Source organism: Hemibagrus wyckioides, linkage group LG26 (genome assembly GCF_019097595.1).
Source record: "Hemibagrus wyckioides isolate EC202008001 linkage group LG26, SWU_Hwy_1.0, whole genome shotgun sequence".
In the NCBI taxonomy this organism is placed as follows: Eukaryota; Metazoa; Chordata; class Actinopteri; order Siluriformes; family Bagridae; genus Hemibagrus; species Hemibagrus wyckioides.
The window spans coordinates 4,199,616-4,271,416 of NC_080735.1; the positions used below are offsets into that span (position 1 = coordinate 4,199,616).

General features: G+C 37.7%; 1 protein-coding gene, 1 long non-coding RNA gene and 2 pseudogenes across 11 annotated transcripts; all 4 read left to right on the top strand.

The window, feature by feature from the left end:
- LOC131346399 (macrophage mannose receptor 1-like) overlaps positions 1–1,943 on the top strand; it is a 4,749-nt pseudogene extending 2,806 nt beyond the window's left edge.
- Positions 1,944–9,158: 7,215 nt separating this feature from the next.
- Positions 9,159–10,826, top strand: LOC131346676 (macrophage mannose receptor 1-like). Its single transcript, XM_058380248.1, has 4 exons — positions 9,159–9,530; positions 9,734–10,072; positions 10,268–10,630; positions 10,725–10,826. Exons 1-4 carry the CDS (start codon positions 9,461–9,463, stop codon positions 10,736–10,738), a joined length of 786 nt encoding a protein of 261 aa, XP_058236231.1. The 5' UTR covers positions 9,159–9,460; the 3' UTR covers positions 10,739–10,826.
- An 11,371-nt stretch (positions 10,827–22,197) lies between these two features.
- LOC131346668 (macrophage mannose receptor 1-like) lies at positions 22,198–25,965 on the top strand (annotated as a pseudogene).
- Positions 25,966–34,584: 8,619 nt separating this feature from the next.
- On the top strand, positions 34,585–60,576 carry LOC131347254 (uncharacterized). Of its 10 annotated transcripts, XR_009203732.1 has the most exons (11): positions 34,585–34,810; positions 37,403–43,316; positions 43,832–44,024; positions 44,375–44,537; positions 44,687–44,860; positions 45,534–45,634; positions 48,762–48,810; positions 48,938–49,066; positions 50,366–50,495; positions 52,642–52,715; positions 53,662–60,575. It is a non-coding gene; the product is annotated as an uncharacterized LOC131347254 (long non-coding RNA). The 10 variants fall into 10 exon arrangements; XR_009203729.1 differs by having other exon boundaries at positions 44,687–45,634; positions 53,662–60,576; XR_009203730.1 differs by having other exon boundaries at positions 37,403–40,379; positions 41,525–43,316; positions 44,687–48,810; positions 53,662–60,576.
- The last annotated feature ends 11,225 nt before the right edge of the window (positions 60,577–71,801 follow it).

Genomic DNA, 71,801 nt, shown 5'->3' on the forward strand with positions numbered 1-71,801 from the left:
GTTTTGTATTAGTTATTTTTCTGTATATATTTTTTTCCTTCTTTGTTAAAGTTCTTTTGTTGACATAAAAGGAAGTTATCTAATATAAAGAAAGAAATCTAATATCGTCATGAATGAGTTATTCATTGTGTTTTTTTTTCTTCAGAAAAGTATACAAGCACTAATAAATATGTATTGATTAATAAGCCAAAGAAATGGTGTAAAGCTCAGATCTACTGCAGAGAGAATCAGTGAGGAGTGAGGAACCAAAATGAGAATACAGAGGTCTGGGGATTGATTCAGTTTAATGACTCCTGGAAGTGATCAGATCAGAGTAACTCCTCATTCAGATACTGGAGCCCTAACAAACCCAGTGGAGGTTTGAACTGTTCTGCAGTGTCTGAGTCTGAGAAACGTTACTGAATTGATGTGAAGTGCATAGAATCTGCCATGAGAGTGAGTTACTTTACACTCAACATATCTGTTTATTTCTTAGTACACAGGATTACACAACACCTTTTAGTTACGTCTTTTGGAAAAAAAGTTCCCTCTGACATATAACACAGAATTTCATACTGTATATATTACAGACTGTGAAGATGTTGGAATGCATATTTCTGGTACAATGTTTATTCTCTTGTATATTCAGTTAAGCTGGACAGGGATTGAAGACTGCAGCCATGAGGAGAGAACCGAAGCAGTGCAGTCTGGAGGAGAGCGGAAGTGGATCAGCCTGCCTCAGAGCGAGAAACTCAACTTCATCTGCTCTACCTATGAAGGTTAATCAGTGTGGTGTAGTTGTATGCATGTATTAAGCCAGTAAGCTTTTCTTTATATTCTTTATATAAAAGAATATAAATATAATTTCTTTTCTTTGAAGATTTGTTTTATTAAACATCCAACATCTGTATCCAACATCAGCTGATCTACAGTACTGTCTCATTTATACTCTTCTACACATTATTACTATATGCTCTTAATGCAGATGTTTCATATTTTTAATGTTGTACTCAGTAAACTCCACTGTTTCCATACAGCATCATCTGTAGTATGTTACCTATATTACACTTACTTGTTTTATTAATAGAGGGTTTATGGGTAATTAAGGTGGAATATATTTACGTGTTAAATGGACCACAGTGTGTTTGGTTTGCACATTTAATTGTTTTTAAAGTTCTTTCTCAGAATAGGGAACTGTACCATACTCAGCTCATTTATACCCATGCAGGAAGCAGAATTACATGTTGATTTCTATACCTGGGATTTCTGGGCACTTGCTTCTTTAAAGTGTAAGAATATGGACTGCAATCACCGCTTACAGTTAAGTTTCCTGTTAAATAAAAATAAATTTCAAGTATGTGTTTTAGTTCATCTCTGTGTTTTGTGTTCCACTTCAGAAACATAGACAAAAAGATGAAGGGCTAAAAGTTGGGGTCATGTTTAAAGTTGTCACTTTGGTCATAATTCGATTTGTTTAGTATCAAACTAAAACCAGCTTCACTAAATAGAAATTCTCATATTTTTGTTTCATTCATTTATGATCCAAGAGGGAAAGTGTGAGGAAGAATAATCTCAGGCACTAGTCTGGTTCAGTCAACAGTTAATCATGTCCTGAGGTTTAAACTAACATTTTTCCACTGATTAGAACAGAAGGTTAAACTGTTCACCTAGCACCCACATTTACATTTGTGTATTCAGAGCCTCATGCCATTCAGGAGGTTTTTGTCCTCAAAGTCCACATGGGGTTGGCATCTTCTGGAGCTGGTCCATCTCTGGTTGCCTCGGGATACTCGCAATGTTGGCCTCTTCTGACTGAAGGTACGAAATCTTCAAGAAACTGAACACAGTTGGAGCTGCCATAATCTCTAGGTGCCTCAGGAAAGGAAAAAAGGGAAACAGGGGGAAATAAATATTAGCAAGCACTAGATGATAATGTGCATTTGATCAGATGAACTGGAGCACAAGTTTATGGGGTGTATTATTTGAATGCCTGGCTAAAGAGATATGTCCTTAATCTACGTTTAAACTGGGAGACTGTGTCTGAGCCCCGAACACTGTCAGGAATGCTATTCCAAAGTTTAGGGGCTAAATACAAAAACACTCTACCCCCTTTAGTAGATTTTGCTGTTCTGAGAACTGCCAGAAGACTGGAGTTTTGTGATCTAAAGGAGCATGACAGATTGTAGTGCTTTAGAAGACTGGTTAGATACGTGAAAGCTAAACCCTTTAGAGCCTAGTACATAAGTAGCAATAGTTTGTAATCAATTCTAAAATTAACAGGTAGCCAATGCAGGGATGATAACACTGGGGGAACTCAGGCTGCTGCATTCTGAACTAAGAATTAAAGTTACAATTTTTTTCCCTATTTTATCCCTAATGAGCAAGCCTGCAGTGATGGTGGCAAGAAAAAACTCCCTGTGATATGAGGAAGAAACCTTGAGAGGAACCGGGCTCAGAAGGGAATGCATCCTCATTTGTGAGCACCACCAAGTGGCGAAACTCCAAGGGTAGAGGCAATGGTCACATTGGAAACTCAGAACACTGGGAGCTCAAGAGTGGGATGTGTAGCTCAACAGAGAAAGACAGAGAGGAAGAGAGAGAGAGAGAGAGAGAGAGAGAGAGAGATATTAAATATGCTTCTGATCACATGATGTTTAAAGACAATGTAGGTTATGTGTAAAGTGCAGGCAGGGATTCGTCCTTTAATTGGATCATTGGAGTAGTCAGAGGCAGCGAACCGCACAAACTAAATAAAATATATATATTTTAACTCACAATGGCTGACAGAGGAGAAGAAATCGATTTGGTTGCAGACATCCTTACAAATGCATTTTCAATGCGGACTGTAATAAAATTGACTATTCCTTGTGAGATGTGAAATACTGTAGCCTAATTTCTTTTTTATTTTGCTATTTAACAGTTGATTAGTATCTATTGCTGTGGCGTCATAATGATGGTATAGAGATAATTCAGGAAGGCCTAGGTGTGAAATGCATGGCTCTCCACTGCTAAAAGTGAGAGTCAGAAGGTGACAGACAATGAAGGCTTCCTGGGACATAAAGTGTCAAACCACTTCACAGTTAGCAACTTGCGAGGGTGGTAAGGAAATCCAAAACATCCCAGTAAACCAAACACTCTATGCCCATTAACCTTCCAGATCTGTGCCTTTACCTAATTACCTATTGAAAGTTTGACTAAACAAATGTGTCTTCAGCCTAGAAACATTTGAAACATTGAGACTGTGTCTGAATCCCGAACACTAATTGGAAGGCTGTTCCATAACTGTGAGACTTTGAAAGTAAAAAGCTCTGTCCCCTGCTGAAGCCTTTGCTTCTGTTAGAATAAGATCCAGAGTGTGACCTCCATTATGAGTGGGTCCTATTGCATTTTGATTAACACTTACTGAATCTAAGATGGATACAACTGCTGTTCTCAGAGGATCTTCTGACATCAAAATGAATGTTAAAGTCTTCTATGATTAATGCTTTGTCTAAAGAAACAACAAGGTTTGAAATGAAATCTGAGTAAATTTACTGAGGAATTCAGAATTTGGGCACAGAGGTCTGTAAATAACAATTATTGGAATCGACTCTGTGAACTTATTTTTGTGACTACATAAGTTAGTTTAGTATAAAGAACTTCATATGTGTTGAATTTATGTGTTTTTGTGTGGCACCTAGCTTATTATCATGAATAACTGTGACACCTCCTCCCCTGCCTGTTAGACGTGGTTGATGTAGATAGCTATAACCAGGTGGACAAGCTTCATTTAATGTTACATACTCGTTTTGTTTAATCCATGTTTCTGTTAAACAAAGAGCACTAAACTCCTGATTAGTAATCAGTTCATTAATAATAAGTGCTTTAGATGAAACAGATCTTATATTTAACAGTCCTAGCTTCAGATCAAAGGTGCTGGCTGTGCATTCACTATCATCTAGTTTTATGTTAATCAGGTTACTAAAGCAAATTTTTTGACTATTAAAACATTTTTGTTTAGCTCGGGGAACAGACACAGTGTCAATGTTATGAACCCTGAGTCAGATTAGCATGCTTGTCTGCTCCCTGGCCCTGGCTCTGGATTGTCACTGATTAACTAGACCTGCTCTAAGACTATGTGCTATGCTGCAAGAAATGAGAGGAGCACCTTCCCAAGTGGAATAGACACCGTCCCGTCCTTACAGGCCAGCCTTGCCCTCAAATGAGATCCAATTATCTATGAAGCCTACATCGTTTTCGGAGCAGCACCTGGACATCCAGCAGTTCAGCGACCATAACTTGCTGTAATCTACATTGCCACATCGCATTGGGATGGGACTGGAGCATAATACTGCATCGGACATGGGCTTCGATAATTTACACACATCTACAATATTACTCTTAGTAACCTCAGACTGACGAAGGCGTATATCATTAGCTCCTACATGGAAGACTATCTTCAAGAACTATGCTTAACTAGGACTCTAAGATTAACTGCTATGTCTGGCGCCATGGCCCCCAGGATACACCTAACCTGTGCTGCTGGAGCCCCTAAAGGCATAGCTAATTTCACATACCTTAAGATAGAATCTTCTATAACCAGAGCTCTTTCAGGTTTCTCAGTGGGTGCTTCACTGAGGAGAGTAAACTTGTTTGACATGTGATGTGGAGAGGAGTGGTACTCCCGTGGGCAAGCCTAAGCATTAGCTCTGGCTTTGCAACTATGCCGCCAAGTCATCACCCATTTGCCCCGCTATGAGGGCTCTAATGCCGGAGTCGGGGGGGTTACTAACTCTACCTAAGGCATCTGGAATTCCTCCTACAGACACTACACTACTCTCACTATCACTAAACCTCTTTACTGTCTGGATGCGCACCTCTGAAGCTAATATCTTCTCCTAATATCCTTTCACCTCTTAGTGCATGTTAACTGAAATATCCTTCCAGCTTTGTTAACCCTTTATAGTCTGGGTTCTTTCCCTAACCCTAACCCAAGTTCTTTCGATGGCTGAAAAGACAGAAATCCAGTTAATCCTTGAATAATTTATTTAGGGTGTATATTTTTTTCCAGAAAAAAAAACAAACAAACTATAATACATGCTATTTTTCATTCAAATACTGGAGCACTGACCTCCCAAAAGATACAGATGGTTCAGAGAAGTGACATGAAAAAAAAAACAATGAGAGCGAAAGACACAACTTCTCTACCTATGAAGGTTAGTCAGTCACACTTTCAAAACTGGAACTTAAATCAAGTCAAGCCAAGAAGCTTTTATTGTCATTTCAACCAGATTTAGCTGATGCAGTACATAGTAAAAAAAGAGACAATGTTTCTCCAGGACCCTGGTGCTACAAAACAGCATAACAACATAGAGCTACAAAACAACACAGAGCTAAGTGTCGGAGAAATTACATAGATATCATACATCATACATTAGCCTAGATTTAAAATGGTAATGCTCTGCCTAGAAGTAGTGGTTATCTATTACATATCAAATACTTATCAAATATCTATCAAAATGATTTAGCTCCTGATTAGTAGTAAGCTTTTGAGTAATGCAAATATATCAAATATATATCTTTTACAATACCAGGTTTTTTAGCTTTTGATTAATGCACATGTATAACTTTTACAATAATCATGCAGAACTAGTGCTGAGAAGGGTGAAATAGAGGGGATTTTTTGGTGCTGAGAAGTTTGAAAGTAAGGGGATTTTCAGGGCCCAGAATAGTCACCCAGGTGAGAGAAGACAGACATACGCTAGACATAACCTAGACATAACAGCATCTTTTCAGCTTCAGCATTTCTTAATAGGTAAAAGAGAAGCACATTTAGATCCAGACATAGAGGGTTTACCCAGAAATAGATGCATGGTTTTCTAAGAAATTGAAGCACATTTAAATGCAGAGATAGAAGCATGGTTTTCTAAGAAATGGAGGCACATCTAATTTAAAACATCAAGGTATGTGAGGTACGTGCACATTGTTGTAAACATCATGTACCCAAAAGGTTGCGGTCAAATGAAGGAAGCGTGCCCTTCTATGTATGTACGGGGAACATTGAGAGAAGGAACATTGATGTCATCAAGGGCAGGATGTTTTAATTAAGAGGCGGTATCGGGACAAATAAGAAAATACAGTAAGTATGTAAATTAAGGAAGGAGAGATTTAAGTAGCCATACATTGAATATAATGTGAAATTGCTGGAAATATTTAAATTTGGAAAAGGAGGCACCATGGGGCGCCTGAGGTATAAGAAGAGGGGAATATATTTAGACCAGCTGCTCTCTTCAGAAATGCATGTGATTGACTGCATCTCTGAATAAAGAAACCTGCTTCTTCTCATCTGCTGACTGAGATCTCCTTCATTTCAGCTAAGTATTTGATAGTTTATTGAGTTCATTTGATAAGATTATTGATTAAAGATACAATTAAAGATTCCACCCTGTGATATGTCGGAGGGGACTCGGAGGGAACTCGGAGTTCCGACATAAGGAGAGAAAGTAAGTTGTCCTAGCTACATAAAGTACAACATGTGCAACCTGGTGCATACAGTACAGGACAAAAAACAGTACAAACAGACAATACAACACAAAACAGTACAGGACAGATACACAAAATATACAACAGACAGAATTACGGCAAGTGTTAAGTAAAAGAACTGTAAACAAGATGGTTCTTGTAAACATACACAGTTCTGTATAGCAGCAGTTGGTGGAAGTTTTAAATGTGCAGAACAGCAACAGCAGTAATTGAATAATTAAATAATGGGTATGGATATGGGTGGAGTTATAGACATGTATGTGTTGAGTCTTGAGATCAGATCAGACAGTTGAGTGAGTGTGAGTGTGTGTGTGAGTGTGTGTGTTTGTGTGTGTGCATGCGTGTGTGTGTGTGTGTGAGTTTGATACAGTTCAGTTCTGGATGTTGAGGATCCTGATGGCTTGAGGGAAGAAATTGTTACACAGTCTGATTGTGACGGCCGGAAAGCTTTGGTACCTCTTTCCGGATGGCAGGAGGGTGCGAGTGTGTGTGAAGGGTGTGTGGGATCATTATAAAATCTGCTGTTGGCTTTGCGGAGGCAGCTTGTGGTGTAAATGTCCGTGATAGAGGGAAGAGAGACTTCAATGATCTTCTCAGCTGAGTGACCAGGTGAAGTTCTCCACCAGATTAACGCCAAGGAATTTGGTGCTCCTGATGATCTCCAAAGGGGATCCGTACAGTGGAGAATGGCCACTCTGTTCTCTCCTATTCAACAACCATCTCTTTTGTTTTGTCAACATTCAGAGACAGGTTGTTGGCTCTACACCAGGCTGTTAGCTGTTGCACCTCCTCTCTGTATGCTGACTCCTCGTTCTTGCTGATGAGACCCAACACGGTTGTGTGATTGGTGAACTTGATGATGTGATTCGAGCTGTGCACTGCTGTCAGTAAAGTGAACAGCAGTGGGGAACAGCTGAGAGGCCCCAGTGCTCAGTGTGGTGGTGCTGGAAATGCTGTTCTCGATCTGGACTGACTGACTTCTCAATTCGGTGCTGAGGGATGATTGTATTGAAAGCTGAACTGAAGTCTATGAAAAACATTTGTACATATGACTTCTTATTGTCCAGTTGGGTGAGGGCCAGATGCAGGGTTGTGCTGATGGCAGTGTCTCTGAGCGGTGTGCACGATACGCAAACTGCATGGGGTCCAGTGAGGGTGTTAGCTGCGTCTTGATGTGCCTCATGACAAGTCTCTCGAACACTTCATCATGATGGGTGTGAGTGCAACAGGATGATAGTCACTGAGGCAGGAAACCGTAGACGTCTTCAGCACTGAGGCAATGATCGTTGTCTTGAGGCACGTAGAAACAACGGTGGTGCACAGGGAAATGTTGAAGATGTCAGTGAAGACATTGCTAGCTGTTCTGCACATTTTCTGATCTGCCAGGAATGTTGCCACGGAAGTCTGGTCCAGCAGATTTCTGTGGGTTAAATCTGTATAGAGTTCTCCTCACGTCAACCGTGCTTAGACAGAGCACCTGGTCATCATGAGGAGGGATGGTCTTCCTCGCTGCCACATTGTTATGCACCTCAAACTGACCATAGAAGTTGTTCAGCACATCTGGGAGGGAGGCATCACTGTCACAGGCAGGTGAAGTTGTCTTGTAGTTAGTGATTGTCTGGATGCGCTGCCACATGCACCAGGTGTCTCCCCTGTCCTGAAAGTGTCTGTGGATTCTCTCGGCGAGTGTGTGCTTCACCTCTCTGATGGCTCGGGACAGTTTGGCCCTTGTTGTTTTTAAGGCCATCTTGTCCCCTGAAATAGAGGTGCTAATTATGGAGAAACAGGAAAGAAGTGTGAGTGATGAGTGAATGTATAAAAAAAATTATGTGACGTGCAGGGGCTGATGGGTAGTGTAGTTCTGCAATATACTGCATCACTATGACAAAAAGATTAAACCAATGACACTGCATCATGTTATTTCAACTGTCTCTGACCAGCTATGGAACAAGGCCTCCTGTTCATAAACACACACACACAGATTGACAGATTTTTTCCAGAGGAGTTCATCTGACTAGACGACGTACCACAATATCCAGTATCCTTCTGATGATGTAATCATTTAAACGCCACCCCTTTTCAGCATCATGTCGCTCTGTGACACATTACTGCCTGCTCCAATGGTCACAAAACACTGAGCACATCACCTTTAACTGTACACAAGGTAAATAAACAAGGTAATGTTTAATAAAATGGCATCTGGGATCCTGACACAAAACAGGAGGTTGTTTCTCTCATGAAGACACGAGCAACTGGTTCGATATGAAGCTTAGGACAAACAAATACAATGTTTATTTCTTTCATAAGTAATAATAACAAACCAGTATCATATCTAAAAGTAAAAATATCTTTATTCATTTGTTCATTTATTTATTTATTTTTATTTATTTACAGACATGAGTCATATATGGGTTTTTGTTATCCTGTTCATCTCAGGTCAGTGTTGTGTGCACTATAAGTTGTGTGTGTTTGTGTTTATTGCAGAACCATTACAGACAGTGTGATCTCAATCCAATAATATAAGTGTGTGTTTATGTTTTAATTTGTGTGTTTATTTATGAGAATTTAGATGCATGTTCATGCAATTTGTATTTTTGTTCTTTTGTGGTTCAGCATCTTTTTTTTACATTAATATGTTGCTCACAGTGGTATGTGGCATAGGAGCATATATTCCTCATCGCTACCACTTTGTGAATGAGAATAAAACCTGGAGTGAAACTCAGACTTACTGCAGAGAGAAATACACTGATCTGGCAACCATCAACAACATGGGAGAGATGAAGAAGCTGAATCACACACTGATGAAGGAAAATGCAAAGAAAGCTTGGATTGGTCTACAGAGAGAGGGACCTGGGAAATGGCAGTGGTCTCTGGCAACTTTCTACAGAGACGGAGACACTTACAGAAACTGGAGGAGTGGAGAACCTAATGGTGGTGTGGCCATCAGTTCTGTGCTGAGATGTATAAAAATGATGGAAAGTGGAATGATGTCAACTGTGTGGCATTAAGACCTTTTATATGTTATAAAGGTAAGAGATGTTAATAAAAAAAATAAATGTTATATAATGTTACAGTAATGAAAAATCTTTTAGTTTTGTATTTTTTTTAGTATTGTGTTATTTTTCTTGATATTTGTTCTCTTTTTCACTTTCTTGTTAAAGTTCCTCTGTAGGCACAAAAGGCAGAAATCTAACAGTCATGAATGAGCTATTCATTGTGCTTTTTTTTTCAGAAAATAATGCAAACACTAAATATGTAGTGATTAATGAGTCAAAGATCTGGTATGATGCTCAGATCTACTGTAGAGAGAAATACACTGACCTGGTCAGTGTGAGGAACCAAACTGAGAAAGAGGAGATCTGGAGAATGATTAATAGTTCTGTGGGTGGGGTTTGGATTGGTCTGTTTAATGACTCCTGGAAGTGGTCAGATCAGAGTAACTCCTTATTCAGATACTGGAGCTCTGACAAACCCAGTGGAGGTTTGAACTGTTCTGCAGTGTCTGAGTCTGAGCAACGTTACTGGAGTGATGTGGACTGCACAGAAAAACTCCTGTTCATCTGCCATGAGAGTGAGTTACATTACACTCAACATCTCTGTTTATTTCTTAGTACACAGGATTACTCAACACCTTTTAGTTATGTCTTTTTTGAAAGAATGTCCCTCTGATATATAACACTGTGCAGAATTCCATACTGTATATATTACAGACTGTGAAGATGTTGGCATGCATATTTCTGGTACGTTTATTCCCTTGTATATTCAGATAAGCTGATCCTGATTAATGAGACTCTGACCTGGAAAGAAGCTCTGAGATACTGCAGGAACCATCATCATGACCTGGTCTCAGTGCGCACTGAGGAGATGCAGCTCTGGTTGAAGGAAGTGGCTCAAAACACCTCCACTGAACACGTGTGGCTCGGCCTGCGTCACACCTGCGCTCTGGGCTTCTGGTACTGGGTGAATGGAGAGATGATCTGCTACCAGGACTGGGGTCCGGGCAACGGGACAGGGTTTGAAGACTGCAGCCATGAGGAGAGAACCGGAGCAGTGCAGTCTGGAGGAGAGCAGAAGTGGATCAGCCTGCCTCAGAGCGAAAAACTCAACTTCATCTGCTCTGCCTATGAAGGTAAGTCAGTGTGGTGTTTTTGTATGCATGAATTAAATCAGTAAGATTTTTATATTCTTTATATTGCAATAAAATTATTTCTTTGTCTTTGAAGATTTGTTTTATTAAACATGAAGACTGAAGACCAGCTGTGGTCCAACATCTGTATCCAGCATCAGCTGATTTGCAGTACTGTCTCATTTATACTCTTCTACACATTATTATTATTATTATTATTATTATTATTATTGTTATTATTGTTGTTGTTATTATTATTATTATTATTATTATTATTATTATTGTTATTATTATTATTATTATTATTATTATTATTATTATTATTATATCCTCTTAATGCAGATGTTTCATCATATTTTTAATGCTGTATTCAGTAAACTCCACTGTCTCCATACAGCATTATCTGTAGTACTTTACTATATTGTACTTGCTTTTCTTATTAATAGAGGGTTTATGGGTAATTAAGGTGGAATCTATTTACCTGATGTTTATATTACAGTGTGTTTAATTTCTCTTTAAATTCTTTCTCATCTTATTTACACACATGCAAGAAGTTAGGAAAACAGCAAGCCCTGCAAACAGTGATGATAAATGTTAATATTTCTCTGAAAATTGTACTCATTTTCATAAATCTAATTCTTATCTACTTTAATCATTAAATCAAAAGATCATTTTTAATTCTTAAATTTATTTTAGCTAAATCAAATCTAAGCCTACTTTAATCCATAATCCAGAGTTAATTTTAATTTTAATTTTTACTTATTTTGATTTACATATATTATCACTTATCTTAATCTGTGCTTAAGCAATATAATTATGAGTTATCAGCTATGGCGGAAGTTTTTTTTTTTGGATAGAAGATATTTATTTTAATTTTACTTCTTTACATAGATTTTTGCACTCGTCTGTCATTCACTGTGGATAACAAAGAAAGAATTTCATTGTACAGGGAAACTTGTGTCCTCACTGTGCACATGACAATAAATGCTTTGAATCTTGAAATTAAATCTTGAATGAAAAAAGAATCATTCTAGTGGCTGGTAATAACTAAAACAAGTGAGTAAAATGCCAAAATACTTTATTTACTGTATAATGATAGTAAAGGCAGTTGAGCACAGATATGGTGAAACTAGGTCCAGATACGTGAGAGTACATGAAGTAAAAACATAAGTTAAAATTAAGTAAGTTAAGGTAAACTGACAGATAATAACAGGCTACCATAAATGAGAGAGCCATAACATTGATAAGAAAAGCAAATAAGTTTAAACAACTAAGTAACAAGTAAAACTTTTAAGTAAATTAAGTATAATTAAGTAAGAATAAGATAGCATCCTCACTTAATAGTAGGAGAAAATAGCTAAATTGTTTAATAACTACGATGATCCTCACACTATTAATTATTACTAGTATTAATAAATGACACTAACTTGTAATAATAAGGCAGAGCTCACTTAACAGATATGATAAACAGCACTGTGTCTAACTTGAAGGTCAGTGATTGGTATCCACAGGGTCATCAGTTAAAAATAAAAAAAGATAGACAGATGCTAAACAAAGGAGGGGTTGTTTTTATAGAGTATATTAATTCTCAGAAACGTTTTCTAACGAGTCAAAACAATCATGAGACAAATAGGAGGAGTAAGGATGTCAGTATAAACGGAGGGGATTTTGTAGGGGGGGGTGCATTTGACCACATTGGGCCTGACGCTGTGTACTTGAGTGCCATTTTGGTGTTATTTTTGTTAAGGATCGTCCTGATAAAAATATAGCTGGTTGCTTCCTCTCATCCAAGCCTGAGGAAATTTCTTTATTTTATTTTTATAGATTAGTGATTTTGTACGTATTTGGTAATAATTGGTAATTGGAGAAGACCCACCCTGTAGTGTGTCCACTCAGAGGGGGACTCTAAGTTCTGACATCAATAAAAATATTCTTTTTTATTGTTTTTTTATTATGTAATTTTGTGTAGTTCTCAATTGTTTGTTTTTTTCACATGTGCATAATTACATGTTGATGGTTTCTATACCTGGGATTTCTGGGCACTTGCTTCTTTAATGTATAAGAATAAGACTGTAATGACTGCTGCCAGTTACGTTTAATAAATTAATAAATTATTTGGTAAAATAAATTTCAAGTATGTGTTTTAGTGTATCTCTGCATTTTGTGTTCCACTTCACAAACATACACACAAAGATGAAGATCTAAAAGTTAGGGTCATGTGTAAAGTTGTCGCTTTGGTCATAATTTGATTTGTTTAGTATCAAAGTAAAACCACCGTCACTAAATAGAATTTCTCATATTTTTATCTTGTTCATTGTTTTACGATCCAAGATGCAAATTGTGAGGAAGAAGAATCTCAGGCAGAAGTCTGGTTCAGCAACAGTTAATCATGTCCTGAGGTTTAAACCCACATTGTTCCACCGATTAGAATATAATGTTAAACTGTTCACCCAGCACCCACATTTACATTTGTTTATTCAGAGTCTCACATCATTCAGGCTATTTTTGGTGATGTCTATACAGCTTATTATTAACTGTTTAGTGATTTCTTCAAAATAGTTAAATAATTTTAAGTGACCTAATGTGTTAAATCCCAAACAAGAATTATTATTGTGAATGATAGTTTTCTAACACGCATATTATGGCATTATACCATGACATTAAATTCACAAACACATCTTAACCATAAGTAACAAATTGTAAAGGGGTGTCGATGTGCGAAATAGGATAGACATTATAAAATTATTACCACATTAGGGCTATAAAGTCCAAAACTAGTCTAAAACCAGGTTTAAGATCAAATCAAAATTATGTCCAAATAAAAGCAAAAATTGCATCAAGATTAAACTAGGAAACATAGAACATAAATCATAATATGAATTCATAAACCAGAAATAAGCAAGACAAAAAATATACAGGTAAATAAAATAAACATGGCCAGCATAAAGAAAGAAAAGGGTTTTAAGTGCACAAAAGAAGTAGAAAGGTTCTAGAAAGGGTGGTCATAGACAGATTCCTGCAGGCCTTACCACCAGAGGAACATAACGGCATTGTGCTCCAATGTACCACCACCCCCAGATGTTGAAGGCATTATAATGTGCCCTGGTCACCCTTGACCTGGCCTACTGTCCATTCAAGCTAGAACATCATAGGGAAAGAAGGCAACAGAACTCCCTCCCTACCCGAGAACCCATCTGAGACAAGCTCATGCTGACCGAGCCTGACCTTCCCACACCTCCCAAAGTAAGCAAACTGTGGTCCAGCCCCATCGTGGTAATGCAAAACTCAGATGGCTCTGCAATGACTTCCAGAAGCTCATCCAGTTTTCAGACTTCGACAGCTATTTCCCCCCTGTAGTAGATGACCTGGTGGAGAGACTCAGGATGATCTATTTTTACCCCAGACCTTTCAAAGGAATATGTCAAGTCATTCTAGCTGAAGACACTAAGAAAATTAACAGTTTTCAGCATCTCCAGTGGCCACCGGCAGTATTGGATTCTCCCTTTTGGCCTGCATGAGGCACCAGCAACATTTCAAGAACTCATGAATATTGTATTATGTCCCCACCAACAATACACTGCAGCTTAAATGGACAAAGTAGTTCTACATTCCTCCACCTGGTCATATCACTTACACCATCTAGAGGAGGTCCCAAGGGGCCCTGGAAGGCTGGGCTGACAGCCCCAAAGTGTCATCTGAGGCTGAACAAGGCACAGTACCTTACCAGGGGTACAGCATCAGCCGAGGCCTGCTCATGCTACAAAAGAAGAAGGTAGAGGCCTTCGGCGAGTACCCCCCTTTCGACCACCAAAAAGCAGGTGCCTGGTGCTGCCTGGGTATTATCACCACTCTGAGCCAAAAGTTTCCTCTATAGCCACCCTCCTCACAGATCTCAATAGGGAGGGCCATCCAGACCAGATGCAGTGGACCAGTACAATGGAGCGGGCATTCCTGCAATTGAAAGACGCCTTTACCAGGTTACTGGTCCTGCGGAACTCCAATTTCAGCCTTCTCTTCTTAGTGTCCACGGACCCATCAGAGATGGGGCACTTTTCAGCACCACTTTTCTCACTTTTCAGTACCACTTTTCTCACTCCTCACATCAGCACGATAGCAAAAGACTCACAAACTTCATTTGCTCTATACATATATATATAGGTTAGTCAGTCAAGCTTTTAAAAACTGGAATCTTAAATAGTAGTACTAATTAAGGAGAAACAGGAAAGAAGTGCATGAAAGAAGTGAATGTATGGAAAGATCATGTGACGTGCACGGGCTGATGGGTAGTGTAATTCTGCACCATACAACGTCACCATGACAAAAAGATTGAACCAATGATGCTGCATCATGTTATTTCAACTGTCTCGGACCAGCTGTGGATTTTATGCAAATGTATTTTTACAAAGCCTTCATGAACACACACACACACACACATCTACAGTATCTCACAAAAGTGAGTAAATATTTTATTATATCTTTTCATGTGACAACACTGAAGAAATGACCCTCTGCTACAATGTACAGTAGTGAGTGTACAGCCTGTACAACAGTGTAAATTTGCTGTCCCCTCAAAATATCTCAACACAGCCATTAATGTCTAAACTGTTGGCAACAAAAGTGAGTACACCCCAGGGCCATATCTAGGATTTGAAAACATCAGGAGCTGAGCCCGAAACATCAGGGGCTAATTAGGAAGAGGGGGTAAGCAAGAATAACACGTTTTGTAAGGGCACTTTTATGTAATATTGTTTAATAATAAACACAAATTAACACAAACAGTATGCAACTTTAAAAAATGTCATTATTTCATTCAATCTTTTTTTCTGACTCCTCCCATCATTTCAGAGTCTTGCTACTAAAAAAGGAGTTCATTAAAGTCATTACATTTTCTCTCACACAGGTGTACCATGTAATATTATCTCTTTTACAGCTTGTGTGTGAAGCTACGGAAGCCCAGAGAGGCCATGTGACATTATTTTTTTTGCTTTTGTTTTCTCGTGATCACGACTTAATTATATTCGGACATCGGAAATTTCTGACTGAAATGTGGTACTTGTTACTTAACTGACTACGTTCCCCAGTTATTCTAATTTCTTCTTAAATATACATATGGCATGCGGCATTGCAAACAGCATTTGTTTATTTATAAATAAAAATTGAATTAATTGATAGTATTAATTATGTATCTTGTGAATAATTTGCTATCATTAATTTATTAAAAAGAAAAAAAAATTCTTCAATAGCTTCTAGGTCATGTGACCCTGTGACCAAAATCTAGTACTAAAATGATCTACGTGAACACCTCCACAGGGTACACCTCTTTGTATCCCAAAAAATCTCTTTTTTATTTTTATTTTAATTTTTATTTAAAAAAACACAATTTCTTCAATAGCTTCTAGGTCATGTGACCCTGTGACCCCAAACTAGTACTAAAATAATCTAATTGGGTGCCTCCACAAGGTACACCTCTTTGTATCCCAAAGAATCTCTTCTTTTATTTTTATTTTAATTTTTATTTTTAAAAAAACACTATTTCTTTAATAGCTTCTATGTCATGTGACCCTGTGACCCAAAACTAGTACTAAAATAATCTACTTGGACACCCCCACAAGGTACACCTCTTCTTAGCCCAAAAAATGTCTTCACTGATTTTTATTCATTTGTTTATTTTCTTCATTTGTTTAACTCCTTTCTTATATAAATAAACAAGTCATTTTTATCATGATTACACGCCATTTTTTATTGTTATTACACAATAGTCTTCTTAAACACACAAGCAGCATTTCCATATTTTTTCTCTGGCTGTTTGAAGCTGCAAAGTGCCACATTGGACCTGTTGAGATAATTTAAAATATTTCATATATATATATATATATATATATATATATATATATATATATATATATATATATATATATATATGAAATAAAAAAAAATGTATATAAAAAATATATATATATATAATATATATATATATATATATATATATATATATATATATATATATATATATATATAATATTTATATATATAATATAAAAAATGTATGTGAAAATTACAGTAAAATACTGTGAAATAGCAACAGTAAAAGACTGTAAAGTCAAAAATAGTATATCACCGTAGTACATACATCAAATTACCGTAAATAAAGAACCAGTATGTACTTCCATTTTTACTGTCCTAATATGTAAAAAATACATATTGTTACTGTGGAATTAGAAAATTTTGGTAAAATTAACGGTAAAATGCCATAACTTCATAAACATGTAATTAGTACAGTATGTGGTACAAGTTCTACCAGGTGAGGCACTTGATTAGCCATTTATTTATTTAATATAGCCATTTGATTGTAGTTTACATCGAGATGCTTGAGATGATTTTACTTTCAATTAAGGCAATATATTTCTTACTGTCTTTGTTGCTGTCATCTGCCAGCAGTTGGTCTTGAAATGGACCTCATCAGTCTCTTTCCTGTTCTACAAATCCCCCCTTTTGATCAGATGCTGGTCTTGTCCAGGATAAATATTGGTAAGTGGTTGTACATTTGACTGGTTACTGGTCAGTGTTGTAGTAAATTTGATTATTAATTGCTTCAGTGGAGGCAACTGTGTTTAGACTTCATGTCAACAGACAAAATAAATGCTAATGATGACTTGTATGAAATGTTTCTGAAATGAGAACTTTCTCCCTGAGACCATCAGTTATAAAAAATAACCTGCAAAACCATATTAATTATTTTATTAATTAATAAATATTGCCTTCATTAATGTATAATGCATTGGAGCAAATTTGAACATATTTGAACCACTTATTGGACAACTAGAAGGCTGTTTATCTTTCTGTGTAGGCATCATGCTTAAACACTGCATCAATCTAACATGTGCTTTGTGTATGTTTTCTGGCTGCAGAGGGGATCATATCAGCCCACAGTGGACAACATGCAAGTCCTCAAGCTGAACTAGTGACAGTACATGCTGTAGCTTCCAGTTTCTCGAACATCATGTCCAAGTCTATCCCATGTCTTCACACAAGTCTGGACTCAGTGACTTATTCCTCTTGTTCAACCAGGGAAAGTAAGCAATGATACATAATGTTGGTTTATTTCACCATGGATTATCCAATGATATGGACATGTGCTGTTTTTTCAAGATTTCATTACTAATTTGTGAGTACTGGACAAGGTATTTGATCAATTCAAACTGTTAACACTGAATATATACATGTTTTCTTGCTTTAGTCTGACAATGATATTTTTGTGCCTTGATTTACAATGGACCTTATTCATTTAGTAATTAATCATGAGTTGTTGACAGTAAAATCTAGGCAAACCAACTGTAATGCATTATGTGTTGTACTGTATTTTTTACGGTAAAATTCTGGCAACCACAGCTGCCAGTAATTTACCGTAAATTTGAACTTTACAATAAAATACTGTAATATGATATACAGCTGTTGTGGTTTTTATCTGAGAGACTGTAATTAGGTTTACAGTATATTTGTTATTTTACAGTAGTTTACCGTAAACAGGTTTACATTCTGTCTGCTTTTTTAACAGTAATTTGTTGTAAACAATCAACAGTTTTCAACTGTGAAATTTACAGTTGCTAATAAAGCATACTGTGAAGTGGTGAACAGTGTCACCGTACAATTTATGGTAAAATTCTGGCAACCACAGCTGCCAGTATTTTACCGTAAAATATACAGATTTTTTTTAAAGTGTATATATACACACTATATTGCCAAAAGTATTCGCTCACCCATCCAAATAATCAGAATCAGGTGTTCCAATCACTTCCATGGCCACAGGTGTATAAAATCAAGCACCTAGGCATGCAGACTGTTTTTACAAACATTTGTGAAAGAATGGGTCGCTCTCAGGAGCTCAGTGAATTCCAGCGTGGAACTGTGATAGGATGCCACCTGTGCAACAAATCCAGTTGTGAAATTTCCTCGCTCCTAAATATTCCACAGTCAACTGTCAGCTGTATTATAAGAACGTGGAAGTGTTTGGGAACGACAGCAACTCAGCCACGAAGTGGTAGGCCACGTAAACTGACGGAGCGGGGTCAGCGGATGCTGAGGCGCATAGTGTGAAGAGGTCGCCAACTTTCTGCAGAGTCAATCGCTACAGACCTCCAAACTTCATGTGGCCTTCAGATTAGCTCAAGAACAGTGCGCAGAGAGCTTCATGGAATGGGTTTCCATGGCCGAACAGCTGCATCCAAGCCATACATCACCAAGTGCAATGCAAAGCGTCGGATGCAGTGGTGTAAAGCACGCCGCCACTGGACTCTAGAGCAGTGGAGACACGTTCTCTGGAGTGACGAAAAGAGTTGAAGCTGTTATAGCTGCAAAGGGTGGACCGACGTCATATTGAACCCTATGGATTAGGAATGGGATGTCACTTAAGTTCATATGCGAGTCAAGGCAGGTGAGCGAATACTTTTGGCAATATAGTGTATATATATATATATATATATATATAATTCACATGATACATAATTAATACTATCAATTAATTCAATTTTTATTTATAAATATACAAATGCTGTTTGCAGTGCCGCATGCCATATGTATATTTAAGAAGAAATTAGAATAACTGGGGAACGTAGTCAGTTAAGTAACAAGTACCACATTTCAGTCGTACAGAAATTTGTCAACGGTCCCTAAACTACCGCTTCCGAATGTCTGTCTAATGTCTGAATATCAAACTAACTTCACCGCGGTTCTGATTATGTTGTGATCACGAGAAAACAACTTTTGTTATCTCGACATCATGAGAAAATGAAGTCGTGATCATGAGAAAACAAGAGCAAAAAAAATAATATCACATGGCCTCTCTGGGCTTCTGTACGAAGCTGTGCCGTGCAGATCCTTTATTATTACTATTATTTTACAATAATCTATATTATACGTGCACATTGTTTCATTCCTGATTTATGCTGGCACTACAGTATGAATTATTCATTATTTTTTATTTTTTACAGCTTCTCTTCTCTTCTGGTTCTCTCATCTCTTATTCTCTCATCTCTCTTGCTGCTTGTATCTTGTCTATTTCATGCTCTTGGTGACTTTTCTATACTATTTCTTTGAGTGTGGGATCATCAGAGAGTATCTCTGAGAATTGAGCAAAATGGTCAATTACCATACTAGTATTTATAGAGCTGAGAATTCCTTTATCAATAGACAGAACAGCTGAGTGATGGAGTCTGTTCTGATCCATTTTTCACCTAAGTCATGTCTGTATTTTAACTTAAATACTGCATTAGTTGAGTAATAGAAAGTCATGATGTTCAGACTGTAATGTCCTAGCGCTTTAACAGTTTATATTTTATTTAGATCTATCTTTAGGCTTATTTAATTTAAGGCTTTTGTACATCTTGGGTATGGAATAATAATCAATAGGGTCCTATATGTCTGGCTTTTTGACACAACATACATTTGTTATCCTACTTTTATCAACTGTGTTAACATTAAATATTAGAAGTTAGACTTTTATCTGAGTAATAAGTTGTTGTGTTTTCTGACATTTTTATTGCTGTCCCACTCAAGGGCTGTAAGGTATTTTAGTCACGTGGTGTGAAAGCGGCGCTGTGCAGACCAACGGGTGTATGACATTAAAGTATCGCGAGAGCGGTTCTAGAGCATATTCCAGCGCACAATCTTGCGATATTTTGGCACGAGCGTGTGTGTGTGTGACATCTCTCTCCGCACATGCGGAGAGTCAGTCAAAAATCGTGTACAGTAAACGGCCACAGTGCTCAACTCTGATCAACATTTCATTAATTCCTATACACTCCGGTGGGTTTTTTTTTTACCTAAAACAGAAAAAATGTTTTGGATGAATAAAGTATCTATCTATCTATCTATCTATCTATCTATCTATCTATCTATCTATCTATCTATCTATCTATCTAAAATGCGGGATAAAACATTTGGGGCTAGATTAAAATCATCCGGGGCTCGAGCCCCGAATGATTGGCCCTAGCGACGCCCCTGGTACACCTCTAAGTGGAAATGTCCAGATTGGGCCCAAATGTCAATATTTTGTGTGGCCACCATTATTTTCCAGCACTGCCTTAACCCTCTTGGGCATGGAGTTCACCAGAGCTTCACAGGTTGCCGCTAGAGTCCTCTTCCACTCCTCCATGATGACATCACAGAGCTGGTGGATGTTAGAGACCTTGTGCTCCCCCACCTTCCGTTTGATGATGCCCCACAGATGCTCAATAGGGTTTAGGTCTGGAGACATGCTTGGCCAGTCCATCACCTTTACCCTCAGCTTCTTTAGCAAGGCAGTGGTCCTCTTGGAGGTGTGTTTAGGGTCATTATCATGTTGGAATACTGCCATGCAGCCCAGTCTCCAAAGGGAGGGGATCATGCTCTGCTTCAGTATGTCACAGTACATGTTGCCATGCAGACCAATTTGATGCAGTGTGCAGCGTATGGTCTGAGCACTGACAGGCTGACCCCCCACCCCTTCAACCTCTGCAGCAATGCTGGCAGCACTCATACGTCTAGTTCCCAAAAACAACCTCCAGATATGACGCTGAGCAGGTGCACTCAACTTCTTTGGTGGACCATGGCGAGGCCTGTTCTGAGTGGAACCTGTCCTGTAAAACCGCTGTATGGTCTTGTCCACCATGCTGCAGCTCAGTTTCAGGGTCTTGGCAATCTTCTTATAGCCTAGGCCATCTTTATGTAGAGCAACAATTCTTTTTTTCAGATCCTCAGAGAGTTCTTTGCCATGAGGTGCCATGTTGGACTTCCAGTGACCAGTATGAGAGAGTGTGAGAGCGATAACACCAAATTTAACACACCTGCTCCCCATTCACACCTGAGACCTTGTAACACTAACGAGTCACATGACACCGGAAAGGGTAAATGGCTAATTGGGCCCAATTTGGACATTTCCACTTAGGGGTGTAGTCACTTTTGTTACCAACAGTTTAGACATTAATGGCTGTGTGTTGAGTTATTTTGAGGGGACAGCAAATTTATACTGTTATACAGGCTGTACACTCACTACTTTACACTGTAGCAGAGTGTCATTTCTTCAGTGTTATTCTTCAAGATATAATAAAATATTTACAAAAATGTGATGGGTGTACTCACTTTTGTGAGATACTGTAGCTGCACCTCATACAAATAACAAGAAACACAATGAACTTCCTGTTGCTAAGTTTGAAAATGGTCAGTTCCTTGTAAAGCCACAGGTCTGAACCTATGACGAAAATGATCCTGAGATAACATCTTATTCAAGTCCAGTGTGAAAAAGAGCTGAGAGGAAATATAGGAGATGGAGCATATAACACACTGGCAGTGTGTAATCATTAGAATCATCATTCTGCTAAAATCACTTTGATAAGGTTCAATGGACAAATAATTGTTCAAGACTTAGCACAGATTAAAATTTTTTAGTTTGTTATTAAAGGTCTCTATCCTCATGCAAAGTAATTGATGCTTCCTGTTCACCGGCAGCTCGGGTGATGTTCCTGATAGGAAAATAAAGCTTTGATGGCAAAGTGATGGGAGGGGTTGATGAAAGAGGACAGGGATATAATGTGATCTCTGTCCAGTTCAGGGGCAGAAGTCAAAACACACAACCTGGGAGCTTTTATACTATTCGCTGCAGCAGTAAAGTCCATGAGAAACATTCCAGGTATGAATATTCTACCTGTTTAGATGTTTGTAGTTGAGTTTATTATATACTTTTAGTACTTTTCATAGTAATAATTACAGAAGTGCATTATAACACAGCGAATAAATTATATATAACAGAGAGAATTTTACCAAAATGTCAGATTATTTCAGTTGCCTTGCTTTTGTCAAGTAAGCTTGTGTGTGTGTGTGTGTGTGTGTGTGTGTGTGTGTGTGTGTGTGTGTGAGAAACTCATACCTGTATGTTTTCTCTGGATCCAAGCCAAATTTTATTCACATTTTCTCTATTCTGAAATTTTTATTGTCATAAATGAAGGCATTTGTTGGGACGTACTGTAGGTGTAGCAGAAAGGTGTAACATGGGGCGCCACATTCCATATTCACAGTCGGAGAGACTTTGAAGTTTGTGGTCTATTGTTTATCTCTAGACAAGGAGTTGAATTAACTCTAGACCAGGGCTTGACAGATTTCTTCCTTGTGATCACTACATTATCCTGATATCTGAACATTTGACTATGTGACTGCATGTGTTTTGGACTGCTGATATTCAGAATAAAATTCTTCAGTCTTTAAATTAAAATTTTCAATTTATTTATTTACAGACATGAGTCATGAATGTGGTTTTGTTATCCTCTTCTTCTCAGGTCAGTGTTGTGTGCACTATAAGTTTTGTTTATTAGAGAATCATTATGGATAATTGAATTTCTGTTTCATGTTTTTGTAAAAAGCTTTAAAAGCACAAGTAAAGGTCCTGTGTTTGATCTGTCACTTGATCCAATGAAATAAGCGATTATGATTTATTTTTTGTTGTTCATTTATAAGAATTTGACTGAATGTTTTAAAAAAAAATTGTTTGTTTGTAATTTTGTGGTATAGCATCAATAATATTTTTCTTTTTACATTATAATGTTTCCCACAGTGGTATGTGGTATAGGAGCATATATTCCTCATCGCTACCACTTTGTGAATGAGAATAAAACCTGGAGTGAAGCTCAGACTTACTGCAGAGTGAAATACACTGATCTGGCAACCATCAACAACATGGGAGAGATGAAGAAGCTGAATCACACACTGATGAAGGAAAATGCAAAGAAAGCTTGGATTGGTCTACAGAGAGAGGGACCTGGGAAATGGCAGTGGTCTCTGGCAGACCAAACTTTCTACAGAGACGGAGACACTTACAGAAACTGGGATAGTGGACAGCCAGACAACTATGAGGGGAAAGAGAACTGTGTGGAGCTTTATCTGAACAGTAAATTTTGGAATGATAACAAGTGTGAGACACTGCATCCTTTTGTATGTTATAAAGGTAAGAGATGTTAATAATAAAAAAAGGTTATATAATGAAAACTCTTTTAGTTTTGTATTTTTTCAGTATTGTGTTATTTTTAACTTAAGAACATAAAAAAATAAAAAAACAAAAAACATTTAAAAAAAACCTTAATAATGTTACAGTAATGCAAAATGTCTGAAGGATCAAATTATATTTATTTTCTTTGACATGTTGTGTTGAAGTTCTTTTGATAGCAGAAAAGGCTGAAATTTTATTTAGCAATTCATGATAAGAATTGAATGTTTCTTTTTTCCAGAAAAGAACACAAACACTAATAAATATGTAGTGATAAATGAGGCAAAGAGCTGGTATGATGCTCAGATCTACTGCAGGGAGAACTACACTGACCTGGTCAGTGTGAGGAACCAAACTGAGAATGAGGAGATCTGGGGATTGATTAAAAGTTCAGTGCCCACATATTCAAGTGTTTGGATTGGTCTGTTTAATGACTCCTGGAAGTGGTCAGATCAGAGTAACTCCTCATTCAGATACTGGAGCTCTGACAAACCCAGTGGAGGTTTGAACTGTTCTGCAGTGTCTGAGTCTGAGAAACGTTACTGGAGTGATGTGGACTGCACAGAAAAACTCCTGTTCATCTGCCATGAGTGTGAGTTACATTACACTCAACATCTCTGTTTATTTCTAAGTACACAGGATTACTCAATATTTTTTTTGTTGTCTTTTTGTGTTCTTTTGAAAGAACATCCCTGTGATGTTTAACACTGACCTCAGAATTTCACTCTGTATACATTATAGACTGTGATAAACTGTAAAGATTCTGGAATGCATATAACATTTTTTCCCTTGTATATTCAGATAAGCTGATCCTAATTAATGAGAATCTGACCTGGAAAGAAGCTCTGAGATACTGCAGGAACCATCATCATGACCTGGTCTCAGTGCGCACTGAGGAGATGCAGCTCTGGGTGAAGGAAGTGGCTCACAATGCCTCCACTGAACACGTGTGGCTCGGCCTGCGTCACACCTGTGCTCTGGGTTTCTGGTACTGGGTGAATGGAGAGATGATCTGCTACCAGGACTGGGAACAACGGAACAGGGTTCAGAAACTGCAGCCATGAGGAGAGATCAGGAGCAGTGCAGTCTGGAGGAGAGCAGAAGTGGATCAGCCTGCCTCAGAGCGAAAAACTCAACTTCATCTGCTCTACCTATGAAGATCAGTGAAAACCATCAGTGAATCCACATCTTTTTTTTGGTAATATAGGGTTCGAATTAATCTAGTCTCTTTATCCAAATGTTTGGTCTTATATGTAAACTGTGTGGTACACATACTCCTATCTTATTTCCCCATGAATGATGCTATTCATGCAGATGATGATGATGTCTATAATAATGTTGGGTTTTTAGGGGAATTAAGGTGAAGGCATTTACTTGTATTGCACTTCAGTGTGTTTGATTTACAACTCAACTGTTATTTTGTTAATTAAAGTGTAGCAGCTATCTAATATTTCAGCATAAATCAGCTTCTATGAGTAAATATCATCATAAATACAGGATGTTTGTAATTCATTTAATAAATGTTTTAATTATTTTATTTTATTTTAATTTTATTTTGTAGTTATTCAATATTATGTATAATTGTCTGTATAGTCCTGTATAAATTTGCAGTAAATACTACACAGTCAGGACTAAGGACAAGAAAATAATAATAGTAGTAGGATGTGAAAATAAAATTAAGTTAAATTATTTCATCTTGTTAAGATTTCTAACTGTTTCTTATGCCCTCCAACACCAAATGGCATCTCAGGCTGTAGAATCAGCCATCATATTTGGAGAGCGGAAAGGTTTTTGACCTTGGAGGTGCTTGTTTTCTTCTAGCACCAATCATAAAGCCTTGATAAGTTGAAACAGCCAATCAGACACACTGTCTTCAATTCCAGTAACAGAAAATGAACCACATACAGACACTGTGAGTTTAGTTCATAATTCATATTCACTTCCCGGTTCACCAAAGATGAAAGAATGCATTCCGATCTATGTAACACAAATAACTCTTCTTCAGAGCTTTATTTTAAAGACCGTTGAACAGAATGAAGCATTTATATCAGAATCTGTTCAACACCAGTATTTCAGCGGCAGGTACATAAAGATTAAACCAAAGAATCTGCACCCTGTTATTTCATCAGACTCTGTCCACCTGTGGATTTTATGCAAATACATGGGTAAAAAGCCTCCTGTCCCTAAACACCATCTGTTCTCTCTCACACACAGCTAGCTGTACATTATTCAAATAACCTCCTAACATAGCCCAAATTGCGAAACACAGTGAACTTCCTGGTGCTAAGTTTGAAAATGTAAAAAAAATAAATAAAAGAAAAATACCTTGGAAACATGCAGTCACATGACTGATCCTGAGATAATATCTGGTATGTAAAAGAGCTGAGTGGAAATATAGAAGACTATGTTTTGTACACACACATAATATGGATTATATGCTTTTAAAAGGCTTGTAGCACAGTACATATTGAATTTTAATGTAATTTCTATGTCTAACTTACAATCTACATTTCAAATAGGATTTTAACCTGTAACATTTTACTTTTTACACACTCACACACACAATTTGAAAATGATACACTTGTCCAGTCTTGATTTATGCTGTGTCTTCTCTCTAGTGGATTTTTAGGGTAACTCTTGTAATAGATAGCCGAGAGTCAACAACTGCCTGTCATCCAGTGTACAGCTTATCAACATGTTTTGAGGTGTGTAAGTGTGTGTATTCTGGACCTAGTAGGTATGATAATATATACAAACAGAGTAAATAAATAAATGAACAATTTATCATGAACCTAAATCTGTTGTTTTCAACATTACGTATAAAATTTCTATCCAGACACTGAATCTGTTTCAGCTCATCTTTTAGTGGATGCTGAGTCTTAGAGGTTGTGTAATTAATCCAGTTATGGATTATGTGTTTTTTACTTGCACACTTAGTTCATATCACACAGATCCTGTATATTTCCTGGTTCTCCATACCTCAAAGAGAGCATTCTAGTGCCATACATCTTCTAGGCGGAATTCCAAACTCTTGCCTTTAAGGAGTTACAAGGAGCCTAATGACAAGCAAATGAGATTGAAGATTAAAGCGGAGACCTAATGTTCAAATGAACCGCCTTTTTTCTAGCACATTTGAAACACAGCGGGAGCCTGATTAGATCTGACACAGGGAAGTGGGTAAGTCTGTGGGGTTGAATGAAATCTTCACAGCAGTTCAGTCACGCTGTGGAGAGAGGATGACAGCTAAATTAAAAACCGCTGACAGTCAGGAAACACTATAACGGATAAGTTAGCATGGAATTGTATGAAATTGGACAGAATTGACCGCGACAAAGAGCTTGACTGTAATTAATAGATGAAATCAATTAGCACCATTGTTACTAGCATGAAGGAGTGAAAATTGAGTTAAGCTGAATCCCTGACTGTCTGTAACAGAAGACTTGCCATTTCACTAAGCTTCAATTGCTAAGAAAAATGTGGTAGGAATCAAGGACACATCAACAGAGACTTCAGAGTTCAGTTGGTTTGATTAAGACATTACCCAAAATGCTGCATGACTACCTACTGATAGCGGTGCGGTGCGGCCTTCGCCAATCTTCGACCTTTCATCTGTTCAGCCTTCTCACTTTGTCACCTGTACAATCTGCTAAAGCAGATTTGTGCTAAAGATTAAAGCCTTTTCTATCATGAAAATTATTGCAGTTCTACATTTCACTGGCTTGTTGATTGAAGAATCATTTCTTTCCCTACTTTAAGACTGGGTTAAATGTAAACGTGTCATTCTGAGGCCAGAATGCACTGAAACACAAACGCCTTGATTAACTCTGTCAGGTGAGAAGATATCTCACGTGATTTTCCCTCTCAATTTCCCCAAACTCTCAGCCACATTACAAAGCTCAGAACATGACCTGGCTCATCTGTGCATTATTAAGGCCTCCATAACCAAGTGTCCTCCAAGTGAACAAGACCCAGAGACTGAGACTGAAGCCACTTTTCGGCTCTTGGGTGAAATTGTGTTTTCGGCTCGTTGCATGTGTTTCCTCGGGCCAGTGTTTGCCAGTGCGTAATTTATGAGCCTCTTCACAATGTTTCCCTCTGTGGATTTTTAATATTGCTCAATGCTGGAGGGTTTTGGACTAATAAATCAGAAAGGAGGGGGAAACATGCTTTTAAGAGTTTATCATATAATGTCATTTGCTCTGTTTAGACTGCTGGAAGGATCTCGGGTCTGATCTCTGAGGAATTTAAAAGCAGCAAAATAATAAAGCTAGGGATGGTAAACCAATGTTGAAACACAGAAAGCTTCAAAAATTATAAATGTTTAGACATAAATATACAGGTATATATACACATACATACATACATACACACACACACACATATATATATATATATATATATATATATATATATATAATATATATATATATATATATATATATATATATATACACACACACACTACCAGTCAAAAGTTTGGACACACCCTTTAATTCAATGTTTTTTGTATTTTTTTTTTTAATGTATTTTCTACATTTTCTACATTCTAGAACAATACTGGAGATTTCAAAACTATGAAATAACACATATGGACTTAAATAATCCATATGTAATGACAACAAAAAACATTCTGTTATTTTAAGACACGAAGGTCAGGTGTTCTGGAATAGTTCTTCCAAGAACAGTATTGTCAAGTGCATTTGCAAAACCCATCAAGCACCATGATGAAACTGGCTCACATGAAGACCATCCCAGTAAAGCAAGACCAAAACTTAGGAGAAGTTCATTTAGAGTTATCAGCCTCAGAAATCACCAATTAACAGCACCTCAGATTAGAGCCGTTATGAAGACTTTACAGAGGATCAGTAGCAGACATATCTCAATATCAACTGTTCAAATGACATTATTGTGTATTTTGGCCGCCTTCAGCATTCAGCAAGGTGTGTCCAAACTTTTGACTGGTAGTGTATATGTATATATATATATATATATATATATATATATATATATATTATTATTGTAAAAGTGCATTTATTTCTCATTGTGTTACATAAATTGATGTGGCCTTTATTTCAATGTAAACCTCTGTATATGTGCAGTGTATTTGACATGGCTACCTGGGTTGGCATAGTCATCTGTCAGTTGTTGAATTGCCTATCAAGTACAAAATATTTGCATTTTTACTACATTTGCAAATGTATATAATGTTTCCATAAAAACTAACAAACACCTGTTTAGTCTACATGCTAGCTTACCTTACCTGACTTTATAATCATAATAAATAATTATTCAAAAAGTTGTTCATTGCCCCTTTCCTTATATGTTACGTTTCTTTACAGATTATTCGTAGACAAAAAGTTCATTCTGTTTCAGTCAGTTATCTAAGTAACATTAACATTGATTTAAATTAAATCTAGGATAACGAATATTAAAGTTAAAATTAGAAGATTGCCAACAAAGTTAGCTAGCTAAGCCTAGAAAATCTAGATAAAACCGATCATCCCTAAAGCTGGCTAACTAAAATGTGTCAAATATTATAATTAAAGGACTTTGTTAGCTGAAGCACCTTGTTTCTAATTTCTAGTAATTTCTAATAAGAAGACATGGAGAATATTATTACTTAAATCAGGTTTTTGCTTATTGTAATCACTATGGTTATAGATCTGCTGATTGCACCCAAAGAGTAACTGACTGATATTCACTTTCAATAGTGCACACATGAGATCCTCTGTGCTCTTTTATAATTCTTTTCTAAAAAAAAAAGTAAGAGATCCATGTAGGGTCATAGATGAGACAGATTTTGACTTGCCTTTTGTCTGTAAAAATGTCTCCTGGGTATTTGCATTTCCTCAGAACAAAAAGCCTTCTGAAGCACAGAAAGAAAGTGAATGTGATTGACAATCTTTCTCATCCTTGTTCAATCGTACAAATGTATTGATTTGGGAACCTGTGCCTGAGCAAGGGGATTAAATACAGTAACTCACACAAGTTCACTTTAAATATGTGCAAAGTCTTGATCCAACTGTCCAAGAACTTCTCCCACCCTAGAGGTCAGATAAATTGCATTTTAATCCAATATTTACATAAAGCCATAAATCATTTCTGAAAAGAAGCCATCTTAGAATTAAAGACACTGTGACCTTCAGATGCTGCACTGGAAGAAACATAGCAGTAAGGCAGTGGTTATGGAGGAAACGCTGCCCTGTCTGACACTGGATTCTCTCAGAGAAAGGATATATAATGCAACAAAATCCTGAGGCACTTCCTGCATTTTCAGTGATGTTATATTTCTATTTTGTGTTTGAATCAGCTAGTTGGATTTGTTCTTTATTACTTTTCCTGCGCTTGTGTGTCTGTAAATTTAGACATCAGTAATGTAATCATCAGGTGATTAGCTTTCAAGTCAAAATGAATGGATTGGCTATGAATTAGTAAATATAAAGGAACAAAAAGCAGAATTGGAATTATTATAAGAGTTAGCATCCCTTAGGAGCCAACCAATTTTTTGAGGCTGGTATGATTTTATTTATTTATTTTGGAATGAAAGCTGGATTATAAGTCAGTTCTGCTTGCTATTGTATCTGGTCTCTTTTAAAAAGCTTTGTCAAGTTTTGGGTGATTTTTCAATGATACGTTTTTTTCTCAGTTTTTTCTGTCAAACCATTTTCCTTTGACTATAACCTGTAGCACACTGGATGTATGAAACTCTTTTCTAGTAGCGATTTAGCAACGATTTTGTGCTTTCCACTCTATGAACTTGTCTTTTTCATTGAGTTTGGTGTAATCCACGGTTCATTCCCTTAAAGATTTAAGAATGAATCTCATTGTCTGTAGGTGCAGATATCCTTGCTTTATGTGCCCACACAAAACCTTTTTCCCAATATTATACCACAGCACTGTTGAATTTTTTATTTTTATTTTTTTTTAGATAATGTTGATTCATTTTCTATATCATTAAGTATGTTAAAAAACATTTTCCCAGAAAAGTGATGCACAATTAAGTTTAGAAGATGTTTTTTTATGGAAGGTATATGTCAGATATATATATATATATATATATATATATATATATATATATATATATATATATATATATATATATATATATATATATATATATATATATATATATATATATGAATCTGTTTTCTTACTGTCTAAAAAATCATGTATATTATTAGATCATTAAATCACATATTGATATATATTGATAGGAATTTGTTTTGTGGATATTCCACAACAATAGTAATAACTATAAATGGATAAAAGTATTTTGTGATACATTTTATGAATTGCTGTGTGTTATAAGAGGAATAAATTATGTTGGCATGTGCTGTTATAAAAAAAAAAATTAACACTGGCATAATATTGTGTAGTGAAAAAATGACAGGCTATCTCTGACTTATTTCATTGGGTTTCAGAAATTTTATAGTAGGACTGGGCTGTTTGTGAAATATTAATGGACATTTAGTTTGCTGAAATAACTGCTGCTCATTTAGATGAAGTGTTTGATTGTGAGCTTTGAGAGGAAATGGATCGTTAGGAAATAAGAAGAGAGAAGCATGCAGGCGCCTGTCAGAAACAGAGCAATCTTTAAAATGATGTTGTCACCAGTTCAGTAATTGAGGTTAAATCCTGACCCTGGGTGTCATCTAAACAATGGACTTCTCTGGCTTGTGTTTTGTTATGCTTCTCAACATGTCACGAAGTTTAGCTTTTGGGTGAGGTTATGATTGTGCTGCCATTTTTCTCTTACTGCTATTACATTGAATACATATACACTATATTGCCAAAAGTATTCACTCACCTGCCTTGACTCGCATATGAACTTAAGTGACATCCCATTCCTAATCCATAGGGTTCAATATGACGTCAGTCCACCCTTTGCAGCTATAACAGCTTCAACTCTTCTGGGAAGGCTGTCCACAAGGTTTAGGAGTGTGTTTATGGGAATTTTTGACCATTCTTCCAGAAGCGCATTTGGGAGGTCACACAATGATGTTGGACGAGAAGGCCTGGCTCTCAGTCTCCGCTCTAATTCATCCCAAAGGTGTTCTATTGGGTTGAGGTCAGGACTCTGTGCAGGCCAGTCAAGTTCATCCACACCAGACTCTGTCATCCATATCTTTATGGACCTTGCTTTGTGCACTGGTGCAAAGTCATGTTGGAAGAGGAAGGGGCCAGCTCCAAACTGTTCCCACAAAGTTGGGAGCATGGAATTGTCCAAAATGTCTTGGTATGCTGAAGCATTCAGAGTTCCTTTCACTGGAACTAAGGGGCCAAGCCCAGCTCCTGAAAAACAACCCCACACCATAATCCCCCCTCCACCAAACTTTACACTTGGCACAATGCAGTCAGACAAGTACCGTTCTCCTGGCAACCGCCAAACCCAGACTCGTCCATCAGATTGCCAGATGGAGAAGCGCGATTCGTCACTCCAGAGAACGCGTCTCCACTGCTCTAGAGTCCAGTGGCGGCGTGCTTTACACCACTGCATCCGACGTTTTGCATTGCACTTGGTGATGTATGGCTTGGATGCAGCTGTTCGGCCATGGAAACCCATTCCATGAAGCTCTCTGCGCACTGTTCTTGAGCTAATCTGAAGGCCACATGAAGTTTGGAGGTCTGTAGCGATTGACTCTGCAGAAAGTTGGCAACCTCTTCGCACTATGTGCCTCAGCATCCGCTGACCCCGCTCCGTCAGTTTACGTGGCCTAACACTTCGTGGCTGAGTTGCTGTCGTTCCCAAACACTTCCACGTTCTTATAATACAGCTGACAGTTGACTGTGGAATATTTAGGAGCGAGGAAATTTCCCGACTGGATTTGTTGCACAGGTGGCATCCTATCACAGTTCCACGCTGGAATTCACTGAGCTCCTGAGAGCGACCCATTCTTTCACAAATGTTTGTAAAAACAGTCTGCATGCCTAGGTGCTTGATTTTATACACCTGTGGCCATGAAAGTGATTGGAACACCTGATTCTGATTATTTGGATGGGTGAGCGAATACTTTTGGCAATATAGTGTGTGTGTGTGTGTGTGTGTGTGTGTGTGTGTGTGTGTGTGTGTGTGTGTGAGTGTGTGTGCGCAAAGTAAAAGTAAAAAAAATTGTAACCATAAAGATAAAGTGTCATTTACTAGAACTTATCAGGTTTGTTTCCTGTCAGTATTTTTGTTTCAATTTTCTATTACAGTGGAAATTAAAATATAGAAATGAATTATTAGTGAGCATTTAATCAAAAAGAAAGAAAAGAAAATCAAAAACTGGAAAATGCTTTATTCAGCTAATCAGGATTTTAAAGCTGCAGATGAATTATATTGTTTAACCAAAGTCACAGTTGACTTATCCACTTGTAGAACTGTCTTTCACTTGTGACATTTTAAAACAGCTCCCCTTTCATAACAGTAATCACTGCAGTTGAACTGTCATTGAAGAGACTGTCAGTCTGAAGGAATAGTGTGACAATGAAAACAGAGTGTCGAAAAGTGTACGGCATTATAAGGTGGTTAAAGATAAGGTGTTAGAATTTTAGAACTTGGGAATTGGAAACAGAAAGAGGAAAATTATATCAAAGTGGTTGGATATCCTGGTAAGCACTGTTGGATAATGAGTAAGTGGAAGCAGCATTACATCACCTGATAAGGCCTCAAAACCCAATCCAAAAAACAAGACAGATGCTGGTGAGGGAAGGAACAGTGAGGCCAACAGTTACTTTGAAGGAGTTATAAAGTATTGTGTCTTAGAGTCCTACCAGAGTCCTACCAGTGGCTACTCTATAGCTACTCCACCAGCGATGCTGCACAAGACAACCATTTTTCATCATTCAAGCTCTGTGTAATTGAGGCATGTATGGAATGCATGGCTAAAAAGAAACTGTTGCTCAAAACGACTCATTTAAAAGCATACAACTGATCACTGAAGATGTGCTTTTTTTATAACAAGACCCGAGATGTATTTGGGCAATTTTCAAGGCTGTGAAAATTGCTTTCACTCCCCTTTATACATACAATTAACACATAATTGTAAAACAAACCTGGGGTATTGTTTTTTATACAGTGATAGTGGCCTGTTTGACCAAGCCACCATTTCATAAGCATGGTTTTACACAGGAATTTAAACTACTCTGTAGCTATTAGTGAGATTTTCTGTTAAACACTTTGACTTTGATCATCACAGCATGTTCAGTAGTCTGCAGAAATTTCTAAAGATAAAACACAAAATGTGTCAAGAAGGAGAATAAGTCAATAGGCTGTGATCTTCTGTATTAAAAATCTTGGCAGTATATGTGTGTTTCTTTTAACTTTTGTCTTTGAGACCTCTGAATCTCTGAAGTTACTGACATTGAACCATTGAGATCTGGACTTTGGATGATCTGAAGCCTGAAGTGAACTGTTGCATTATACATGCATCTGTGGTGAATTACAACTGACACCATAACACCCCAAATTATTCTAGAGATTGTTGGGGTTTTTTTCTCTCACACTACATTTATTTTGATGAATATATTGTCTCATTTTATTCAGTTAGAAAAATGTATGTGATAGTAATGTGATGGAACTGATCTAATGATCTAATAATATACATGATTTTTTAGACAGTAAGAAAACAGATTCATACTTATGAATGAATTATTTCATATATATATATATATATATTTATATATATATATATATATATATATATATATGAAATAATTCATTCATAAGTATATATATATATGTGTGTGTGTGTATGTGTGTGTTATTAAAACATTTCTTTTTAAATATTCCCTCGAAACATTTTAATAAACGATAGATAGATAGATAGATAGATAGATAGATAGATAGATAGATAGATAGATAGATAGATAGATAGATAGATAGATTTGTTGATCGACCAATCAGAGACGACAGTGGCGTGATATGTAAATTAGGAGGCGGTTCCTTTTTTCACCGCGCTCTGAGGTAAAGTTGCGTGAGTGCAGTTTTAGCAACGCGGCTAACAGCCAAAAACAAAACAAAACGCGGAGACCGAGTCAGGACATGAAGACCTGAGGAGAAATAAACTGATATTTACTCCAAGGACAGAGTTACACTGCGGATTAATTCTCAACACGTGAATTTATGGAGATATGAAGGCGCTTCGTCTTGTTTAGTGTTTTCTGTCGTCCAGATGAGTCTCGCGCGTAGGCAGGTAAACTCTTCACACTCAACTTTAACTCTAGATGAAAGAGAATTTAGCTTCATATTCTGTTTTTTTTTTTTTTATTAAACCACCAAATGAGCTCAGTCCTTCAGTGGTGAATGTTTGTGCATGAGGGCGAGGTTATCTCGGGACATTTTTGGTTTCGACCCCGTCCACATTAACCACGCGCAGCTGCGCGCGCACACAACCGAGTGATTTGACGTTGTCTGTTTTGTTTAGATTTGCCTTGCGGAAGAGTTACACGTTATGTGACACTTGTGATGAATAAATAAATGCGCCAAAGTAATGGATTATATTCGTACACACACTTGTTCAAGAGATGTGTTAACGGAACATAAAATGATTAAGGAGCTAGTGTGCTCCCTAACTGACATAAAGTACACTACATACTGTAGGGCACTGAAGCCCTGCTGGTTATAGAGTGGATACTGAATTAATATTGATTTCCTAATTAGTGTCTTTATATAGAGTTTAGGGATGCATTTTATGTGGTGCACTCAGCTAGTGCTCTTCATGGAGTGTCACTAAGTCGCCCTCCCTCCCAAGTGAGTGCATCTGCACATGCGTACAACTTGTTTCTTTGTACTATATAGTTTGGATGTTGGAAAAGCAGTTCGGGTTATTCTTCTGCCACTTGACTTGTACCATGACCTTCAAGTTGTGAGGAAAATCACTAGCAGCTGAGCTGAGAAAGAAATGATCTCTCTGTATTTCTTATGTTTTCTCTCTCTCTGTGTCTCTCACTCTCTCTCTCTTTCTCTCTGTGTCTGTCTCACTCTCTCTCTCTCTCTCTCTCTCTAGCACACAGGGCATCAGTAGTTTGAGACTGTAACAGACACTGCAATAGAGACAGTACTATGAACTGTGATTGTAATAGACACTGAAATAGAGACCGTAAAGAGAAAACCTTTTATATTTGAGTCTAATCGGGGGAGGCTTCAGTTTGATAGGGAGCATCAACATTGGACTCTGGAGCAATAAAAAAAAAAAAAAGGTCATGTGATGCACCTATCATGCCTAGTGCCTACCATACAGGCCTGTGAGGGGCAGTGTCATGACCTGGGGTTGCTTCAGTTGCTCAGATCTAGGTTCAGCAACATTATGCGTCCAAAAATGAGGTCAACTGAGTACCTGAATGACCACTAGTCCAGACCTTAACCCCATTGAGAATCCTTTGGGATGTGCTGGAAAAGACTTTATGCAGCGGTCCAACTCTCCTTTTATCAATACAATATCTTGGTGAGAAACTCTGGATGGAAATAAAAGTTGTGACATTGCATTAGCTTTTTGGGCCAAGCAGTGTATTACCATTCCTACAGTGTTTTTGTCTTTGTCTGTTATCTAGTGAATTGATATCAGAATGTATATATTGATGGAGACTATAACCACTTCTGTAAGCTGCTCTGGATAAGGATATTTACCAAGTACCATAAATAAAAATGTAAATGAGACTGTACTTTGAAACAGGAACAGAGATTGTAAAATAAACTATAACAGAGAATACAGTAGAGACTGAGTAGGGACTGTAAATGAGACAGTAATATAAACTGTACTAGAAACTGAATTAGAGATTGTAATAGAGAGAGCAACAGAGAATAATAGAGATTATTACAGATAGAGAATAGAAAGAATTACAATATTAGGGACTATGATAAAGATGGGAAATGTGTTAGAGACTGTAAAAAAGAATAATAGGGACTGTAATAGTGACAGTGTGAGAGAATGTAATAGAGAGGATGTGCATTAGAAACTTTAAAGGAGACAGTAAAAGAATTAGCTAGTATTAGATACTGTAATAAATTTATACTATCCTGTTCTGAGGTTTCTGAACACACAAATGACACTCATTCTGTTTAATCTGGTTTTCATTCAAATATGAAATTTTGAAAAGAGGAGTCGTTTAAAAATGTAGAAGTGTTTTTGGTTCAGGGACTGTCTCACTCCACTAGATTTTATTTTCTGCCCAGTTCTGATCTTCTGAGCTTCTCTGTTATTATTCCTTATATATGAAGTTTTCTTTTTTTCACCTCTTTGAGCTTTTTGGTTTCTTTCAATGTCCCATGTGACTTTCTTATTCATATTTTATTTTGTTTGTTGCTTTTATTGCTCTTTATATGTACTCTCGCTCCTTCTACTCTTGTTCTTTCTGATCCTGTTGTTATCAAATCTGTCATAGTGAACCTATTTGTTACTCTATATTTCTTTCTTAAACACCTTGTTTCGCCTTGCTCTCATGTGCTGCGACTGTCACTAATGGAGCAGCACAGATAGAGATGTTTAGGTCACACAGACTTCATCTTTGCTGTGTGTGTGTGTGTGTATTGTGATGATGGCGCACACATCACCGCGCACACATTCAAGAGAAAACCGCTCTACGCCCCCTCTCTCTCCCTCCAAACCACAAACAGTGGCAGTTCAGCATCTCTGATAGTGGCACTGTCATAGAGCAGCAGAGGATCAGCACCATGCGCCAAAACGTAGCGGGCCAATCAGGAGCGACACTGAGCCCTTCAGTCTCTAGCATGCTGGGTAAGGCCTGCCTCCTACAGGAATAATGTGGTCTGTACACTCTTTTCACAGATTCCTCTGGATAGAAACCGCTCACCTTGGGACCAGCGAAGCTTTGCCAGGCTCCCGGGTCAACCACGGCAGACTGCCACTGACTCCAGCTCCATCCAGCTTCAGCTCAAACCCTGACAAGGATGATGGAAACCACCTTCTAGCTGCCGTCTAAGGGAAGCTACTCCTTGTTTTTTTTTTTAAACTGCCTAATTTTCCTTTGCTTCTTTAACTCAGTAAAGTCATGTGTTTAACCTTCCCCCTGGCTCTGTCTGGTGGACAGACCCATGGGGTCTGTATGGAGCAAATACTGCAACATTTGCTGGAAACAAGTATCCACCAGCACATGGTCGCTGCAGGAGCTACATAAGGGCCCCCAGGCCACTGAAATTCCACTCCCCGGTTCTGGCCATGCCGCTCAGTGCCTCCTCACCAAAATGAGGGCGGAGGACAACATGGTGGCCTTCCCCGAAACGTTTGAGCAGACTGCGGAGCGAGAGGGCTGGACTTCTTCTCTATATCCTCTCCCCTTTCAGACCTCACCAAAAAGGATCAACTGAACTGTGTGCAGTGGACTGACAAAACAGAACGGGCTTTCCTGCAGCTGAAAATAGTGCTTACCAACCACCCTGTGCTCCAGAGCCACGACTTTAGCCTCCCCTTCACCCTTCACAACGACACCTCCAAGATGGGGCTGGGGCCGTCCTGTCTTGGGAGGTTGAAGGAGAGGAGCACTCGGTCCTCTACGTTTCAAGGAAACTGATCCCCAACGAGAAGAACTACACTGCAGTCAGGTGAGAAGCCCTTGCGATAAAGTGGGCTTTTCTGCTACCTGGCAGGGCGGCACTTCACCTTGGTCATTGAACACGCTCCTATGCTGTGGATGGAAGGCCAAGGACACCAATGCACTTGTAACTCAATGGTTCCTTTCATTGCAGGACTTCTCGTGCCAGATCCGGCACAGAGCCGGAAGCCAGCATGGGAATGCAGATGGGCTCTCACGCGCCCATACATTTCCAGGCCGGGGCTCAGAGGTAAGGGGGAGGCCCTGTGATACCGACGCTCACACGCATTCAAGAGAACACTGCTCTTTGCCCCCTCTCTCTCCCTCCAGGCCACAAACAGTGGTGATTCAGCACCTCGGATAGCGATGCTGTCGTAGAGCGGCGATGGATCAGCACCATGGCCAGCGCCACTAAATTAGAGTGCAAGGCGGAGTGCGCAAAAACACAGTGGGCCAATCAGGAGCGCCACTGAACCCTTAGCCCCCCAGAAGCAGAACACAGTGCAGTTGGAAGACTTGTATATCCGAATAGTAATTGGAAGTGATTGGAACACCTGATTCTGATTATTTGGATGGGTGAGCGAATACTTTTGGCAATATAGTGTGTATGAGTGTGTGTGCGCAAAGTAAAAGTAAAAAAAATTGTAACCATAAAGATAAAGTGTCATTTACTAGAACTTATCAGGTTTGTTTCCTGTCAGTATTTTTGTTTCAATTTTCTATTACAGTGAAAATTAAAATATAGAAATGAATTATTAGTGAGCATTTAATCAAAAAGAAAGAAAAGAAAATCAAAAACTGGAAAATGCTCTATTCAGCTAATCAGGATTTTAAAGCTGCAGATGAATTATATTGTTTTACCAAAGTCACAGTTGACTTATCCACTTGTAGAACTGTCTTTCACTTGTGAAATTTTAAAACAGCTCCCCTTTCATAACAGTAATCACTGCATTGAAGAGACTGTCAGTCTGAAGGAATAGTGTGACAATGAAAACAGAGTGTCGAAAAGTGTACGGCATTATAAGGTGGTTAAAGATAAGGTGTTAGAATTTTAGAACTTGGGAATTGGAAACAGGAAGAGGAAAATTATATCAAAGTGGTTGGATATCCTGGTAAGCACTGTTGGATAATGAGTAAGTGGAAGCAGCATTACATCACCTGATAAGGCCTCAAAACCCAATCCAAAAAAACAAGACAGATGCTGGTGAGGGAAGGAACAGTGAGGCCAACAGTTACTTTGAAGGAGTTATAAAGTACTGTGTCTTAGAGTCCTACCAGAGTCCTACCAGTGGCTACTCTATAACTACTCCACCAGCGATGCTGCACAAGACAACCATTTTTCATCATTCAAGCTCTGTGTAATTGAGGCATGTATGGAATGCATGGCTAAAAAGAAACTGTTGCTCAAAACGACTCATTTAAAAGCATACTACTGATCACTGAAGATGTGCTTTTTTTATAACGAGACCCGAGATGTATTTGGGCAATTTTCAAGGCTGTATGTGTGTCTCCCTAGGATAAAATATGCTTCTTCTTTTTTTTTTTTAATAAATGACCAATAGACCAATGAATGACTTGAAAATATAAATTAATTACTTAAGCCTTATTCTTATTCTTATACTCAATTAATATTCTTCTGTGTGTGTTATGCAATATTGACTATACAACATTGAGTAAAAATAGAGACACTCCCAAGTGTCTTTATTCGTGGCTCTGGAGCACAGGGTGGCTGGTAAGCACTATTTTCAGCTGCAGGAAAGCCCGTTCTGTTTTGTCAGTCCACTGCACACAGTTCGGTTGATCCTTTTTGGTGTCTCATCTTGATCCGGTACAGAGCCGGGAGCCAGCATGGGAATGCAGATGGACTCTCACGCGCCCATACATTTCCAGGCCAGGGCTCAGAGGTAAAGGGGAGGCCCTGTGATACTGACGCTCACACGCATTCAAGAGAACACTGCTCTTTGCCCCCTCTCTCTCCCTCCAGGCCACAAACAGTGGTGATTCAGCACCTCGGATAGCGATGCTGTCGTAGAGTAATTGTTGCTACATTTTAGAATATCACTCTCTCCTTGTACCATGTTCCTTCAGCCATCTGCTTCTGAATCCCTCTCTTCCACACAAACCTCATCCATGTGCTGTATACAGGCATTGGTTTAACACTTTTGCCTTTCTCTCACACACTGGACCCCTGATCATATAATGGACGACCCTGAGGTGAATACATACACACAATTTGACCATCCACAGCTCCTTTCTTCTTAATCTTCACAGCATCTCTATTCCAGTCAATTAACTTCAGTCTGTTTAACATTGAATTAGTGTGTAATGTTTTCTGCCTGTTGGTGTATTTATTTGTGGTGTGTCTCACTCCATTCAAGCACCAAACCTCTACATCCAACCAAACTGGATTGAATCAGACAGGTTTGATAAATGTCCTCTCTCTCTCTCTCTCTCTCTCTCTCTCTCTCTCTCTCTCTGTCTGTCTCTCTGTCACACATGCATGCACACACATACACACACAGACACTGTACTGACAGCTTGACACATCTCTCTTCCACTTCTGTGACAGATTTCTTAGTTTCTGTGAATAACAATCAGCTTAAGCGCTGCTTGCTCCTTACTTTGCCCCATTATGGATGGAGTATGATGCTTCCAGGACAGTAAAAATTACAAGATGAGACTAGCTGTTACTGCAGTCTATTTGATCACTCGGTGGATTTTTCTGCCATTTGAGCTTTTTACACACCACCTAAAGTAACTCGGAATGGCGGCGGATGTTGAACAGAAACGACTGTTATATGTCAGAACTCAGAGTGTTAGGATTTTCCTCCATCCCCTCTTCAAATGTGTCAAAATTGTCAGTTTTATGAAACATTTTTTTTTTCTGCAGAAGAATATTTTTCCAGTGTAAATTCAGTGCAAAAGAATGCCGACTTATGTGAGGTAAGTTCAAAAGTTAAGTCGGTATTTGCACAGAGAAAGTTCCTTGTATTCAGAGTTGAGTATGCAAGTTGATTTTCTAGGTGCTCCAGTCAAATGCAGACAGACAATAATTACAGCATTTCTCTTTTCTTTCTCTTTTTCTTTTTGCTGTCACATGTAAAACAGAATAACCTAAAAGCAAGAGACAATTTAAAAATTTAGCAAAGCAAAAGTTATTGTGTGAGCTCAAAGATTGTGTTTGAGAGCATCTTTTAAGGTGTCAATGATTGAAACAATGGCGCCAAGGACTGTGACACAAAACACAAAACCTCAGGCCCATGTGATTTCTTTCAGAATTACTGGAGGGTTAAAAAGCATTACAGCTAAACAAATAAAAGTGTCTGTTTGGTGTTTGTTCTTTTTGTCCTGACCCACAGGTAATGATGGCGGTTTGTTGAGTAAACTGATCAGCAACATGTTTGTAGTGAGTGACAGCATCACCTGGGGAACGAGGTGCAAGCGTGCTTAATTGGACGTCCTGCTATTGATTGGGAAAAAGCCAGCCAGGAACCCTGAAAGTAAAACCTAATTAAGTGCTCCTGTCATTGTGTCCCATTAGCCTGACAGAATAAAGAGGTGTGGGGGTGTTTAGCGGCAGCATTCCTGCATCCCAATGCTGTGTGTGCTTTCCTGATAAGCAGAGCTCCTAATTTTAATGAAGGTAAACAAGAGCTAGCTGACTTCACATGTTTTAATTAGAGGCAGGTTGAGCACTTACACACACACACACACACACACACACTGAATGGAGCCTGGGCATTGCTTCCTCCTCATCACAACGCTTTCACTTTTTTTCCTGTCACTATCATGTTTGCGCCCTTTCTGTGATAAATAGCCTCGCTCAGGGTGTGTCATAAACACAAGGTTAATTATTTTTGCGAAGCTGTTTTTTTACCTGCACTCTTTCCAAGTCTTCTTTATCTTTTTTTGTGTTGCAAGGACCATCTTCCCTTTTCATTAAAATCTTGCTTTCTTTCATGCTCTCTCACCCCTCTTTTAATCACAGGTGAGTTCTGGAGGTTAACCATGAGCAATACGGTTAACTTAGCACTTTACTTGCTACAAACTTAACAATTTGAGCAGACGAGCAAAAGGGGCCGAAGCAACTGAATCAAAGCTAAAGCAGATAAAAGTTTGTGAAGAGCTTTTAAGGAGAACAATTTAAGGAGAACAAAATGTGTTGTAGTTATAAATGTTAATGAGTTTGCAAGCAGGGTGTGTTTGTCAAAAACATAGACTGCAGGTTTAAGTCTACATATAAGTACATGGATCAGGCATAACATTATGAGCAGTGACAGGTGAATAAGACTGAGTATCTCCTCATCATGCCACCTGTTAGTAGGTGGGATATATTAGGCAGTAAGTGAACATTTTGTCCTCAAAGTTGATGTGTTAGAAGCAGAAAAAATGGACAAGCGTAAGGATTTGAGTGAGTTTAACATGGGCTAGATGGCTAGACCACTGGATCAGAGCATCTCCAAAACTGCAGCTCTTGTGGGGTTTTACCGGTCTGCAGTGGTCAGTATCTATCAAAAGTGGTCCAAGGAAGGAACAGTGGTGAACCGGTGACAGGGTCGTGGGGGAGCGAAGGCTGACCCGTGTGATCCGATCCAACAGACCAGCTACTGTTGCTCAAATTGCTGAGGAAGTTAATGCTGGTTCTGATAGAAAGGGGACAGAATACACAGTGTATGATGGGTCAGGGCTGTTTTGCCAGTTAAAGGGGGACCAACACAATATCAGACAGATGGTTATAATGTTATGCTTGGTTGGTGTACATATAATAATGCATTTCAGTATTCATCCGTATGTCCCCCTCTCAGAAAAAAAACAATGACAGAACAATGATTAAGCATTGTCGTCATCTTTATTGAGTATGGTACTGGGCTAACAGCGTAGCTATCATGAAATGAAAATGTAATAACAGCATGTGCTCTCTTCACAGCATGTCTAATATCTGTGACGATTTGGAAATAAACCACTGGGAAGAACCTGACACAGTGGCAAGAAACAGTGTGCTGATTTATATTTCCCCTCAATACTCTCATATTCACAAGGACACATTCTTCACACTGGGACAGTTACAGATGTACAACACAAATCAAAAGACATGTCCAAGAGAATGAAAAGATGCATGGATCATATTCAATGAAATGTAGAGGCTGCGAAGTAAGCTACAGGTTTATATTAATGTGCTCGTTCAAGTACATAATTTCTATAGCAGCAGCCAGATTAAACTGTGTTGTGTTATTTTTCTGTAACGTCTCCAGTGTCTGTGCTTTGTAACAGTCTGAGGTAAAGCTGTAACATTAGGTTTAAAAACAGTCTACGTAAAGCTTTCTTTCATGCAAAAACAAATTAAAAAAACAAATTAAATAGCTTACAAATCAAAAATACATTGAACAGAATAGCTCACTCCTCTCAAACACAACATGCTGTTAGTTTATCATTTATCCATCCTCTGTTGTTTTTGCCCTGTGGATTCAGAGTGACAGAAGATCAACACAATTACTCTGATCAGTCAGCGCACACTCAGAGCTCAAACCGTGCTTTGAAGGTTTCACTTTAGAGGAAACAAAGCAAATGTACCAATTTGTTCCTGTATGATTGAGATTCTTTGATGATTAACATAAAACTAACATAATAACCATGTTCTTGTCTTCTGTCATTTGCTGATATTCCAGGAAAATGTACTCTTTGAGGGGGAAAAAAGCCCAGCTGTGGCAAGAGATCCATGAGCCAAGGAAGAAAAAAATGAATAAAAGGACCTTTTCATAATGCTGTGGCTAATTAGAACAGCGTACACCTCATGTTTCAAAGAAACTGCTCTTTTACCGATGGGTATGAGTCAGTATTTAGAGGATTATGTCTAGAAGGGTAAGATATGTGTGTATAATCACGATACAGCTTTTTCATTAAGGCTACAACTGTAGAACCTCTTTGTAGAGTCATTAACAATATCTCAGTGCTGGAGGACATCATAACGAGTCATGAGCTGTTTATAGATTTAACACACACAGAATAGTGTTTAGGATTTGTGGATTGCTGGTAGGAAAACAGAGATTATTCAGTACCCTGTTGTGTGTCAGGAACCTGCAGGCCCTAGTGATAAAAAGCAGTGGCTTTGTATTAGAATATAACACTGTAAAACTAATTAAAAGTTTGAAATTGTCTTAATTTCGTAACAGATTGCTTTATTTTTAATATTTTTTTAACTATTTCAACAGCATGTGTGTTGGCAAGAACTGTTGCTTAACAATTGGGTTAAGAACACCAGCTTTGGCCAACAGCAGGAAGTCTTGTGTTTGTTCCAAACCCACCAACACACCAGCTGATACAAAATGTTCACCTGTTTATCATTCCTTCTTCCGGAGATGAAGACTAATGCACGTAGCTTTACCTGCACACACACGAGTGCAAATTCTAGCAAAGCCATGAATCAGCAGCTGGCATGGTTTTTCATATTTATGCTAAAAATTACATCTAACAAACAAACAAACAAAAAAACTAATTGATGTTAAATGAACATTTCCTTACAGAAAAAGAAACAAAAAACTGTGATACACATATACGTATTGTTTCTTACAAAACTGTTTAAAAAATCTTAATCATCCAAATTGACAGTACATTAAAAAAAAAAAAAGAAAGAAGAGATATGAATAATAAAGAAAATGCCCACAAGATGAAAACTGGCTTATTTGCAGGTATATAATGTGAGTACCCATTATACAGTTTTCTCACCACACACCCATTTTATGGCTAATTGTGCTAAAAGAAGAGCGCTATTGTTTTGGGGTTTTCTTTGTGTGTGTGTGTGTCACACTGCCACCCATCACTCAGATGAATACAGTCTTACAGCACTATAATTACACTGTCAATGGCCTATTCATAGCTTTTTTTTCCTGACAGGATGTTCTGGTAAAGGGGAAAAAACAAATAATCTGAAATAATCACTATTACACTGCATTCATCAAACCAAATCCCAAAACACTGCATAGTTTTAATAATCTCAACAATTATATTATATTAAGGATATATTAAGCTCATTTGATTTTGGATATACAAGGTTGTAAAATTAGATTCAACAAGAATCAAGAAGACTTTTTTTCTTTTCTCTGTACATTTTGTCAGTCATGAAAAAATGTCATCGGTCAGTTGCTGGCACATGTGTGTGTATGTGTGTGTTTGATAGATTTATAGGTAAGCTGGTGTAAGTTCATTAATGCACCGCCGCCACCTTCATAAAACATGTGCACAGATGAGCAATTTATGATAAGAGATATTTATGATATGGATAATGCCTTCCAGTCACGTACCTATGATTTTTTGCTGAGCCAAACAACTCACTGGTCACTTACATATAATGGTGTTTTTCTGGGTACCTAGGTAACATCATGGCAGCTGTTGATATAGTGAAGTTGTCTGTGTGGAGATGTTTACTGAACATGTATGGAAGGAGCTTCCGGTGTCAGTGCTTTGGAACAGAGGTCAGTTAAAATGTGACTAAGTCAAACTTTAGTACAAGATGTTCACAGGAATGTCTGGTTATAGTTACTATAACATAAGTGATAACAAGAACTGGTTTTCTGGATGTTTGGCAACAATAAATGAATCTGTGAACAGGTAGAAGTATGAACTGGAATTAAAAATGGCAATTGTTGCCAAATAGCTTGGTGTATGAAGAATAAAATACATCTGGACACACGGTAATAGGAAATTAATCAATTTCAGGGTGGTACCAGTAACTCTGGACTCATGTACATGTAAAGGATTTAAGTTTGCATTGCAGTGAGTTTAAGAAACACTTCAGCTCAGTTGACTTTTATTTCAGCATTCTTGAGGCTTTAGTTCCAAATAGTCAAAGCTTTTTCATTTTATCATCACTTTCATGTACACAGACTTTAAATGTCATTGATAAAAGTATGCCAGGAACAGGACAGAGGGTCATCTGATCATCTACAGTGGTTTCCTGTTTAGCATCTGGGTTTTAAATACCATCCAAATTCGGCAGACAGCTAAAGAACTTCAGAGTCTAATCTGGTGTTGCACTAAATCTTGTTCAGTGGCAGTCAGACCTCAAGAGTAGAGCTATTAGGGCTGGAGCAGAAGCCTGATAAATGGGATAAACGTGTGCTGACAGCCTCTGTTTCCTCCCTCCAGTGGATGACTGAAACTCCATGGTGCTGCATGTTAAGTGACGGTCGGCCTCACAGAACAATGCTAAACCTGACAAAGTCCTAGCACAGAAAAATATGTTGAATAGAGTCAAATTCAATCACTACGCTACACTAATTGGACTGTTTTTAAAACAAATAATAGATTGTGAAGCCTATTTGTAGATATTTTTACTGAAAGCTTGAAATTGTTGAATTGTTTTATAAATCTGTCTAAATTAGTGGAGTGAATTTTGTATACATGTCTCCCATTCAGTTTAATGCTTGGATATTTGTTATATAATAATCTCATAATAAGAAACGTTAAATAAGATTATTATTATTCAGGCTTATTCAGGCATTACATTTTCTCATTGTTTTGCCCAATAATTTAACTCCTCCTTAAGTAGAAAAAGTAACATGGAATACAATAAGGCTATTATAAGCTTGAAATTAGTTTTCATATCATATACTTTTAGCTCACAAGCTTCTTTTTTTGTGAGCCAATAGAAAAAAAAGTGGAGGTGAAGAAGATGCTAATTAAACAATGTTGATTACTTCAACACCAGAGCCACACTAAAGATCTGCCTCACTGTTTCTTACTGCTGTATCTGAAAGGATTTTCTGCTTGAAAGTGTTAGCACTTGTTTGCATGGCAGGGAAAAAAAGCATCTGGCTTTTCTTTTGCAGTTTCTGTCCCATAACTATCTAAGCCAATCATATGATCACTTTTATCAGTCTTTTTAATTCATTTTATTTTTATTAGCGCCAGTTTCTTCAGAGTTTCTCCAAGTATTGCACTGTAACATCTAAGAATTCAGAGGCATGTTAGATCATTTCTAGAACTTTTGTAGACATCTTGTAGAGCTTATGATAAATTTGTATTCCTCACTGATTGTGCACTGAAGCCTGGTTTTAGTCTGATTAAATAACCTCTCATGTGTGCTTTAATCAGTCTTAATCAGAACTTCATCAGAACATCTAGGATCATTTGCATTGCCTAATACTCCCAGATATAATCCTAATCAGTGAAGGCTGAACGTATTTAACAAGACGAGTGAGATCTGACCGTCTGTCTTTTTCGTTCTTTATCCCTTACCTTGACAGTTTGAAGAATCCTATCGCAAACTTCAGAACAGAATATCTTGTTGTTGGTGAAGGGAGAACTAAGAACACTTGTCATTCTTTGTTTTTTCTGTGCTTCTGTAGCCATTGTGTAGATCATGTTTTACATAATTGTAATAATTTAGGAACTATTCAGTCACACAGATGTGCTTTGGTCTGCCCCATATGTGATGGCTGTCTTCTCACCTGCTTCAAGAAGCACACTGAGGGGGAAGCTTCCCCAAATGGACTGAACGCTGCATTTGTGAAAACACTCTTAAACATGATTGAAAACACCACCAAGCGGCCTTCATGCAGAACGTGTTTCAGCCAGTTATCAGCAGAAGGAGAGCTATGAGATTAGGATACTGAGAGTGAAATGGACACACATCACTGGCAGGCTGACTAGCAGGCAGGCAATGACAGTTTACAAATCAATTCCACATGACAGTTTTCACCTCTACTGCATGTTCAGTGTCATCTACCTTATTGAACATAATGAACACTCTGTGTGTGTGTGTGTGTGTGCACAGAGCCACCAGAACAGCTTTGGTGCTTCTTTCTGTTGATTCTACACATCTATGGAAGTTTATTGGAGCAATAAAGACTGTTTCTCCAAATGATATTCGTTCAAATAATGTATTTGATTAATCGGATAACATTTTATTCAGATAAACTGTGAGGGTGTTTCATGCATTCCAGTCAAGGTAAGGGGTTATGTCCTAGTGGATCGGCCCCAGCTCTGCCAGAACCTGCACGTCACCCATGGTGCCACACTCTTCAACTACAGTAACTGTGATTACTTCAGCCAGTACCACTAAAATACTCCCCCTATCTCTCTCTCTCTCTCTCTCTCTCTCTCTCTCTCTGTCTACACAATTTTCCTTTCTCACTTAAATAAACCCTCTGACATTTTTGTTATTGCTGCACAACTCAATCAGCCACGTTCTAATAGGCTAGACTCATTAGTTTCCTACATTAAATAAAGCAACATTTACAACCCTCTGAAGTGCATTTCTAATGTTCCTGGCTCCAGCACAGGGTCATATTTCAGTTCCAATTAAGTTCTCGTTTCAGCCTTTGCTCTCACTCGCACTAATAATATTCTTTTTTAGTAATATTCTCATTAACAGCTTTTATGATTAAGCCACGTTGATGATCAAAGGGAATAGGGAATGCAATGTTAAATTGATTATTTTTTATTATTTCTTTAAGGTATTTAGTCATTTATGAATGATTTAGATATAAAAATGAACCAAGTCCATAGACTTACCCATGCTCATCTAATCTAATCTAATTTTCTGTGTTTTTTTTTTTGTTTTGTTTTTTATGTTTATTATGTTGCCGTGAGCTAAAGGAGAATCACTTGTGTAAGGAGCAATGATGCCAACATCTAACATCTCAAAGTGTGTTGTTTCTCAGTCTTGTTTTGTTTTTTAATCACAAATTGCTCTTCAATTGAAACTCAGTTCATAGTTATGTCACTTCAACAGCACTTCAGTTGTGTCACTAAAAGAATATATTTATGTTCAGGTCGACGTGAATCTGGAACCTATCCTAGGAACAAAGTTTCGAGGCAGTAACACACCATGGATGGGACACCAGTTCATCGCAGTGCACCTCATAACATCACAGACACGATTTAGAATCATCCATCATATGGTAACATGGAACCAGGAAACTGTGATGCAGAACACACTTACTGCTGCTCCTCAAAACATCCATCACTTTTAAAATCCAGAAGAGTCTTTATGCTGTAAAAAGTAGATTTAGGGAATATATGGGAAATATTTATTTAACTCCTCTGAGAGATGTGAAGTAGCTGTGTAGAATTTCAGAAATGTACCTAAAACACTAGTTTTAATAACTACGTATAGAAGGATTCCAGCAGTGTGACTGTTGAAGTGATTATTTAAAACTGCGCTACAGTGACAAAGGGAGAAACATTCTAGCGCCACTGAAGCTTCTTCTATTTTTTTTCTGAACAGAGTCTCATATTCTTCTTATTAAAGACTATGGAATGGTGGTGGGTGTAGTAGAAAGTATGTCGCATCACTTCCCTGCATTTATTTAGGATATGCAGTACATTGAAAATAATTAGGAATATTTTAGAAGGGCAATGATAAAAAATAATAAGCAACGATGGTGTTTGTGGTTGTGTGTGATTTATTTCTTATTTCGTAGACCATTGCTCATTCTGAGATGCTTCCTTTAAGCTCATGTGCAGTTCCTTCCTGCCCAAAATCATGAAATATTTATTATACAGGGGTCTACCTGAAGTGACATCCAAACTCCCATATGAATTCGTTTAAATTCATTTCCTGTTCACTGCAGTGGATTATTTAAATTATTTTAGCCACCTTATGTCAGGTTTAGACTTTGTGATTTTGAGTGTATGAGGTCATTAAGTATCACGCCTCACATGATCCTGTTAAAATCATGTCCAAATTCAGTGGCTGTGTGAAAACCCACATTCCTCATGTGTGATTATACTAATGAAGATCCTTTAAGGCTACATAATGTCTTTGTGACACAATATCCAAATCTCGCATGTGGTAATATGTAGCAGAAACTCATTGTTAATTAATCAGAATACTTCAGACAGGTGTACATATTAATGTCTAAGTTTCTGTTTTAGAGGCATTCATTGATTATATGGAAAATTGTAGTATACATCAAACATACCAAGACTGTAACGCAATCCCACTGCAATAAACACAGCACAAGTGTGTTTTGTTGTTTACGGCAACATGTACAGTCAATTTTCATTTTTATCCCTGTTGTAGAGTGGAACATGGATTTTTGCTGTTAATGTAATTTAAAGACTCAAATTCAAGACTTCAGAATGTGCTTCTAAATGTTAGTTTTCCAATAAAAGCATGCCTTAGTGTGTTATTGCACTTGAAGCTATTAAAACAAAAACAGAAAAAAATGACAACGTATTATTTTCAAAATTTTCAGCTTTGCCTTGAAAACCCATTTTCTCCACTGAGCCTTGTTTTTGCAACGAATCTGTTTCACCTGGAGCTGAGCACCACAAAGGACACTGAGATTTGTCTCCATTAGAGGTCAAACACTCTGAAAATCCCAGGTAACAGTCTGTAATAGAATCTTGATTAGGGTTGTTTTTTCTTTTCCTTCTTCTAAATGCAGTGCTGATGTCTCAAAGCAGCTTAGTTGTACACGGGGCTGGGGAGGCTTTGTTTTTATTAAATAAAGTATTTGTTCCCATGTCCACAAACAGTTAAATTATTCTCATTGGGCTTTATTCAGAATTGAGATATGCATGTGTAGAGGGGATTTAATACCATATTTACACAGTCCTCAGATGTAACTACAGACTAATGCTCTGGTCTCTGGGTTACTCATGAGTCTGTCCTTGGAAACTGTTTTCTTGCCTCGAGTCATAACGTTAATTCTACAAATTGTTCGTATATATGTGGGAAACACTGTACATATTATATTTAAAATGACTCAGCAAGAAGTACTCACAAAAATTAAACTGTGATATTGTGACATGCAGTATATACGATGTTACATTTACTAAAAGATTATCCCAGTTATAAGCCCATCATCTGTTAACGTGTGGCATTTCTAATTCTGGCGCATTGTAAAATAGGATTTGAGGCAGCCAAAATTCGATCGAAGGTCTGAAACACAATTACAGTTGCGGAGGCTGTGGACAGAAGAGTGGCTTCTCCACACACACTCCAGTTCCATTAACTCAAGCATTCATCATTCTAAACAATCACTCAACATCATGAAGCTACAAGCAAGCGCACGTCCAGGCTGATGCACTCAGCCCGCGTTTCATGCTAATACAACATTTTAGAACATATACTAAATTTAACATATTCTAAATTTAACAGCTTTTTAATATCCAGTTCATTGTTTTCAGATCTAATTTCCTTAGCAAGGCTTTTTTTCCCCCCTTTATTTGTTGGTTGTTTGTTTATAAAGTACATCATTTGCCTAATGATCTTTTTTGTGAATTGTTATTTAGTTAATACTGTTTAGTTTCATTAATTCTATTAATTATTTTGTTTGTTATCCTGAAATTTGTTCCTGTTTTTTTTTTTTTTAACTGCTAAACATTAACCTTCTAGTTTGACCTTAATGTTATTTACCGGTGTGTATTGTGTGGCTTTTGTTGTTCATGAGTTTTTATTCTCAGTACAGTTGATTAAATTGTGTTTACAGGTGAAGTCGGGTGTTTATTGTTTGGAGCGTTTACGCGAACCCAGCTCCATTTTCTCTGCTGGCCCTCTGCGTTACGAGTCTTTACCCTTCAAATGACTTTTACAGTCCAGCACTTTTACTTTTCTTTCACCCTTGTACAGCCGTTTTCATTTTTCTCCAAGGACAAGCCCATCTTTCATTTTCTATTTTGTTTAATGTGCTCACCGATCTCATTGAAACGACAGTGAAGATTTATGGAATTTGAAGTCTGTGCACTCTCTGCTTTTTCTTTTTTCTTTCTCTGGCAAGATGACAAAAAAAATCATTTACATGTGGGGAATTGATACTTGTTGAGAATGAGGTACATCTAAATCCCTGGATGTTATTTATCAGAATCACAAACGGAATGTCTTGCACAACAATCTTTTGGAATCTTTTACATTGTTGACCTTTGAGCTCTGCACATTTGGAAGAATACTTTTTTAAGTTACTGTTACCCACCTGAACTTCATTCGTGGACTATTTTTATTCCTCTTAAACCACAGAAATTTATTTATTTATTTATTTATTTATTTATTTATTTATTTATTTATTTATTTAACAGCATCACATTATATTTTACCTATTTATAGTTATAATTTGTAGTTTAGAAATATTACATTTCCCCTAAAACTTCACTGACTGCAGTCTCTTTTTTAAAATAATCCATCCCGAGCTTGATTTCCCCAAAGTGTGTTCAAGTTTTAAAACTGAGTTTCCGCATTGATTCTCAGGGCCATGCGGTTATTTTAGTCCACCCTTCGGGCTTTGTTGGCTTATTTGACAGTTTCTTACAGGCCGTCATTCACTAAGATTGTCAGAACTCATTTAGTGTTTTCTTCAAACTGCCTTGTTGCCCTGAGACGTCATTAGTCCATCCTTCACTCCATGAGGTTTTTTTCCCCCCTCAAAGTCTCAGGAGCTCACTTTATGCTTTCCGACTCCACTTTAACCCTCACTCTGAAGTGCTCGACTATTTGCTTCCTGCCTCTGATGCTTTTTTTTTCGCTCCCTAACAGAGACATGTACCACGGTATCAGAGCTTTGGACCCCGAGAGACTCAGTGTGTTCCTCACAGTTAAAGAGATCACAGGTGAGGAGCAGCTTCTAATTATACACTATGTACAATGTGCACTTAGACATCTAGGGGAAGTCAGGAGAAAGATGTGTGAAACTGATTATTCAATCTATAAAGTTTTAAACCCGTAAACAGAGCAAAATAAATTGGTATAATACAAAAAAAAAAAAATAGAAAGCCTAATACAGCACAAAATAAGCAATGCAAGAAAAAAATATGTATTTAAAACATATATAAATGTATTTATTATCAGTAGATTTAGACCATATTGGCAATAAAAAGTCATTATATCAATTAAAATACATTCAATATCAGGTACAAAAAAATGCCTTGTTTAATCACTACACTAAGTGTAAAACCCATGACTCTGACTGTGTTGTGTAACTGATAGGGCGAAACTTTCACATAACAAAAACTGCAGCATAAAGGAAAAGTATTGGCGCCTCTCACATTAAACAGTCATGATTTAAATCAGTGATTATAGCCCCTTTTACACATTATTGTATTTTGGCTTTTATTTATTGATGTGTTGCTCATTCTGTTCTCTTATCAGCGTGTATTTTTGTGCCGCTACAGAGAACACGAGAAAAAGAGAAGGAATTCTCTGGAAGGAAATTGAAATGTCATTGTTAAATATCAGCATTGTTTAGTGTAAAATTCGGGTTAGAGAGAAAATTATGATTAATTTTATAGCTTTATTGAACATCCAGAACCTGACTTCAGGGTGTTCTTCAATCTCAGCATGACTGGAGAAAGAATGTTTCACAGGTGCATGCAAAAGAATGAATTTCCTGTTCATTTCTTCTTCTTCTTCTTCTTCTTCTTCTTCATCATCTTATTATTATTATTATTAATAATAATAATAATAATAACAATAATAATAATAATAATATTGGTTGTTTTTTTCCTCAATAATGTCTGTTATTAAGATTATTATTAAGGGCAGTATGGATTTTTTCAGAGAAGCAACCAAGAGGCACTTGATAACTCTGAAGGAGCTGAAAAGATCCTCAACAGAGATGGAGGAAGCCGTTCACAGAACATCCACAGCCTGGACACTCAGCCGTGTGAAATCCCTTTCGGAGACATGCTGGAAACTCAGGCATGTGGGAAAATGTTTTCTGGTCTGATGAGACCAAAAGTGGACATTTTAGATTTGGCACAGAGCGTAACATTTGGCTGCAACTCAACGCTTAGTGGGGGCTCATCCATGGGGCAGCTGAAGCATTTTATACCATTTTATATCAGCAAGTATTCATTTTCATGAAGTCACAGCTCTATTCATTTTCAATTCTGTTAAAATGTTAATTAGCTTTTTTGAAGATTCTTTTTTGAAATGATTTTCTCACCATACTTCATGTTGTACAATCATCATGCAGTGTTTTTACATGCCTCACTTAACTTCTATAGAGTTATTATTGCATCTAGTGCTCAAAATGGGAAGTGCAACTAGTTCTAACAGAGTCCTGTAGGGGCAGCAATCACACTGCCGCATGCTTAGGGGAAGAGCCACGGACAATGAGAGGTCACTACATTTAGCTAGTTTAAAAATACCTCATAGACTAAAAAATTAAAATTAAAAAATTAATGACATACTTTTTCCCCATGTAATCAGTGTTAAAAGGGTTTATACTAGCTGGGGATTTTCTAGACTATAAGGGTTACTCTAAACAGTACTTAGTTCCGTTATAGTATAAATCAAGCCTCTCGATTTAATTTTGTTTGAGACTTTGTTGTTATTATTATTGTCCTAATCCAAAAAAAAAAACTATGTTCATAGACTGCTGCCAACACTATAAATGTGCAAAAAATAAAAAAGGAACTGTATTCACAAAGGGTGAATACTTACACAAGGCACGGTACCATTCAATTACACCTTAAATTACCAAGAGTACAGCTTTTATATTATTATTCCTGAAACCCAGCAGAGAACCTCTAAAGCGCACTGCATCACGTAGCCAATTAACAGGAGCTTTAATAGAAAAGACTTTAATTAAAATGTCTTAGGGAGTAAATTGGCCATTAGAGCTCAGTATTACTGTAAGGTGTCCAGCTGAGAGATTTAACTCCCTGCTTCAAGTGCATTCTGGGTAAATGCCCTCTGCCTTGTATAACAAGATCTATTTAAATAACATAGCACTGTAAATTTCCGCCCTGTTTATATGATGTACAAATACACCGTTATACCAAAGGATTCGCTTTACACATCGAGTAACTTGTAAACTGGGAAGTTCATTTAATATGATTGTGTTTTGTGTTCTATATAATAACTGATCTAGAATAGACCTATATTAGAAATTGTCTATTTTTTTATACTTAGACACACTGAGATTTTTGGTTTTGGTTGGATATCTGTCTGTGTATGAAGCAGTAACAGTCACTATTTTATTCTTAAGAATAATGTTTTCAGTTATTAAGAGCAGATATGAACCATATCCACACGGCTGTACTGTAGATAAGTGCATCAGCGCATCTTCTCCGAAACACGCCTCCCCACTCCTGCATGCACATCCATAGATGAGTAGACACAGAGGGTCGCTCTCACTAATTGGGGTCACCTCTTCTGAGAGGCGAGGGAACACTAAACACACTCTCTCATTATTTTTTCTGTCTCTATTCTTTTCATTCTACAGGGTTTTACTCTGGGATTTGAGAGGATGGATATTCATGCCCTTTCTCTTTTGCTTAGACTGCTGAAAGAGTCTTCTTATTTTTTTCATTTCTTGAAGGCCAGGGCTATTGTGCAGCCTTTCCTATCAAAATAATAATAATAAAGAAAACTCTATTAAAGCATTGCATCTCCCCAAAAAATCTCAAAAGGCCATCAGGTGCTTGTTAGCATGATGATGTTTTGAAAAGGCAGACTGGCTCTGCTAACCCTACATCTGATGTTCAAGGCTTTTCATCAGGTCACGTCTCTCATCTCTCTTCTTGTCTTGCAGAAGCATTTGACGATGTTCAGTATGGATCACCTTAACGACTGAGATCTTTCTCCATCTCTGTGAACTCAAAACGCACCCATTAATATCCAAGTCTTTGTTACTTCTAAGCATCAAATGAATGCCTGTATTGTTTGTGCATTAATTGTCTAATTAATGCCACAATCACAGACTGGTTCAGATACTGTTTCCAAGCTTTCCAATCTCACTCCCTGCTAGCATCATGATCTGACTGAGAACTTTAATCCAACATTATCCTGGTCCCCAAATTACAAGTGATAAAACCTCACTGGGCTGTTTCTACAAGGTCCCACCCTTCTTCCCTCACACACCATTTTCCTTGAGCTGCCTCGGCACAGCCTCCAGAGTTCAAAGCTACTTATCACACCTAGTTTTGGCTGAGGGCTGTCTTTGTCATACTCAGACCTCAGACAAGAGGTAATATTGATGATAAAGGTTATATACAAAACTGGCTACAGTCATTTCACTTTCACTCGGTGACTGATTACTTTAATACACTGTTGGAGTCAATTTTTTAAAAAAGGCACTTATTCTTTTATTTAGTCATGACAACTCTCAAAGTAAAGTTTAAGCATTTATTGATAAAAACGAAATGTGGGTAGGTTTGATCTGCTATGCTGAATAGCTATTTAGATTTTTTTAAGAAATATGTTACGTTACATTACACAGTATTAGCTAAAAATCTTCCACTTGCCTGAGGGATAAGTAATCATTTTATGATTTGTCCTTTTCTGTCATATCATGCTTATAAGGTAGCTAGTAGTGGTCAGGTAATGAGGCATTTTGTATAGGTGGATGAAAAAAGCATAAGCATAAGTATAAAGCTAGCTTTAGGGTCCCAGGTACTATCCTGATCTCATGTTATTGTCTATGTGGAGGTTTACATGTTCTCTCCACATCCATGTGGGTTTCCTCTGGGTTCCCCAGACACACCCTCCCCCCCCTCCTGTATATCTCCTGAAGTTATCACCTGTGGTGTCCTATGGGTAAGAAGCTGTCTTGTTTTTGTGCCAAACATACACCGATCAGGCATAACATTATAACTACTGACAGATAAAGTAAATAACAATGATTATCTCCTTATTATGGATGGTCATGGATGGCCAAGGCTTACTGATGCACGTGGGGAGCAAAGTCTGGCCGATCCAACAGACGAGCAACTGTTACTTAAATTGCTGAAGAAGTTAATGCTGGTTCTGATAGAAAGGTGTCAGAATACACAGTGCGTCACAGTTTGTTACAATGGTCATGTGAGCATCAGAACTAGACCATGGAGCAATGGAAGAAGATGGCCTGGTCTGATAAATCACGTTTTCTTTTACATCACATGGATGACCGGGTGCGTGTGTGTCACTTACCTGGGGAACACATGGCACCTGTTGGCACTATGGGAAGAAGGCAACCCGGCAGAGGCAGTGTCGTGCTTTGGGCAATGTTCTGCTGGGAATCCTTGGGTCCTGCCATCTATATGGATGTTACTTTGACACGTACCACCTACCTAAGCATATTCCATGTCACAAAGCAAAAATGGCTCAGGAATGGTTTGATGAGTTTCAGGTGTTGCCTCTAAATTCCCCAGATTCCAATCGAGCATCTGTGGGATGTGCTGGACAAACAAGTCCGATCCATGGATCCTTTTGCACCCCTCTTCGGATCTATACCTTTTTGACAGAAAGATCTCATTCATGCACTGTACACTCTTTAGGTTCAACAGTTGCATCAAGAAAATCCTACAGAAACAGCTGATCTTTTTCTGACTCACAATCACTTAGTTGATGACAGGTGTAGCGTAATTACTTTTGTGCATAAGTTTGAATATGATTGGTCAATTCAACTGCTTAAGTTACTGTATATTGTTTGAGTAACGTTGATGGTTGATATATCACATTAAAGTTGTGTGGTTTGTTTGTATTTTTTTACATCACAAAAATATGTGGTTTTATCAGGGGTGTGTAGACTTTTTATATCTGTCCAGCCACAGTATTCCTGGAACAGGCTCCAGATCCACCATGATCCTGACCAGGTTATAGGACCTACTGAAGATGAATAAATGAATAAACACTAAGTTCCATTAGCATTTGGACAGATGCCTTACTTTTTGTTAGATTTTTTTTTTTTTTGCAATCTGAATGATTTCAGCCTTCCAGTCATGTGCTGCTGGCGTGGATCTGTTTATTTTTAAGAGAGAGTATTACAGCGTGAAGCTGTACACAAGCTTATGTTGTAAAATGTCATCCGCTGTCATGTTTCAATGTTCATGGGGCATGACTTTACTTAGCTATGCGACACTGTCAAGTCACCTGTCCACTGTGAATTGATGGCTTGTGTATCCGAGACAGACACTGGCTCTTCATCATGAAGAGGTTCGGACACATCAATCCTGCACACACCTGCGACACATTCCTGCTGTTGGAGGTTGTCCCGGTCACACTGGCAGGCTGGTTGGCAGCAGATCCTCATTTAGAGATGATGTCTGACACAGGGAGGAATAATAATGAATGACTTTATGGTAATGGCAGTATTATGAATGTACAGAAGATTAGCACTGAGGTTTCTGTTGTACTGAAACAGTCTCTCATATTAACCAGCAAGGTCAGGTAATGGAACATTGGATGTTCATTCCCTTTCACTCTGTTGCCAAATAATTGCAGAATGGATTATTGATGAACTAATTAGCTGTGGAAGTACATTTTGGTGAACAGATTGGCTATAACAGATCTCATTAGTATTTTCTGAAGCCAACTTGGCATCAACAGCAAAATGCCGTAGAGAAAGGTGTGTGCTTCCTGGATCCTGTCCAGTGTCTGTGTGCCTGGTACGTAAATTAAAGCACTCAATAAAGCTGTCGAGGAAACACTGGCATCCCAATCATGCTGCCAAACTGTGCATCCTCAATGAGCAGAGTGAGAAAATATGCTTTTATTTCAATGCACCTTTCTGTTACTTGTATATCATAATATTACTTCCCTGTCAGAATATTACAAGTTGAAGAATTGATCGATTGCTTGATCATGACATTAGACAGTTTATCTAGATAATTTCAGAGTCCACAAAGGCTTGATTGATGAAAAATATGGCCCAATTGGTGGAAAAAGAGTGACCCAATCCACATGTTTTAAAATGTGGCCCAACTGTGGGAAAAAGCAGACCCAAATGATCAGAATAATGATAACAATTTAATTTAAATTTCTGTGGTAAAAGAGAAATAAAACTCTTCAGGACTCAAACGTTAAAATAGTCAACTATAGGGTGGTAATAGTAACTTTGTTCCATCACACCACCCCATTACTGATTTTATTATAACAGGACAACACAGAGTGTGTTATTCCTTACATAATCAGAGGAGCACATTAAAATTTAAAGGACACAAGGTTATCAGGTCATCTGTGCTGCCAGGAATCTCTAACATATTAAAAACAAAGGTGGCTAGAGGTCAGTTATCTTTCTTCTTTTCATCTCATCACCCCTTCTCTCAGTCTCTCTGTACGCCCTCCACATGTTCTTTTTTATTTTCAGTCTAATGAGCCACTCTGTATCATGTAAGCACAAACTTTTCTTTTTCCCCAGCCAGAGAAACGATATTATGAAATCAGTGCATGCAGGAAATGTCTCTTTATTGACACCAGTGAAAATTTAACCTCAGTTAATGCCCACATTGGAATCTTGCCTGCAGCAGATGCTCCACCATCATAAACATGGTCCTGCATGCAAAAGAGGCGGCTATGCTAATTAGCTTTACCATATTTTTATTGAGATGGTCGTTTCCTCCTGCACTTCTCCAACAGAGTGTGTAATGATGGCTAAAGGCTAGTGCTGGTCTAGCTATGGGCAGTTGTTAATACTTGTGAAGTTGCTTTGACGTTCTCGTGTAGAGTTTATCTTATAGTAAAAATCTCATAATTCTTATGCTAATAGCTTTTGTCATTATTGAACTCTTTGTGTACCTATCTACATATTTACTGTTTTACTGATAGTAGTTGTGATAAGAGGAATAGTATTAGAAGCAGTAGATGTTGTGTGTGTGTGTGTGTGTGTGTGTGAGGGAGGGGTGCATTCCTGTCACCAATAATAAATTACCCCATCTTGGAGAAGCACAGCTAGTGTTTATTGTGGATTTACTGTGTTTCTGGTCATTACATTTTTTCAAAGCTCAAAAAAAATATGACTGGGCAGAGACCTGCCTAAACATAAACAAGCATTCCAGACACCAGGTTATAGCTTAGACCATTATGTTTTATCATGTTGTATTTATTTACAGGTTATTTGGACCAGTATGAATTGTAAAATGAAAAAATCGCACCTTTTACATCACACATTTATCTCTTTTAAATGTTTAGGATCAGTATTTATCCTGCCCACAGTTTATATGTATTGTAAGGGAAATACTTGTTTATCACTGCTGATGTTCTATTAAGGTGTATGACGTTTCTTTAAGTGATGAATTTTATGACTAAGTTCATGAATAAACAGGTGTGTATATACACTGGTGTTCTTCATCTTTTATCCAATCAGAATCCAGAATTCAGCAGCTGTTATATAAAGTGCTACATTTTTTCAGGTTAACTATAAACCCAGTGATGGAGCTCTACAGATTGACTAGAAGAAATAAAAGGTGGAGAACATCAGCTGTCTGTGCTACAGCATAGATCCTAGTGCTTTCATTAAAGACAGAACATGGGGCAGAAGCACTGATGAGGATGGATGTCTGGCCGCCAGGCAGGACACGAACTCCTCAAGTAACCTCCAAAAAATGTCTAGTGTGTCAAGAACAATCTTCTGTTGACTTGAGTAGGTAGATTGATCAATAAATTGTGGGTTTCTCCACTCTTGTACTTGGCAGTGAATAAAGACCTCTCTTTCAGTCTTCGCCTCTGAAACCTCCGAGTATATCCTTCAGAGAAGCTGATGCCACTATACTATCAAAAATGCACTACGAAATAAATATGCATAAGGAACTCTTGCATCTTAATGTTTTTGTTCGCTTGGGTAGCTCTTGTCACGTGTCTACATTAATAATCTGTCTCTTCTCTAGAGCGACCGAACCCCATCGAGGAGAATTCTTTTATCACACACAACAAACAGAGATGCACTGGACAACACGGGTTACCACAGCAACTCTTATGAATCAGCCACAGCTGAGCATGAGAACTTTCCTTTATTTATTTTTTTGACATTTAGGTCATTTAAATCAAGGCTTCACATGTAATTTTCTTACAAATACACTGAAATACATAAATTATCATGTTAGCCCTATACCACTGAGATTGCTGAAAAAAAAACCCCAACAAAATCCGGTACAACCAAACACAAGAAAATTGTGTGCAAAAAAACTGTAATGTAATAATGATCCAGAAATGTTGCTGACATTTTGAGATATTTTCACTCCAGCTCAGAGGTTGTCCTGATTAACTCAAACTAAATCATTTGCAATTCCCTTGAACACGTTTCTCTGCACTCTTAGACTTTCACTTCAGTCATAAATAATACAAAACTCTTCGATGCTTGAATGCAATCTCTGTGAAGTTACTGCTATTAATACTAATCAGCCAACTGCTCCTAGTGTCTTTCTCATGTTTACGCAGCGTATTCGCCTTTCACGTTTTTATCTTAAGCTCTCTTATCTTAAAAACACCTACCTGAAAAGAAAGCGAGAATTGATGAGGTTTAAGCCCTAAACTTAAAGGTCAGCGACCTTAGTTTGGGTTCTTTAGTAGGTTTTTGTGCTCTTTACCATTGACAACATTGAGGAAAGTTGAGGCTGCTTTGAACGTTGCACTCGTCTTTATTTAAATGCAGGCAAAAAAAATTCACACATTACTTTCACACATTACACCTGGGCACATCTTAATTATAGGAACCTACAAGAGTGCTTTACACATCAATCACATCTTTTACAATTATGCCAGCAATAGTAACGTTTCTGAAAAGGCAGAGTTTAAGGTGTCCGAGGGAGTTAATGTAGTTTGAGAACATTTCCAGAAAGTGAATGACTAATAAAATGTACAGAATATTATAGTGAAACAGGTGTGGTCTGTCATGTTGAAGTGCGTCCACCTCAGTGAAAGAGGCGTGGTCTTTCTGTCTATCAGTCATGTCTAAGATGTTCTCTGCATGTGTCCACCTCAGTGAAAGAGGCGTGGTCGATGTGTCTGTCAGTCCTTTTCAAGTAGGTGTGTCTCCTGTGTCAGTCAGTGATAGTGAAGTAGGCATGCCCAATGTTTCTGTCACTTTCAGTGAAGGACATGTGACCTCCCACTCCTCCAAGCCAATTCTCCATATTACTGAAGCACATTATATTACAAATCCTCTAAATCATATTACTTTAAATCATCCTATCAGAGAGAGAGAGTGTGTGTGTGTGTATTTATTGTCTAAAGAGGTGAATTTGTGATACTGGCAGTTCATCTACTTCATTATCTCCGTGTGAGACACACACACACTCTCACAATGTCACACCTAGTCCCTCTGTATCCCTGAGAGAGACCATAACAAGCCATCCTATCTCATGTCTACCTGCTCTCTCTCTCTCTCTCTCTCTCTCTCTCTCTCTCTCTCTCTCTCTCTCTCTCTCTCTCTCTCTCTCTCTCTCTCTCTCTCTCTCTCTCTCTCTCTCTCTCTGGGAACATCTCATCACATCCTGCCCTCCAGCCTTCACTGACAGTCCCGGTGAGATTCACTTCCAGAGATTAGCTGATGAAGCTGTGTGTGTTTGTGGAAGTCTTTGTGTGTGTTTAGGAATCAAGGCTCTATCTGTTACAACGCACTGTGTATGCTGGTGTGGTATCACCAACCGTTTAAAATTCAAACAGGGTCCATACTAATGAATGGCCCCTGCTTTCCGGGCTCTCAGGGCTGTCACGGATAATAGTGAGGAGGTGAAGGAGTGCAGGGATGGAGGGAACCTTACAGACATGGATACACATCTAAACACCAGCCTCGTTCTTGCATCATCTCATCCATAAAGCAGGCACAGGATCAGGCTTTGGGTTTTTTAAAGCAACAACATGCTTTAAATTCTCAGGCTTTAAATTGGCTATAATTTTCTAGAGCTCAGGTTCAATTTAAATAATTTACTGTTTACATACACAGTATATAATCTAATTAAGTGTTAATATTAGCAGCATGAATTTTAAAGGGCCAGTGAAGCTGTTATTTGTTTTATTTAAAGGGAAATTTGCATTCAGGGGGGAATGTTTAATGAACTAGCTGGTACTTTGGCATGGATCATGAAGTTCATGAGAATAATTTGGCTTTAAAACCTGCAGAATAATTCACACCGTATTATCAATGACAAATGTTTCTCGCTGTCGGCTTACAAAGGCGCTAGGAGACTGTTTAACTCGACAGGCTAATTGAAATGTCTTAATTCATTATACGAGACGGGCGTCCATCGTGTCAGATGGAAAATTAGAATATCAAACATCTCCCTTACCATTTCAACCCTTTGTCTGTCTCAGGACTTGACAGGAAATGGCTGTGAAAAATGAAATCCCTTATAATGTCCATCAAAACCTGATCGCTTCCGTTCCTTTATCAAAGCAGATGACCTTCACTGTCATTCCCGGGTGATGTTACAAGGAGACTCTAATTCACTGCTACAGTTGACTTTGAAGGCTCTGCTTTAGTCTTTTGGTATTTTGACTGAATTGATAGAGCTAATGAATATCCTTCTTAAAGAAAAAAATCTCACGAACATCACATATAATTTTTAGACACTTTTCTTTATGTTTCACTCATTTTTCACATGTAGTGTGTGTTTTTATGTGACACGTGATTTATTTTTCAAAAGAGTACATGTTTGGCAAGATAAGGGATTACCATTAGTATGGACCAAGGGATTGATTGCTTTTGCAACATCATCTTACATTGAGTTCAGTATCATTTTTTAAATTTATTTATTTACTTATTTATTTATTTATTTTTATTTTTTTCATTTATTTACTCATCTTAAGCACGTGTTCAGTGTAGAAGTTAACAGTGTCTTTTTTAACCTTGGCTTACACATTAATTAGAAATCTTATGAACCAGTTAAGGGTTTAAAGAGAGAAAACAGTCCAAATTTAGGTGCCAAATGTGTCTAATCAGCTAAAACAGTCATGTTTGTTGTCTGAAGATTGAATATTTAGTTTTGGGCTGAAGAAACATGAATAATGTGGCTAATGTGAGGGAAGCTTGTCCAAGTTACTTGCCTAAAATTATCACACGTTCGCCTCAAAAGACGTTTGCTGCAGTAACACGATTTGTACATAAACACCTTCCTGTTCCTGCTCTGTCTCTAAGGCTTTCCCTGACAAAATACTGGCAAAACAAGCAGCCTGTTGCACCTGGTGGGACTAAGACATGAGAGAAGGATAAAAATGTCTAAGCGGAGAAAGCATCGGGGATTTTATTTCTCCATCCACCAGACACATTAGGTTACCTGTGCAGTTGTAGCTGTTATATTTGGACTATGTGTTAAGCGCATCTAATGAGGATATTAGCACTAAAAATCCTGAGACCTCAGGTGTAACTACAGACTAAAGTGCTATTCAGAAATTTCACTGAGTTGAATTTGCCGAAAAGAGGGTCGTTTTTCAATTTTTTAATATTGCACAATAATGGCTTGAGCAACTGATGGCAGGATACCACAATATGTCATGCTTAACTGGAGACACTGCTTATCTTATGAACTGAATTTCTGATGGATAAAATGATACAGTAATAAAAAATTATTGCCAGAACATTTTTCTCTTGTTTTCTACAAGAAAAAAACATGAAAAACATGAACAATAACTTGATAAAACAGCAAGGCCAAAATCTGGTCCCAGGGCCAAACACATCCCACGGACAGATGTTAATTGGATCAGTGTTTTTCTTTGTAAATGTGTCCCACCAGCTAACACATCGCAATGTTTCCTTTCACTTGACAGTTGCAACTAAGTATGTTGGCACAGTTAGCTTAATTGCAGAAGACTTTAATATTTTCCTCTGCAAATGAATTTACTGAGTGATATTTAGTCATGGCTACAGATAAAAATCACAGTGTTTACAGTAAAAACAGGTGAAGAAATGAATACATCTAGAAAAAAAGCATGTGAAACTGCAATAAAGCGTCTGCCTCATAGGTCAAGAGACTTGCAGTAATTAAGGAATTTAATATCATGATACATTATGAAGCAAATCACGGGCAGAGCAGAGAAAGTGAAGCAGCTGGAAGCGATCCTGGAAGAAAACTTTTTAGCGGAGCAAACGGGGCGCAGAATATTACAAGAGCTATTAAGTGGAGATGATTCCAAACACTGAAAATGAAAAAAGCGTGTATTTATGAATATCATCTTGCGTGTCACAACTACAGCTGTCAGGTAACACCCTACTGACGTTACAATTAAATTCACTATATTGGAGATTTAATATAATATTTTACTAAAAGCCCTCAGATATTGTGGTCTAAACTTCATCGTGTACGGTTTTACTCTGAAACACAGGAGGCATCAGTTACACTCATAGATTAAGGATTTCGTTGCATGATTTAACTGCATGAATCATAACTTTATTATCTATGAATACTGTCCACTGTAATTGTGGCTCCAGCTTGTCACACTTTACTGTACATAAAAGGAAATTATTCATTTAAAGGAGAAGTTAATGTCAAATAAACATATAGAGTGTCCAAAACACCTTTAACTGCTTTTCAATTTTATCCCCACTTTGGATAAAAGCGAAAGCAAGTGAACCTTCTGACACTATTATACATTATAAAGGCTTTTGGATTTGAAGAATAGTCTGCTATGCTGAACCTGAAGTATATTCTGCAGGTTTGTGTAACAACCTGAAACCTCCCCTGATTGCACCATATGGGAGTGATGAGGCGAAATCAAGGTTGATGTTTTGATGTGTGTCTGTGGCGCAGTGTTCCCCGGAGTGTGTGCAGTGTAACAGAGCGCAGTGAGAAGGTTAGTGCTCAGGCTGTTCTGTCAAATTGATTAAATTCACTATTCCAGCAATCACCTAAAATAGAACCTGGCAATTACACTACTTGTATACGGTGTGCGTGTGCCACCTTGTGTGTGCCTGTGCTTGTATTTCTATAATTATATTTCTGTAATGTGGATGTACATTATGTCTGTTGGTATAGTGATTCGGACACGTAGTGAAGAGTTATTATTGAAATTGCAAACATTCAGACCCTGAGACGAAACTAGGGACTTAAGTGCTACCATAATGTGGCGTAAAAAACTTTATGAGTGGATGTGGGGAAAAGCACAAAAAGACAAACAATGACACGGCAATCAAATACAAACACAGTAAAGGTGAACACAATCAGGTAACAATTCAGTGACAAAGACATGATTAGAATAATAGATAATGAAGAAAAGCATAAGCACACGAGAATTCAATGTAAAAACATATGGCAAAGGAAAAAAATCTGAAGCTAATCTAATAGGGCCTGCATAAAATGAGTCTGAATGTGCTAAACTTTCCAAGTGTTGACTCTGAATACAGACTTTAATTCAGTTAAATTTTATTTGTATTGTTTTTTAACAAAACAGAATTATAGAAATGTACAAATTCTGACTAAAAATACCACATTTTAGAATTTAAATTTATAGTATAATGCTTCATAATAAATCCTAGTAGCATAACTAACTGTAACTTCTAATACAAATACAGTTTTATTTATCCTTCGCATCATCACAGTACCACTGAGGGGTTTTTTTTTTTTATGTTTGATTGTGGTTAGTTTTTTCTTTTTTTAGTTTTTTTGGCTGAAACAGAAAGTCAAAAAGTTAAAAGGTGCCATTTGATAGCAGTTCGGCTGACAGCGACTCAGCAAACTTTAGAGCAAAATGTGCTGACAAATAAAAGCCCTAAACACTTCACCCACACACACAGCGCTACACCGGCAGCAGTAATAAACAGCCTCATATATGTTTTTTATTGATTCTGTCATTGTGGTCTTGTAAAAGAACCCACTTTTCTTTATTGAATTCTTGTTGTACGACACTGTTGACTGCACACAGGGGAACAAAACTATAATTGCCTAACCTTCAATCTATTAAACAAAAAAAACATAAAAATATTAAATAAAATAATGTTTAAGGGTTTGGAATTGTTTTGGATAAATGTGAAAAGTGATAGTAATATGATTATAATGTGAAGTTTCAAATCATTTATAGATATTGTGACCATATCTAATTATAGCATCAATAATGATAGTAATAAAACTAAATTAATGCGAAATTATTATTGAAGTGAATAGTTAAGGGTGAAAATATTCTACATACATCAGTCCACGGTATAATTATTTACTATATTAATATCATATATTTATTGTATTAATTATATTAAGTAATAAACATTATGATTTAAGATTAGTATTTATTTATTTGTACACTATTCACTATTTACCTTCCTGAATAGACCCTCTAGTGAACTATATTTCCAGTGTAACTATAGCAGTGATGCTAAACTAACTGTTTGCATAAGTGAAATTGTGAAGAAAATTTTTTATATCCAACTAGAACAGAAAGTTCAGAAAGAATCATTTGGACACGAATTTTAGCAATTCATGCCCAGTCTGCATATCATAAAACAAAGGAGCTGAAAAGAAAGTTTGGTTATTAAGTTTTTTTATTAGCAAAATCCATGTAATTTGCTTTTAAAATAGTTTAGGAAAATCTTAACAAGTTTTAATGTGTGCGTGATTGATTGCATGCACTTGAGCTTCGAGCCTGAAGTCAACACGAGGTGCTCGTCATGATTATGATAATGTGGTGCTCCAGCTGGGAAATGATTAAAACATATACATGTCGTTTTTTAATAACTGTCCCAACGGCCCAGAACCATACATGAAATCGCTCAGCCTTGAAAAATGCAGCTTCGTTGGATTTTTACTGTTTCCCTATGGGTAATGAATGATCAGGTTTCCTTGTCCGTGTGTGTGTGTGTGTGTGTGTGTGTAGAGGCTGTAATAAAGTGGAAAAAATCTTCAAAAAGAAATATACATCAAAGCCATATACATTAAATTATGATATACAGTATGTGTAGTATAATACAAAGTAATTGCATTTTAAGACTGTGTGTGTGTGTGTGTGTGTTTGTATGCGCACTGAAACTGGCTTTAGAAGGATTAACACTGGAGCGTGTTAGATTTTCTCATGGCTTGTTAATGGGATTCATTGTATCTTTTTGTTTTTCCTGGTCTAACACACGGGATTTAACTCATGAAGGCCTTAGTAATCCCCCGGTGTGTTAATTTGCAAGTAGTGAGCTCCAAGGTGCAGGATGTAGAAACTACAAACAACAAATTTATTTGTGCTAGAGAAAAGTACATTGGGGAAATAGAGGAACACTGGGGGAATTCGAATATAGATCAAAATGCCAAAATGTTCGTTAAGAGTCTTGTACTTTTTAATTCTTTTGTGTCATATTTAAAAAATTTTCTATTGGTATTGCCATGGGCGGAGCTAAAAGGTTTTACCACCTCAGCAACATTGAATTATTATTTTCATTCTGCTTACCAATTTCATGCTAAAAAGATTGAACTACAATTTGAAAGTGAATTGTATTGTTGTCCATCAGTGAGGATTGTTAACTAGTGTCATGCAAGAACAAATAAGTTTAGATTGACTTATTCTCCTGTCTTATTCAAGAGAGCAGTGAACTTTCGCTATACTATATTGCCAAAAGTTTTGGGACATCTGCCTCTGAATGCACATAAATGCGATATGGAGTTGTCCCGCCCTTTGCAGCTATAACAGCTTCAACTCTTTTGGGAAGGCTTTCCACAAGGTTTAGGAGTGTGTTTATGGGAATTTTTGACCATTCCTCTAGAAGTGCATTCGTGAGGTCAGGCACTGATGTTGGACGAGAAGGTCTGGCTCACAGTCTCCGCTCTATTTCATCCCAAAGGTGTTGTATGGGGTTGAGGTCAAACTCGCTCATCCATGTCTTTATGGACTTTGCTTTGTGCACTGGTGTGCAGTCATGTAGGAACAGGAAGGGGTCATCCCCAAACTGTTCCCACAAAGTTGGGAGCATGAAATTGTCCAAAATGTCTTGGTATGAAGCTGAAGCACTAAGATTTCCTTTCACTGAAACTAAGGGGCCGAGTCCAACCCCTGAAAAACAACACCTGAATTCAATGCTTTGGAGGGGTGTCCCAAAACTTTTGGCAAAATAGTGCATATTAAATATTCAGACATTGATAACACTTAAATTTCACTTAAACTTAGCTACCATTTGCTAATGATATTGAATTCATAATACTAGCATTCTTGAGGTGTAGCCTAATGTTATCGTTTGCTTGATAACAAATAAATGTTGCTTTACATATACAGATATTATGCCATGTTCAGTGGATGTGGAAAAGTTGATAACACTGATATTCACCCAATCGTCGATCCTCAATTTTATACGAGATACACTTTTTTTCCAAAATGGATATAAAAAAAGACTTATTGGCACTGAACTCTCATACACTCGCAACAGTACATAAATAACAAACTGCTACAAGCCGAGACGTCAAGGCATTTTCTGTTTTATACAACCGACCAGCAAGACATTGATAAAATTTTACGTGGCACATCATCCTGAGTGAACATGAGAAACAGCATGTGATTTACGCCGTGTCTCACAGATCGATACCGAACTCTGAAGGAGGTTTGAGATTCTATTTAATCTGCCACTGGTTACAGCCGATCGGCCTCGTAAACTACAACAGCAGAGGTCGGTGCTTAAAAACTCTACGGTGCAGTTAAATTCTTGATTCTGGTTGGTCAGAAAATGGGGAATAATTTTCTTTTTAACAGCAGCACTGACAGTAGTTTTACTGTCGAGTGATAAACGGAATCACTGGCAAATCACGATGGTGTAAGAGGAATAATTGTGAAATGATGACGGAGGAGAATAATTAACGCTGATGTGGAAACAGTAACTCTGGTCAGTGATTATTTTCCTATAACTGCATGACATTGAGTCTTTTGTTGCCTTCATAATACAGTCAGAAATACCGGCAGCCCAAAGAACTTGGATGTACGGATCTGTCCTTTCTTCTGTAGCTGGCTTTTGGGATTGTTCAAATTCACTCCCTCTTATTGTAATCTTATTTGTGTAAATGACTACAAACCTGCTCCTAAAAATGCAAACTTTAATTAGACACAGACTATAATAACATGCATAATTGATGGGAATATTGAACATAATGGGCTGATGGGTCATTAAGCATTTTTGGTGACATTTAGCTTAAAAACAACAGGAAGGAAGTGTATAGACGATGCTATGTCTGTTGCTAATAATAGCGAGAGTCCAGTTATCATAATATCGTAGCTAATAGTTTTTACTTGCTTTGAGCGGCCTTTTTATCTGTTCTTTTCTCAGATCATTGCACATCCTGTCTTGAGTCTCTTGTACTTCAGGGCCAACGAGAAAAAGTATAAATCATGGCAAAATCAGCAGGTCCTCAGATAGATAGTAGTCATAGGGCTTAGCTTTCACAGCGTGCTAGCATTCATAACAGCCCTCTATGCTTCTATTAAAGCTTCACTGAGTGCTTGTGACACATGAAACTGCTGCGGTGGGATGAGAAATAACCGCCGTCTGCTTCCATCACCGCTTCAAAAGATTTAAACCCCAGCATTGAGATCGGGCAGCAACAGGGAAGAGGAGCGCATGTTGTGAGGTCTAACTCAGATTCATTCTTATCCGAGCTATCCGAGTCAAGACGGTTGCCTGCGAGTTTATTAATAGAGTTTGGACCCGAGTCTGCAGTGAATAGAACGAATAGATTAATACGAGTTTTCATTACTTTTGAGGAGTTTTAAATATCATCTCATGTTTACCTCCAGATTTTGTAAAAGGTCTGCCGCAGCCTTGCTAAGTCCCCGCGGAATTTCATAACTGAGAAGTCTGAGGAAACGAAGCCTCTTTTCTAATTAACCCCTGATTCATTTGCATTCTCGTCCATGCAGGTGGCAGAGTGCGTCTGCATTTTCATAAGAAAGAGTCTTTCTAGGGAGGAAAAAAATTCTATCCCTTTCTCTTCCTCCTTCAATTTTCCACTTATCTCTTTCACAGTTTTATTTTCCTCAGGTTCGGATTCAGGTGTTATGGTTCGGACCAGTGACTCCAGAGCGATTAGGAAGCGTCCTGTGAGAGGTTCAGCCCCTGCGCAATTAAATCGTGCTGTCGTTTTTTAAATAAGAAAGCTGTCAAAGTCTATGTAGAGACTTGCTTTTAGTAAACCACTTGCTGTGCTGTTGAAGGAAAATAATCAACAACAGTATAATGCAATGGAGCTATTTTCCTTTAACAGAGAACCCTAAGTGTTTTTTTCTTCTTATACCACAGCAAATTATTCGATTTTTACAAACGAAAGAATGGCTTTCATCTTGTTAATATGACATGTGAAACAGAACACTGCACTGCTGCTTTCATTTCTTCTTTCAGACCAGTTCAGCGGCCCATTTCTTCATTCTATTACTGATCTTTTCGTATTCTTCCCAGCACGTCACTGTGCAATGAAGCGCTGTCCTGGTCTAGCAAACTGAAACTCTGCTGTATTAAATCTCTCCTGTCCCTGTGAAGATCCTGTGGGTTCACAGTATCTGTCCTTTAACATCATCAGAGTTTCCAGCAAACAATAAAACAAAGAACTTACTTATCAACAGTGTATTTTTAAAAAAAAAAAAAACTCTGGGCAAATTGGGTACATCAAAATCCTTCATATAACTCACTAGCATCCATCCATCCATCCTTTTTCTGTACTGCTTAATCTGTACAGGCTTGGAGTGTATCCCAGGGGCCTCAGGGCACAAGGCATGGGACACCCTGGACGAGGTTCCACCTCCTCAGGACACAATCACACACACACTCATTCATACATTATTGTCAACTAGGAGGAAACTAGAGAACCCAAAGGAAACCCTATAACATAGGGAGAACATGCAAACTCCATGCACACAGGCCGAGAACTGAACCCCCAACTAAGGCAACGATGCTACCCAATAATCCACAGTTGTTGCCCCCATTGGTGTCAACTTTTTATGCTGTTACTTTTTAATGTGGAACTGTTAAGAATCAGCTTATGGCTATAAATAAGATCTGAAGCGACTGCGTTTTGTTTCACACTTGTGCTTGACATTAGCACTTTGGACTAGTGCCA

Bases quoted from the DNA above. Each gene is read 5' to 3' on its own strand.
- LOC131346676 (XM_058380248.1), top strand. From the start codon at position 9,461: ATGTATAAAAATGATGGAAAGTGGAATGATGTCAACTGTGTGGCATTA. The intron at 9,531-9,733 runs GTAAGAGATGTT...TTTTTTTTTCAG, and splicing joins ACCTTTTATATGTTATAAAG to AAAATAATGCAAACACTAAA. The intron at 10,073-10,267 runs GTGAGTTACATT...TTGTATATTCAG, and splicing joins CCTGTTCATCTGCCATGAGA to ATAAGCTGATCCTGATTAAT.